A 60,950-nucleotide genomic window follows, 5' to 3' on the forward strand; every position below is an offset into this window, starting at 1 on the left:
ATAACTCACAAGGTTGCTACTCCGTACCACCCTCAGACTAGTGGACAAGTGGAAGTTCTAATAGGGAAATTAAGCACATTCTGGAGAAGACGGTCAACCCGTCCAGGAAAGATTGGTCATTGAGATTGAATGATGCTTTGTGGGCCTATAGAACAGCTTATAAGACACCAATTGGCATGTCCCCCTATCGTCTAGTGTATGGAAAGCCGTGCCATCTACCTGTGGAATTAGAACATCGTGCCTACTGGGCAATCAAAGAGCTGAACTTTTCTCTGGACGAAGCTGGAATTCAAAGGAAACTTCAACTCAACGAGTTGGAAGAATTGAGAAATGAGGCTTATGACAGTGCCAAGGTATATAAGCAGAAGATGAAGATATTTCATGACAAGCGTATTCTACGCAAATCCTTCACTCCTGGTCAGAAAGTCTTGCTGTATGACTCCCGATTACATCTTTTTCCAGGAAAACTGCGTTCCAGATGGAAGGGTCCGTACCTAGTACGCACAGTTTTTCCTCATGGAGCTGTAGAGCTGGAGGATGTCTCCAACAAGAACGTTTTCAAAGTCAACGGGCAGAGATTAAAACCATTCCTTGAGCCATACCCACCCGACATTGAAACAACCAACCTAGAGGACCCAGTCTATGTGGACTAAACTGGTCCACTCTTTCCCTAAATAACCAAAAAGTTTTCCAAATCTTTCCCTAAAAACCAAAATTTTTCTTTTTCCCATCAAAACCAAATGTCTCCCAACAAAACCAATTTTTTTCCAAAAAGTCCAATCCCATTAAAAAACCAAAATTTTCTTGTAGATAATGTGTTAGTTAAATTTCCTTTTGTATATTTTGTGCTCATCCATTGTGACTCCTAATATGATGGATTTTTGCCTTGAAATAACGGAGCTTTCGCCGTACAATCGGGTATTCTCTCCTTTTACTCTACTCAGCATGTTCCTCTTCATATATTGTTTTATAATTCTTTCCATATTTTGAAACATTGAGGACAATGTTTAGTTTAGGTTTGGGGGTATAAAGTAGATACCATGATAATATGCTATAGTTGAAAACAAAACTCCATCTTTTTGAAAAAATTGAAAAATTCCAAAAAAAATTAAAAAATGAAAAATCATAAAAATGGAGCTCATTTACCTTGAAATGTTGACTCTTGTGCAAATATGTAATTATTAGGAGTCTTAGTCTAGATATTTAGGCACCCTGATTCTAGCACAATTCACATAGTGATAAGAAATTTGCACGCGCACGATCTACCAATACATGTATGGCCTCGATCTTCAAGGTGTTTGATAGGAAGTTACGATTGCCAATCACTTTAGAATACTGAACGAAACTTGACTAGCTTGTTCTTTGGTTGGTTGGGATAGAAGGTGGAGGTTACATTAAGAAAGACAACCATCGAATTTAACTGGGTGCATCAAAAAGGGCTACCTCTTGCAAAGTGTCATGTAATCTTTTGTTTCCTTTTGTATATGTATCAAAAGTGTTTCCTTATTCAAAAAAAAAATAAAAAAAAAAATAAAAATAATCAAGTATTTATCAATTCCATTCTCTCTTGTTCCAAAAATAAAAGAGAGTAGTCAATGTAAATAAGAGTCATGTAAATAGTCATTTTGTTTTTTCATTGTAATAAGCAAGGAGGGTGTATGCCATTGATGTACAACACGAGTAATTGTGAAATACCTCCAACTCATTCACAATTCTCGTAAAGTCCGGACAGCTAGCTAGATTTCGACCTTGGTTCTTAGCCTGAGAAACTATCTCTTGGTGATTAGTAGTCATAACATCCGATCTTTCTTTACACATGTGTAGATACACTTTACACTCTTATCACATGTCTTTTTTTGTTATCAGTGCTAGGATTGTGCCTTCGATAGCTAGATTGACATCTCCATTTTGCTGTGAGCTTAACTGACTTGCACATGTCACATTTGATGGAACCTGAGCTTATATTTTGACCTAGAACTTTGTAGGTACGTTCTAAGCAAACCTTCACGAGACTTCAACTCGTCCACTAGGGACACTTAGTGGTTTAAAAGGCTTAGTGCATACGCTAAATGCATTCGAGAGACCAGCGACAGTGGTATAGTTAGGATTTCCTTAGTTTTGTTTTACTTGAGGACAAGTAAAATTCAGGTTTGGGGGTATTTGATGAGTGCCAAATATTGTATAATTTTATCCCTTTTTGTTGGCATTTAACTCATCTTTTGCGCAGTAATTCTACATTTTATCCCATATTCTGTATTTTCATTGTTTTCAAGAATAAATATTTTTCTTACTTAATTTTGCATTTTTAGGTAATAAATAAAGTTTGGATGAATTGCGGAGCGAAAAGAGAAGAAAAGTAGTGAAAAGACGGGAGGAATTACGCAAGGAAGCCGCGAAGAATGTCGTGCACAAGACCAAAAGGCTAGAAGTGGGCTTGAAGAGGAAGAATTGTTCTTAAAGAAGATATGGGCTTGGCATACCCAAGGCCCAAAACCCTTACCCAAACCCATTTTCTATATCCAAGCCCGTCTCGGATTTCAGCCGTCAGATCGAAGCATTTCAGCATCCTACGGTCGCTCCATCATCGCACATCAAACTCCGAAGCCCCCGCTTTACATCACAACGCCCATCTCCATCTTGGGTCGTCCGTTTTGCTACATCCCTTCATCCGACGGTCGCTACACGCTTACCTCTGTATCGCCGTTGGATCCACCTACCATCTTCCCATCCATCGCTCCTTGTCGCAGATCATCAAACCTCGCTGAACCCGCCTAACACCAAGTATCGAACACCCTATACCCAGCCAAACGCACCTTTATTCTTTCTTCTTCATCTCTTCTTCCTTCAGAACCCGTACCACCACCATGTCCGTCTCCATCACCACCATCTTCTCCCCAAATCACTCCACCATCTACGCCACCAAACCAACCCTAAACCTAAGCCCATCATCACCATCACGTGCTATCTCTTTATCAACCACTAATTTCTCCAATTTCTCATCTCTCTTCTCACTGAAACCCTAGGTGAGAAATTGGGGATATAAGTGATGTTAAAGCAACAATTGGAGCATGAGATGAACGAGAAGAAGTAATTGGAGAGTGGGTCGACGAGATGGAGTGAGTATCTCAACACATTAGGTAAATCAATTTTACCTAATTTTCTGTTTTTGGGGAAAAGGGGTTGGAACCCTAATTCTGATAGGGGGAGTATATATTTGTAATGTTTTGTGTGAGAGAAAAGGGGGGATGTTCTCTGGACTAGACAGTAGAAACTTGAAACAAAATTCATGCAATTCCAAATTTCAGTTCATCTATGCAGTTAACAGTGAAAGTTGTGCTTGTTTTGATTTATTTTGAATGTTGATTATTGTGTTTAATTTATCTTATATTATGAATGTTATTGTTATTATCATGTGTAGTATGAGCTAATTAGCAACAAGCTAAGGCTTTGATGAAGCCTTGGTGCACTGTCAAATGGTAAATTACTAGGATAGGATGCCATATGCTTGTTTTTCTTGTGCATTGGGAAGAAAGCAGTGCTATGATTGCTTGTGATTGATTGTGCTGTCAAAAGACAGTCAATACTAGGGGTATTTCTGTTAGCAAGTTGTTTTTCTTTCCTTTCTATTGTATGCATAGGACTCAACTCAACCTAGGAATATGCTATTTGATTAGGACACAAGGTGGAATCTAAGCCTTGGCTTAGCCACAATATCTTCTTCAGTCACTTACAATTTTCAGTCTTGATTTGCTTCAAATTCAGTTTATATTTCTTAGCTATTGTCTTGCAATTTGTAGTCTCTGTGCACTGAAAACAGTGCACAAAATCTCCCTCTGCCCTTGGCTTCCAAGCCTTGGTTCTTAGCTGTTTTCTTTGCTGCTTTGCTTTACCTTGCTGCTTTGGTTCTTTACTTCTGCCACTTTGTATGCCATATTGCTTTGTCTTGCTCACTGTCTTCATTGTTAGCTTAGGTTTCTCTTATAGTGCTCCCACTCCCTGTGGACTTTCCCCTGCTTTCCTTCTATTCTATAAACTTGGCCTTGTATACTTGCAAGTTTCTGTGTGTTTTCCATTGGCACACCATGTACCTGTGTATTAGAAGCATTGGGTTCCTCATCAATGTCTTCATCATCAGGATTTGGCTCATAAATATCATCATCTTGAGTTTGTGTTTGAGTTTGAGCTTGAGTTTGAGTGGGTGTAAAATCATTCTCATAATCTAAGAAATCAGCCATTTCTGGATCATTGTTGTAGTTGATATGTATTTTCCTAGGTTTTTTAGATGAATGATGACCCTCCTCATCCTCCATTGAATCAAGAATTAGAATTTTCTCACTTTCTCCTTCTCTTTCTCTCCTTCTTAACCAAACCAAAACTTTGATTTTTTTTTCCTCAAATTTTTCATCTAAAAAACTCTTATAATTCTGAAAATCATTTTAATCACTAAACAAAATATTTAATCACTAATCAAGATTATTAACACTAATACGTAAAGGGCAGATTTGCCATTAAAATTTTTGGGTTAAGGGGTTATCTGATTTTGCTATTTCACAACCTTTTTTGTCTTCATTCAGTATGCCTTGGAAGATTTTGGTATGCCCAAAATTATAGTTCTAGAAAAAATCTCTTCACGGGGGGAATTATTCTCTAGTTGTTATAGGCCTACGGCCCATGAATGTACGGTCCATCTAGTTTCCCCTTTCTATGTATAAGTATAAACCTATATATTTCAACTATATCTCTTCCTAATAAGATATTATTTTTCCTTGTCTCTACATCTTCTACCTTCACCTTTGATTCTCCTAAATCATGTTATCATGCACGATGCTATGCCACAAAGCTAGATTGGATTTGGTGGAATTTTGTTTTTTTTACATCAACGAAGTTATGCGATCGATTGTCGTCAAGCTAGTGAAATCGTTGGAATCAAATCAGATAAGTGGATCTATTTTTTTTAATCAAATAAGTTGATCTATTTTCTTTTCTCCCTGTTTTTGATTTTGACATATAATTGGGTTTATTAAATCTGTGTTGAAAATTGATTGGGTTTATTAAATTTGTGTTGAAATTGATCATGTCTGTGACCTGATGGTACTGTTGATTGTATAGGTATTGTTTATGTATTAAATGGTGGGATGATGTAATGTTGATTGGGGAAAAGCGTCGCCTGTCCGTAATGGAGAACGAATGAGTTTTTTTCTTCCGCTGGAAAAGATGAGGCTTTCCAGTCCGGTCCAACTCAAACAGGCCAGACCGGTCCAACTCAACCAGGTCCGTTCCGGTCTAACCAACCGGTCCGACCCAACCCACCAGTCCGACCTAATCTGGCCCGATCCAACCCGAACCGAATCAGCACCGTACCAAACCGGGTCCGATCTACCACGAACCGAATCGGATCCGGTCCACCCTCATTATCAGTTCTGTTTCTGGGTCCTGGATGTGTGCAACTAAATTTGAGGTATGTAACATGAAATACCTGTTTGGGCTTGTACTGAGGTATGTTTAGGCTTGTATGTTTGTTTTGGGCGTGTATATTTGTTTTGGAAACATGCCTAGCTAGTTAGTTGTGTTTTGTTTGTTTTTTAAGATAAGTGCTTATCATACAAGCGGTCAACGTAAACTATGACTACTGATCTAGACCATTATGAATTTGGTTTTATTGTTATTTTGTTCTCTTGAATATGATATTGGGTATTATTAAATGATGTCTTTTGTTCAATTGGTTGTACCAACTCTATTTCAATGTATTCATTTGGGGTTTAAAAGGACTTGAGCACCATTATTGTGTACTTGATATTTTTCTCCCAAAATTTGAATGTTCCTTGAAATGTATCCACTTGCTCGACTATTAATATGTCAGTTGTTTCAAAACATACGTTCAAATAAAATCACATGTATTCCAATTTTTGTGGAAGAACTTACAAAAGATGATTTTGTGGAAGAACTCACAAAAGATGATATGGTCGGAAAATTTTCATTTCTCTACTTCATCCATAATACTAACAAACCGGTATATGTTGAAGTATGCCAACAAGGGAATTAATTATTTTTAATAATATATTCAACTTAAAGTAAGTGGTTGACATGTGTAGTGAGATTCTCTTGGCTTATTGAGATAAAGAAATTTCTCAAATTAAGCTAAATGTAGCAAAATTGAAAATTTAAAGAACCCCGAAGTGATAAGGGTTAGACGTAATGACTCATATAAAGCATGTGAAAAAAGACATATATATCATGAGACGGAACTGTATTTTTTCCCAATAGTAATGACACCGAAGTACTGATATCAGCTGAATATGGGATGAAGCTAAGATGTAATTCTAGATCCCATCATAAATGAAAGAGTTGGAAATGCACATGGTCATAGGTGTTGATATATACAATGTAATGTGTTTATCATAGTAGCAACCAATTTTCACATCAACTTTAATGCAACAAGAACTTTGCGTGGCCAAGACTATTTAATTGAACTAGATCATATGTTTTCCCTTACAATGAGAATGGATTGGATTGCATCTATAAATTATTTCTAATGAATGTGGAAGGAAGCATATTCTTAGAAAATTAATGTGTCAATCTAGTGAATTGTAGATCACTGGAACTTGTACCGAATCCTTATTAACCCCAATAATGAAATGATTGGGATTGATTCGTAAAGACGTTGACATAACCATAAGGCACATTGTTTGTGACACGATGTTCCGTTTTGAAAGTACTAACATGAGCATCACTTCATTTGAGTGTGTAAGAAAATGAACTAATAGAATGCGAAGTTATGACATCTATCATAATCAGTGATTTCTAAAGTTACTAGATTTGCACTGCCTCTCCCCATTATGCTTTAGAGTAAGAAAGCACGTCACTCATCTTACAAAGTCTCTCTTTAGTGAAACATGATTGAGACCATCCTGTTTTACTTAGATGCAAATGCTAAATAACTCATTCTCCAAAGAAATTAAGTGTTGTTAGTGAACATATATCCATGCAAAATGCGGACCATTTAAGTGATTTATGACTCTGGTGGATGATTCGACGCACTGAATCAGTTATTATTCGTAACAAACGATGCGTTTAATTTTTGTAGAATTCCTAGCACATATTACACAAAGCAAAGTGCAAAGGTTAACCACCATTGTTAATGCTAGAGAATTTACATCAAAAGGACTTGATGAATATTGCATGTTTAATAAGATCAATATAAAACATCTTATACCCAATGGTTTCGCAGAGGCTACAATCAAAGGTTGCAGATGGTGTCTAAGGAATAGCTTATGCCTACCAACCTACCTTTTATTGCTTTGGGGATATGCAATATTACGCACATCTTTACTTAATTCGTTTTAGAACCCAATATTAGTCAACCTTTTTTGCGTACCAGTTGGTAACTGAATTTAAGCCTGACATTCGTGTTATTACGCATTTTTGGTTGCACTATATATGTGCCACTACGAGTCCACATCGTACTATGATGGGTTACGAAAATGATTAAGTAATTTTGTTGTATATTTACTCTCAAAAATTATCCACATTTTAAAACCTTTGGCAGGAGATCTCTTACTGCTAGATTTGCAGGTTATCACTTTAATGAGACAGTCTTCCCGTCGTTAGGGGGAGATAAGAAAAAGTATTTTCTAAGGTAACGACATGAATTGTCGTGATGTGTTCCCACTGTGTCTCATATTGATTCTTGTACTCTATAAATGTAAATGTGAAGTGACAAAGAATAATCAATTTTCAGAATGTACACTGATGTCGCTAAAGTGACAAGATCACACATACCAGCTGCAAATATTCCTGCAAGGTTAGAAATCCTCGGTGGGTACACCATAGACTAAGGTGTTGCAACTACACTTGGTGGAAGTGTAGTTGAGGTCGTGGCTCCATGAAAGATGGAGAGACCACCAGGTTCGATCAATGCTCACCTAGAAAGTAAGTAGATGAGTAAGGCACAACCTAATTTGTATCATTAATGAAATCATGTCATTTGATTGTCTCTGACTATGTCCATGAATCAATACTGGAGGACGCTCCGAAGTTTTAAATGATTCTAGAGAACAATGAAATCCTGGCGGATTATGAGAATGCACATGATTCAATGGAAGGATCATGCGTGCACAGTGATGATATAATCCATAAATATTTGCTCCAGAAGTAGAGCACAATGAGATAGAACCATGCTTTATTTTGGTTAATTTCAAATAAATAGCATATTTGGCCTACGCAATCGAGGTAGAACTTAGTTCTTTGACAAATATATAGGTATTTGGTGTGGTAGTGCTAACCAAACAAGTGTAAATCCTATTGGACATACATAATTAATTTGTCACAAAGCAAAATGAGAAGAAACTAGTCTTAAAGTACAAAGACTCGCCTTGTGGCGCGAGGTTTTTCACAAATCCCTGGAATTGTTCTCTTGTAATGAACGCCATAGAATTCCGCTACTTAGTTAGCTTGGTAATTTCAAAAGGACATGAAAGGCAGAATATGTATGTGGTTGTTACGTATCTCTGAAAGGATCAAGAGATTGAAGATATTTACAAAAGTACTTGATAGACTTTTGTTTCCCAAATCAAATGACTCTAAACCACATAATATGTTTACAGTTAGATAGAACGCTCACTTATAGATTCAAGTAATCAGGCGGATGTGGTATACCCATCTAAGTGGCTATTTGATTTGGAGGGGATAGACAAGTAAGTTATTTTTCCTTTCGTATTCATAAGAAAGTTCCTGATTTGGAATTGTAGATATTTATGTTGATGGTACAAACATGATGTGTACTCTTGATGTAATAAGAGACCTTAAAAGCTATTTAAAATCCGAATTTTAGATGAAATCTAGGAAAATATCGATCGAATACTGAGCTTGTGGTATATTATTCCACCAGTTTGCATATGTCTAAAGTTGTCAGGAAATTTAACAAAGACATGCATCCTGATAGCACTCTCATGATTAGTCGAGGTTCAAATGTAAGTAAGTGACCATTTCGTCTAAAGGAAGATGACGAATATGTGTTGGGAGATGAAATTCCCATATCTAAGTACAATAAAAGCATTGTTGTACTTAGTATAATAATGTACTCGATTAAATTTACATCCTCAGTGAACTTGTTAGCTAGATATAGCTCAGCGCCAACGCAACGTCATTGGAATGGTATAGTAAATGTAATCATGTACTTAAAAGTAACAAGGGGCGTGACTTCTTGTTCTTCTGCTTCGAATGAAGCAGAACTAACCATTGACATAAATTTGTTTTATCCCTCCAAAGGCATTAAAATGAATGCTAATGAGAGTGCAATTCAAAAGTTGTTGATCATGAAGGAACAATAATCTCTTCTCCGTCGAAAGTAATCAAGGAGAGATATGGTGAACTATGTTTTAGGTAATTACCGATATTCAGTTTAGAAAAGTACATGACTAAAGGAACTATTTGAAACAACTCTGAAAGTAATCCGTGGGAGATGCAGACATCAGGGGGAGGATCCAAGGATATGATGTCGACATATTTTACTTCGAAATTGAAGATGTGTTGTACTCTTTTTCCCTTCGATCGAGAATAGTTTTTCCCAAAGGGTTTTGTTACTCGACAAGATTTTTAGCGATACAACACTAAAAACATCAAGTATGTTGAACGTTGAAGAAATAAAGATCGCGTTGATATTACTGAAAATATCAGAATCAAAGAAATGAATGGCGATAGTCTGTTAAGAAACGTAACTTCTAGAATCAACAACATGGTTCTATAGACATCCAAGTCACCAAAGTAAAGTGTGATAAACTTCTTTTGACTGCATTAGACTAATAAAAATTGTCTGACATCAGGAGGAGCATCTAATGGTGTGTTGAACTCTTTTCCTTCACTGAGGTTACTTTTCCCAAAGGGTTTTTTTACTCGGCAAGGTTTTTAATTAGACAAATAACAAACACCGGGAATGTAATTTCGCAGCTAAGGCTATTGCCTCTATCACGAGGATTTTCTGTCTTAGGAGTTGTGAGAAACTAGTCAACTTCAATGGAGCAAAGTGATCATCTGCAATAGATCACCTTTACTAGCATCTATGACGTTGTACTCTTTTCCCTTTGTCAAGGTTTTATCCCACTGGGTTTCCTTGTCAAGGTTATAATGAGGCAACGTATATGAATCCAGCTATGTTCTAAGTTTACCTAATATTGTACTCTTTTTATTTAGTTCGGGTTTTATCCCTCTGGGTTTCCCTGGCGAAGTTTTAACGAGGCAATTAGCTTAGACTCATCGATATGTGAAGATCGTATTGCATGTGATGAACTACATGTAATGTAAGAGACAACATGTGAATTACTACATGTGAAGAGTTGTACCAAGGTTTTATCCCACTGGGTTTTTCCTTGTTAAAGTTTTAGTAAGAAAATTGATTACGGCACAAGTCATCAAGGAGAGAACGACATCTGAAGAACTATATTCAAAGCACTATATATGAAGCACTATGTATAAAGTTTTGTTATTGAATCGCACAAGGGGGAGTGTTATAGGGCCTACGGCCCATGGATGTGTGGTCCATCTAGTTTCCCCTTTCTATGTATAAGCATAAACCTATGTATTGCAACTGCAACTCTCCCTAATAAGATATTATTTTCCCTTGTCTCTACATCTTCTACCTTCACCATTGATTCTCCTAAATCACTGGTATAATTAATATTGGGTGTAAAAAGAATGGCACACGACTGATTCGCACACGCGCAAACACCCATGTTACCGTCTCTGGTGTGACGAAGCGTGCGAGTAGCATGCGCAATAAATTAGGATGTTACGATTTGTAACGGCTGCTCTCTGTTCGAAAAAAGAAAAAACTTCGTAACGGCTAAAGCCTGTTACAACTGGGGTGTAACGGGCTTTTGTAACAGAAAAATTCGTAACGGCTTTCGGGCCGTTACGAATTTTCGTTACGAATCCTGAAAAATGGTGTACTGTTCGATCGGTTTGAAGATTCTCATGACCCATGTAAACCATAGTAACTCAAGTTACCATCAAACTACATGTTATGCATGTGGAAAATACGATTACTGGGTGAAACAATGTCCACTGCATAATCAAAAAGTTGCTTAAAATCAACCTGCAAATCCAATGCTAGTCTTTTACCCCTCAGAATACTCTGACTTCCAAAAGAAAATATATATGTAACAAAAAAGTAAGTGAACAGCCTATGACAAGGGGAGGAATGTGCACCCGAGTTAAGAGGGGTGCACAAAGTAGTAATGTGCACCCCGGGTTTTCTTCTTTCTTTTATTTAAAATCTGTTTTTGGAAGTAGTAATGTCCCCAGTCCCAGACGATTCATTCCTCCTATCTACTTTCCAACGTACCCTATAAGGGCAATTCCTATGGGAATGTTAAAATGAACATGTTTGTTGAGCCACGTGGATGGCCAAACACGATTCTCCACTATGGAAAAGAAGTGGGCGAAAGATGGTTAGACGCGTGACCCAGCTTCTGCCGCTGGCGTCGGAACTACAAGTGTTGGCGTCATCCCTAATGACGCCAGCGTCAGCATTTGCTTCGCCAGCGTTTGTGGCACGACCGCCAACGACAACTTGTTAACGTCCACTGGAACGGATAATTTCCGTTTCCAATCTATAAATACGACTTGAAGAAGATCTCACAAATACATAACAAACATTCATCCGATCAATCTTTTCTTAATTTCAATTACTTTCAATTTTCAACCATGAATTCTGATTTTGATTCTTCTGAGGAGGATATGGAGATGGATGACATGTTGTACGAAGAAGATGAAGAAATGTGTATGGAGTTTTTGCATCAAATGGATGAAGATGCAGATCAAGATATAAGAAGACGAAATTTTATGCCTTAATTACAAACTGGGATCATACCAAAGCCTTTAGAGCCATATGAAGTTGCGACTAGAAGATAGACGTGGCAGAATCAACATTTTTACCACAAAAAGCTGATGCATGATTATTTTAATCATGACTGTATGTATTCCGATGAGAAATTTCAGGGTCGATTCTGCATGGGCTGCAACTTGACGCAAAGGATTATTGCCGAGCTTTGTCAGGTACAACCTTTATTTAATTATCAGTATGATGCACGACGTGTACGAGTCTTTAGTCCCGAACAAAAGGTCACAGCGGCCCTCCGTATACTATGTTACGGGATACCAGTGGATTCCAGGGACGATTACATCCGTATTGGGAAAACAACCGCCTTTAGGTATCTCAAACTTTTTTTTGCAACAATTGTCGAGCATTTTGGTCCAACCTTTATAAGAAAGCCTACTCAGGAAGATGTTCAAAGAATAACTGCATAAAACACCGAGAGGGGTTTCCCAGGAATGCTAGGTAGTCTTGACTGCATGCACTGGACGTGGCATGCGTGTCCGGTAGAATGGGCAGGTCAATATAAGGGTGATTATCCAAAACCAACTGTAATTTTGGAAGCTTCAGCTACTTATGATTGTTGATTTTGGCATGCCTTTTTTGGACTCCCAGTTTCAAATAACGATCTCAACGTTTTATATAAATCACCATTGTTTGAAGATCTTAAGAATAAGGTCGCGCCGCACTGTAATTTCACCATCAACGATCATCACGACACTCAGGGTTATCATCTAGCAAACGAAATCTATCCAGAATGGTAAACTATGGTTCAAGCTTATAAACAAGTAGGCTTTGGTCCGACGACTTCGAAGGATATGCAGTACTTTAACACCCAACAAATGGCATGCAGAAAGGATGTTGAACGCGCTTTTGGCGTATTGAAAAGGAAGTTTGCCATCATAGCTGGGCCGGCGCGCTTTTTTGATATTAAAGAAATGAACAAAATTATGCTGACTTGTATTATTCTGCATAACATGGTCATTGAAGAAACCAGGCGTGACCCAACCTGGACTAGTTTCTCAGATGAAGATTTAACCAAGGATCTTGTGGTAGAGTGTGGGCGTCCGGCAAGAGAATATAGACTTGCCACTGACAGCCTCCACAATCGGGGAATATATGCACAACTAAGACAAAGATTTAACAAATCACCTTTTGGCTTTAAGAGGAGCAGCAGGCGGTGCAGAGGCAGAGGCAGAGGAAGAGGGAGAGGAAGAGGCAGAGAGAGATAATTAATATGTTTTTTGATTTTAAAGTTGTTGTTTATTTTAATTAATATATTTTTTAATTTAAAGTGTTTTGTTAAAATTGAGGCTATTATAAAAGTAATTTTAATTAAACTAAATTAAATTAAACTATATTGAATTAAATTAAACTTAACTACACTGAATTAAATTAAACTTAAACTAAACTGAATTAAACTAATCGCGTTCATTCATTAGCAAAATTGAATTCCTATTTGTTTTCTTCCGAGGCATCATCTTCGTCTTTCACATTCACATACTGGCCAGTTTGTTGAGGGGGAACTCCAGTTTGTTGGTGGGGGACTCGTTGGGATGCATCTTGATCGGCCTGGACTTGTTCGTCCTGGACTTGATCCATTTGCATATTCCATATACCAGATTGTCGTTCATTAATTTTGCCAATGTCCTAGGAGAGTAACTTGTTTAGCCTACAATCCCTGTAGTATTGTTCTCGCGAAAGACGATATTTCTGTTGATTTTCTAAAGCAATGGCACGATCCCTGACTCTATCTTCCTCCAACTTCATCTCCATTTCCTTGTAATCAGCATAGTTGAACTCGCTTGAACCTCTTTCTGCTGCTCGTTGGGTTGCGTCTCTCGCTGCTTTTGTAGCTTTCACACACCTCCTCTTTTTCTCTTGCAGTTGGTGTTAACGTCTAGATTACTATTGTGTTGATCCTGACTACCTGGAGTTCCATCAGGCGAGGAAGAAGGCTCTCCATTCTGAAATTCCTGCGAGATTGGACCATGTGGTGATCTTCTAGGCACTTGATGACCTTCCAGCAAGTATGGATTAAACTTGTTAAGCACCCTCAAAATGGTGAAACAACTTTCATGTTGGAATCTTGAACCTTGGTGGGATCTTTTCCACTCTTACCGATATCTTCGTTCCACATCCGGTTCGCTTTCACCACTTCTTCTGTTGTTCCACATTTGAGTGATAATAGCTACATATTCACTAAAGGCTCCTGCAATTGTGCAAAAACGATGACTCAACCCATCGACATCATGACCATGAATGTTACCGGTTTCTTCACCAAATTTTTGTAAAATCTTAACATAAAAAGTTTATTTTTCTTGACTAATACCATTGATATCATTTAATGTATATAATACATAATTTCTGCAAAGTGACTCATCTTCATCCATCGTATACTTGGGACCACGTATTCTTGTGTCCTTTGCTGTGATTATTGGTGTGTTTGTTGTTGTGTTTGTTGTTGTGTTTGTTGTGGTGTTTTTTGTTGTAATCGTTGTTGTGGTGTTTGTTGTTGTGATCGTTGTTGTGATCGTTGTTGTGAGGATGCCATATTTGTGAAAGATGAAATTTTTCTGAATGATTGAATTGATATGAATAGTTTTGTTTGAAAAGAAAAATAAAAGTTAGAGATGGTATGGAAATTGTGTAATGTTGAGGAAGGTGTGAGTCTAAGTCTGTAGACGAGCTGAATTTATAGGGAAAGGAAAGGAGCGATGGCGTGGGGATGTGAATGCCAGTTGGCTCTCATAGGAATAACGCGGCGACATTGCCAAAAACGCTAGCGTAATTACTGAGAACACGCAACAGTATGGAGAACGCTGGCGTTTTACCTAATGACGCCAGCATTGTTATGAATTACGCGCGCCATTAGCACAGACGCGCATTGGTTGTTACGACTCGATGTTCAAATGAACAGATCTGTTTATTTGAACATCCATTTTCCATGTTTGTTCATTCCATAGTTGGAGAAAAATGAACAAACTCTGAGTTTGTTCATTCCATAGGAACTGCTAGGCAGCTTATTGGTGTGTGCAGTTTTCCTACGCATTTGACGAAAGTCATATGCCTTTGTCTTCGGCCTTCATTCCGATAGAAGAAATAACATATGTTATTAAAATCTGGCTAAATTGGGGCAAATTTCAATTAATTTGGGCCTACACTAGAGGACAAAAAAAATATTCAAATGATGAAAATACCAATCTACCCTTTATCAAATACTAATACTACAAATGTATCCCATTAAATCCTAATAATTAATAAAACTAAAAACTAAAATCAGAATTATGTTACAGGGCATACGACCCATGGATGTGCGGTCCAAAAGGATAGTCTTTTAGTCTTTCCTTTTCCATGTATATAAAGTATTTATCTATATAACTATACCAACTCTATTCAATGGAAAATCCTTCTCTTTGTGTCTCTTCTACCTTTCTCTATATTTCACCTTCAAAACGTTATCCGGCACGAGCTCTACCCAGCGGCAGTGGATTTTGATTTTTTTTCTTTTGGGTTGCTATTAATACACTGCGTTGAAATCAATGGAATCGTCATCGTCAAATCAGATAAGTTGGATCTATTTTGTCTTATTTTCTTTTCCCTAGAATCAAATCACTAGAAATTGATTTGATTTTTTTAATCTGTTTTATACCATGTTGATTGATTAGAAAATAGTACTCTATGCCGTGATTTATATTTTTCTTTTCCATAATCTTATATTTTGTTCAAATCAGTAATACAAAAATTGTTTTGAATCTGTTTTGATTTGATGAAAACTGTTTTGGCATATTCAGAAAAAAAAAATTGATTTGATGGAACTTTGTAGTGAATCTATCATAATCATCTTTTCCTATACCATATGTCAATCAAGTGATTTCATTTTTTTTATTTTAATATTGTTAGTGATTACATTTTTCAATCTAATATTTTTTTATAATATTCTTTTGTACTGTATTGAATATTATATCTCCGTCCGTTTGCTTGCTGGAACGAGGAGAAAGTAAATCCCTGAAGAAGAAAATCTGTGAAAGAGACTCCAGGTCCGGTCCACCCAGTCCGGTCCGGTCCAATTCCGGTCCAACCAGTCCCGATCCAACCAGTTCCGAGCCAATCAGTTCCGGACCAACCTAGCCTGTCATGTTTCAGCTGTGCCGACCCAATTTTGGGCTGTGCACGACCAAGACTGTTCCGATTTTGTGTATATACGGTGGGAACCAAAATTTGAGGTATGTAACTAACGTTTATTGTGTTTTTCTTCTGACTTTAGAGGAAAAAGAGATCTGAGGATCGGTGCTAATACTGTTTCAACTCAGTGTTTAAAATTTTCACCTAGATCTCTTCTTTTTTGAGTTCCAATACAGATTTTTAAATGTTTTTACTCTGAATCTTCTCTATTTCCAATCCTCTTTCTCTCGAATCCATGCTTTAATTTCATTTACTGTCTTTTCTCTCCTTTTTATTCTTAAGTTTTCATTTTCTATGTTCTTTCTTTTTAAAATGTGTAACTAATCATCTTCTTTCTCTATCATGTATTTACAGATTGAGTTATCTCCAATGGCGTTTTCCTACTTATGTGTTTTGATCATGGCGTTTGCCGAGCTTGCTAAAAATCGTTTGGTTAAAGATGGAATCTGTGAAGAACATTATGGTACAACGTGGAGGAAGGAATAACTTAGGAGCAAATCGGTGAGCTGTAACTGCAATGAAGCCCGCGTCTTACTCCATTCAAACTATTCAAAATTCAAATTTCGGAAAACCTGCTATATTTTCCTATCCCTGATTTTTCTCTGGTCAAAAGCCAGCTACAAAACTTACCAAAAAGGCAGCAATCTTGTCACCACCGGAACCAAAGATAAGAGCCTAAATATATGGATTCTTAATAACCATATATATCCCATTATTTTATTACTAAAAATAATGGGATTTTCCTATCCCTGTTTCTACATCTGACCCTACATCTTTCCCTATAGTTCAATCTGATCCTAGTAAGCCTGAGTTTCTTCTAACTTGTATGTATGGATTTTCAAACTACAATACAAAGAAAGAACAATGGAGTTACATTCAACAGATTAGTGAAAATAACAGTAACCCCTGGGTAGTTCTAGGAGACCTCAACTTTCACTTATCTGATAGTAACACAGGTAATATGTCTTCCTCTGATAGTTGGGTGAATAGTATAGTTTCCAACAGTGGCTTAGAGGATATAGGCTATGTAGGCAAAAAATATACCTGGAATAATAATAACATGGGAACTGGGACTATTAAATCTAGAATAGATATGGCTTTAGCTAATGGAGGCTGGAATATTAATTTCCCAAATACTAGATTATTGCACCTTACTCAACTAGGAAGTGATCACAGTCCAATAATGCTTGATACTGATATTACCATACCAAATTGTTGGAAGCCTTTTAAATTTTTTCTCACATGGCTTAATGATGATACATGTTCTTTTATCATTAATAATGCTTGGAAAAGCAATGTCACTGGCTCTCCTGGTTATCAGCTGGTTACTAAATCGTCTACTACTAGAAAAGAACTCTCCTTATGGAATAGGGAGCACTTTGGTGACATCAACAACAAGGTGGACAACTTTCAAAAAGAACTCAATCAACTTCAAGAACTTCCTCAAAGTAGTTATACTGAAGGTGAAATTATCAGAATCAACAATGATCTCAGCAAGTGGCATAAAATCAAATCAGAATTTTATCAGCAAAAGGCAAGGGACCATTTCATTACAGATATGGATACCAACAGTAAGTACTTCCACACAAAAGTCAGCAAAAGAAGAGAAAGTGTAGGGTCAGAATCTCGCAAAAACGACACACTTACGAAATTATTAGCAACACATCGCGAAGACATCGCAGAATGATTTCAGAAATGACATAACAGATGACATCAGCTTAAACATGATAAAAGTATGATGGTCTTGCGAAATTTAGGAAGTCTGCAAAATTAACATTTGTAAGCTTGCAAAAATACCGCAAGACAGATCCGAAATAAAGGTTAGATTAGCTGTCATCCACTATGTAATACCCTATATAAGGAGCCGATCAGGCGTAAGGAAGAGAGGGATCTTTTTCGAGTGTTGAGCAAGTAAATAGGAGAGAGAAAGTTTAGAACAATTGTTATTTTCTTGGTTTCATTTCTTTCCCTTCTTGTAAGATTTGAGAGAATTAATCAATAAAATTTGTGATTTTTGATCTTAAAATGTGTTGATTGTTAATGAATTCTTATGAGGGGTGTAGTGTAGGAATTCCTGCAACTACATAATGGCGTTAGAAACAGGGTCTAAAAGTGGAAAATTTGAAGAAAAAACAAAATTAAAGATTGTTATTGAGGCTGTTCAAATCAAGAAAATGATTAAACAAATCAGTGAACCAGTAAAAAGAAAGATGCGTAGAGTCAATGAGGATTACAGAAGGTTGGAGTGTAATATGATAACAAAAACAATGATTAATGAATTCCATGAAAACATCAGAGGAAGGATACATAAACGAGATTTTGAAGGAAAGAAGATTGTGACAGTAGAAAAGATATCACCGTTGAAAGATTGGGAAAAGCAAAAAATTACATTCACAGCGGCAGAAATACCAAGAGAAAATTTGAGCCACACATCTCCTTTGGTAATCACAGTACCGAATACACAAAAAGAGAAGGGGAAAACAACAAAATCTATGGAAGAATGGATGATGAACAAAACTTTGGTGGATACAGGAAGTTCGGTGGATATAATATTTTATCATGCGTTCAGAGGAATGGGGTACAAAGATGAAGAAACGTCTTGTTTAACATATCATATTCACAGTTTTGGAAAATCTCCAACAAAACCTAAAGGAGAAATAGTGGTGCGAACTCCATTAGGAGAGATCGAAACACAAGTGACATTATGTGTAGTGGATATGGAATCACCTTATAACATGTTGTTGGGAAGGCCATGGATACACGCAATTAAATCCGTAGTATCAACGCTGCATCAATGCATCAAATTCCCCATGCCAAGCGGAATAGGTGAAATTAGAGGAGATGTTGATAATGCGAATTTATGTTATCAAATTGAAGTGAAGCATTACGAAGTACGAGCAAAGTAGCGAAATTTTCGCAGAAAGATGGCGAGGGAGGCAAAGAAAGAAGAAGAACTTAGAGTGTACATGATAAAAGCAGAGGAAGGTAAAGAATTACCCAGCGAAATTTCGGAGGAAGGAGATGAACCTGCGAAGACAATAAAAGAACCAACACTAATGGGATAACCCAAGGCCAATTACACTGCAGCAGAACCAACAAAGGAAGTAAATGTTGGAACTATAGAAGAACCCAAAATGTTGAATATTGGAACCAAGATGGATGCAGATGAGGAGGAAAGAACTTTCAATATTTTGCGAGAATATAAAGACATTTTCGCGTGGAGCATGGATGAGATGCCTGGAATAGATCCGTCAATTGCGTGTCATAAGTTGGAGATTAAAAAGAGTGCAAGACCATTTAAACAGACAATAAGAAAAATCGCAACAACCTACCATCCCCAAATAAAAGAAGAGCTACAGAAAATGCTTGAGGCAGGAATATAAGACAAGCTAAATACCCGGAGTGGATAGCATACATGGTTGTCGTTCCAAAGAAAAATAAAGGGATAAGAATTTGCATAGACTTCACTGATTTAAACAAATCTTGCCCTAAAGACAATTTTCCATTGCCAGATATTCCTCAAATGGTTGAATCAGCAGCAGGAAATGATAGAATGTCTTCTTTAGATGGGTACAAAGGTTATAACCAGATTCCTCTCGCTGAAGAAGATAAAGAGCATACTGCTTTTTTCGCTCCAAGAGGGTTATATTGTTATACAAAAATGTCGTTTGGTTTGCGAAATGCAGGAGCAACGTATCAAAGAATGGTAGAGAAGGTGTTCGCGAAATGGATACACAAAACGTTAGAGGTGTATGTAGATGACATGTTAATAAAGAGTAAAGAAGCAAAAAACCATGTACAAGATTTGAGGGAAATTTTTGAACAGATGCGGCATTTTAACATTAAAGTGAATCCTGAAAAATGCATTTTGGGGTTGCATAGGGAAAATTTTTAGGCTACATTGTGTCAAAAGAAGGAATACAAGTTTATCCAGAAAAAGTGCAAGCAATTTGTGACCAACACCAGAAACGGTAAAGGATGTGCAGAAATTAAACGGGCTTTTGGCTTCGCTAGGAAGATTCATTTCGCGATCATCAGACAAATGCAAGCATTTTTTCAACATACTCAAGAAGGGTACAAAATTCAAATGGACAGATGAATGTGAAAAAGCTTTTCAAGGGATCAAATAACATCTTATGAATATATCCATTTTGCAAAAGGCAGAACCGGGAGAAGAACTATTGATCTACCTTGCGACATCATCGCATGCATTAAGTGTTGTGTTATTGCGAGTAGATGAAGGGATAGAAAATCCCATATATTACATCAGCAAAATATTTAATGCTACATAAAAGAATTATTCAAAGATTGAGAATCTAATTCTGGCATTAGTTTATGCAACGTTTAAACTTCGCATATATTTTCAAGCACACAAAGTAAGGGTGTTGACAAAAGTACCAATTGAATCAGTGATGAAGAATTCCAAAAGATCAGGCAGAGTTGAGAGATGGAATGCACAAGTAGGGCATTTCGAAATCAAGTATGAAATATTATCTTTACCAAAATCACAAGTTGTCGCAGATTTCTTAGCGAAATCTCCTTTAGAAGATGATGAAGCGGTGGAGGATATGATGGATATAGAAGAAGAACATGGAGATCCAAAAGACCTGTTAACAGAACCCAATAGATGGGAGATATTGGTGGATGGATCATAAAATGGGGAAGGTGATGGAGTTGGAATTGTCTTGATTTCGCCAGAAGGAACGAAGATGGCTTTTTCATTTAGATTGGAGTTCGCATCCACTAATAATGAAACAGAATATGAAGGTGTGATACATGCCCTAAAGTTCGCAATAGAAATGAAATTGGAGAATGCCAGGATCATCAGCGATTCGCAGCTAGTTATTCGCCAAATAAAAGGAGAATACACTACAAATGAACCATCCTTGCAGAAATACAAGAAACTTGTTGAAGAATTGTCAACGAAAATCCCAATGATAAAATGGAGGCACATATCAAGGAAGTATAACAGGCACGCAGATACTCTTTCTTTCATTTCAAGTATGATGGAAGATCCAACTGCGAGATACATAATGATACAGACACTTCTATCACCGCCAATCAATAAAGAAGAAGAGGAAGAGGTATACGTAATGATAATAAAAGGTGGAGAAAAAGAGCAAATAGACAATATCGCAGATTGGAGAACAAAACTTCTTGCATATTTTGCGAAAGGAGAAACACCAAGAAATAGATTGGAAGCACACAAGTTAAAAATCCGCGCGACAAATTATGAATTAAGAGATGGGCTGTTGTATCGAAAATCCATTAATGGGCCATCACTCAGATGTTTGACACGAGAAGAAGCAGAAACAGTGTTAAAAATGTTACATAGTGGGGATGCTGGCAATCGTAGTGGAGTAAGATCTTTGGCATATAGAACAAAAATGCAAGGTTATTACTGGCCATATATGCACGAAGATGCAAAACAAATATTAAGACGTTGTGAAGATTGTCAGCGGCACGGAAAGAAAATACATGCACCTGAAGCACCATTATCATCTTCAACCAGTGTATGGCCTTTTGGAAAGTGGGGATTAGATATTGTGGGGCCATTTTTACCAGGGTCTGGACAAAGAAGATACTTAATAGTTGCAACAGACTATTTCACAAAATGGGCAGAAGTAAAGGCAGTACAACATATTCGCGACAAAGACATCTTCACATTCATATTTTAAAATATCATTTGCAGATTCGGAGTTCCCACACAGTTGGTATCTGATAATGGGAAACAATTCTGAAGGACAGAACATAGAAATGTTACTTAATGCATTTAAGATAAAATGTGGAAAATCTACTCCTTTGTATCCACAAGCTAACGGGAAGGCAGAGGCAACAAATAAAACAATTGCAGATATATTAAAGAAGAAATTAGAAGGACATAATAGAGCATGGTGCGAATAAGTACATAATGTAGTATGGGCTTATAACACAACTAGGCGAGAAGCTACTTGAATGTCACCTTTTTGTTTAACATATGGAGTTGAAGCGGTGTTACCAACAGAGGTTATTATTCCCATAACAAATAGGGAATTTTGGGAGAAGAATCTTAGTGCGGGTATGATCTTAAGCAAACTTGATGAATTAGAAGAGAAAAGAGAAAGAGCTTTACAACATATGGAGAATTATTGGCGAAGATTAGCCCGAGAGTATAATAAACATGTCAGAAAACGTGAATTTCAACCAGGTGATTTAGTTCTGCGAGAAACACCAATATATCAGCGAGAAAATGGTGGAAAACTAGCAAAAAAGTGGGATGGACCTTACATCATTAAGTAGATAATTGGAACAGGGGCATATAGATTAATGGATCCAGAAGGTAGAGATGTTGGTCATAGACTCGACAGACCATGGAACAGATTATACCTAAAGAGATATTATCCATAAGAAGCTTTGAGAAAAGATAGATTGTGAATTTATGTATGATGAAAGAAAATGACTGCGAGCAAACATTTTATGAAAGAACAGCTGCGAGATTATTCATATTAAAACAGAATGATGATGTGCGAAAATTTCGCAGAGATAATGAAATTTGCAAGAGACGATTAGAGAACAATGACATAAGAGAAAGGAGCGAACCTTTATGGCGTACACCCTAGTTCGCGAATAAAATTTCGCAAGAGGCAAATGTAAGACCTAAAGTACATCATATAAGGGGGTACCTATTGCATGGCTCAGGGAAAAGGTTACACCGCCCCTGGAACCTGAGTCATGGAGATTTGGGGCCAATAAAGCCCATCCAGGAGAGGCACCTTGGATTCTCAACTTAAGCATATGACTTAGGTTGGGCGACTGAGGTAATAAGGACTCTCTTAAGGAGTGCAGAATATGATCAAGGCGCCGAGGTACACGGTTGAGCCAAGAGTGCCTGGGGCGTCTGGAGCATACCTGGCCATTCTTGGAAAGTCTTGGCTTATGCTGCACTCGTCCCGAAGAAAACCCCACTTAGGGTATAGTCTCGTAACCATAAGCCATATAGGCAAAAGGGATAAGAGGCTACGAAAACAACTGGTTGTTGTTAAGACCGGATGGGAGGAGCCAACCTTGTATGGTAGAGGTACGTCTCCTTGAAGGGGCAACCAGGGGGACGATAAGGGCGACACCCTCCATTAGGGAGCTGATAAGTGTCTTAAGACACAAATGTCATGAGGCTTTTTACTCACGGGAGTATTAAGGCTTGTCATATTTGTGCGACAATCCTGAAGAGGCAATAATACAAAAGATAGATATAAGACGAGATCAATGGGTCATTGCATGCAAGTGTAAAGACGTCCTGCGATTTCGTCGCAAGACGACAATTTCATGGGGCTTTATTTTCGTAAGAATATTTAGGCCTGTCATATTGTCGCAACAAAAATGACAAAAGAAAAAAAAGTTAAGGCAAGATAAATGGGTTTTTGCATGAAAGTGCAAAGACGTCCTGCGATTTTGTCGCTATGACAAGAGGTGGTATAATAAGACCTTTAACTAGGAAGGCAAAATAAGACCACATGACAAAATAAAAGATATTCATACAGATCATTTATCGCAAGAAAGATAATGAGAGGCAAGTATGAAAATTAATAAACAAGAGAAATTATCTTTCTCGCCAGCAAAGTACGAAAAGAGTAAATTAATTTCAAAGTTGGTTGAAGAATATTATTCGCAAGAAATAATAAAGATGAAACAATTCAAGAAAACAGAATTAGATAAGGAATTCAAGATTCAATGTTAATTTCGCTAGAAGGAGATAATAGACGCTCTTCGCCAATATTCTCACTTTCGCCAGTCTTTTCTTCATTTTGATTCACTCTAGTCTCATCTCCATCTTGATCTTCACCAACAATAGTTTCTTTAAGAGGGATTTCTTTTTCGCTTCCATCTTGATTATCACCAGCAGTTGCTTCTTTAGGAGGGATTTCTTCTTCATCTTCCGAAAAAGTAATCTCTTCACCACTTTCATAATCATAATCACTTTCGGCGGGACGAGGAATTTTATCATCGTCTACTTCCAAAGGTTCGACTGATATAGGAGGAAGAGATTTGGACAACAAAATATCATTCACAAGAACTCCAGCCATGACATGGACTTGACGAAGGAATGCTTTCTGATGATTCCTATCTTGAATATCCTTAAAGTAAGCAAGATAATCAAATCTTCTTTCTGCTCGGTCGCGAGAAAGAGCAAGGAAAAAACCAAGTAATGCATTTTCTTTGAGAATTTTGGAATATTTAGATTTCAAGGTAGAAATGGAGGAATGAAGATTTTTCTCAGACTCTGCGAACTAATAGAATACAAAAAGTTCAGTAAGGCGAAGAATTCACAAGTAAATATTACAAAAAGACTTGGCAAAGAAAAGATAGTTAAGGCAGTCAAATTATTATGACTACCTTCCTTTTGTGAAATAAGATATTGAATTAAGGCCAAGCAGCTATTCTCCCAATGGTCCATCGCATCATCAAACTTATCTCCAATTAAACCTTTTAGGCGAGACTGAAGGTTTTTCTCTTTAAAAATAATAAAGGTGTTTTCCTTCGCAAGTGAAGAATAAGATTCTTCTAATTTGGAGTATTGTTCTTTAAGTTGATTTGACTTTACACTTAAAGTTATTCTACCCTGGATGAGTGTATTTCTTTCAGCAACAAATGACTCTGTTACTTCCTTAAGTTCGCTTCTCAATGAGCGAAGATATTGTTCTTGGTCATCACATACTTTTTGAAGAATGTTAAGTTGTTGCGAAGAGATCGCCACCTTGTTTAAACGAGTTCGCTTCTCTTGAGATAGAGTTTTATTCTCATCTGATAAATTTTCCATCTCCAGGTTAGCTTTAGTCAAAGAATAAGAGAGGCGAGATATTTCATTACTTAATAAATTTTTCTTCTGAACTAATTGGGTATTCTCCTTGGTAAGATTATCTACATGATCAACAGAGTATGAATAGAGATTATCTAATTGGTTATATTGATCCACCAAAACCTCTTTATCAACACGGGCTTCTTCAGCGGCAGATTCAAATTGATATCTCTCCATTATTCGTTTCTGGTTTAAGACTTAACGTGCGAAAAAGGATTTCAAGAACAATTAATATGGAAAGGACAAAATTATTAAAAAGGCAAATTAAAGACAAACATAAAAAAAATCATACCTTTTAGTTCATTATTCTTCTTGTGAAGATTATCACGATCCAGCGAAACATTCTGGAGATTTTGGTTTTCAAGACGAAGAGCATCACATTCTAAGGTCATCACTTGGAGATTCTTGTTCAAGATTTCAACTTCTTTATCCAAAGCTGTTTGCGAAACAGTTCTGTCAGAGCCAAAGTATTTATTCAAAATTTCGCAGACACCAGACTTGACAGGGTCAATAGGAGACTTCTTAACATCATCCAGAACCTCTGATAAAACTTTAAAAGCGATGTCTATTCCTTCCACAGTTCCTTTAGAAAAAGGAAGAGATTCAGATAAAGAAGTGGTGATGATAGAAGATTGAGGAATCGAATCATTCTTCGTAATAGATGTATCATTTGAAGGGGAAGTTTGAGGAAGATTAGTAATTTGGATCAAGGAGGAGTCAAGTTGAGAAGCATTAACAACATGAGAAGAAGAAGTTTCATTTGCAGAAGAGTTAATAAGGGGATTAGAAGATTAGTTGAAGGGGTGAAATCTGAGGCAACATTTTCGCGAATAGGAAGCAAAGGTTCAACTTGCGAGGATATTGCAGGAGATTTTTAAAGGATAAGTAAATGAAATAGAACAGAAGTTTCAACGGTTTTAAAGTGGCGAGATTTCTTGGGGAGTTTGTTAGCATCTCTATCACCCTGCGAATCACAATCCAGATAAGAAACAAAGGCAACAATATTTTATTAAAAAAAGAATAATGTTTCTTACTACCTTGTGATTCGCAGACTTCCTTTTGTTTACAATAACTTTTTGCTGCGAGCTTTTGAGAATATTAGGGTTATGGACTGTAAATTTGGTGGTAGAGGCGCTTTTGCTGAAACAAAAACAGTATGGGAATCATATAAAATGAACAGAATCAAATAAGACAGTTTTAGTAAGCAAAAACAGTTTCAGCAAAACCCAAAAGAAGGAAAAAAGAAAACTAACCTTGATGACTCCATGGGAAGCAGTAGTAGGAAGGTGAATTCGTGAAAATTAAAGGAGAAGAAAGTTTTAGGCGATGAAGACTTACAAAGAGTGTGTAGGTGAGGAAGATGAAGAAAAAGAAGAAAATTATTTCTTCTCTAGATTCCACTTTAAATAGGTAAGGGGAGGTGACCGGCTAACATCAAAAGTGCCGGTGAACAAGGGAATGTTTAACACGTGTAGACAGTTACGCTTAAAATCACGGGATATTGTCGATAGAGAGCTTTGCTGGAAAAATGAACAGTTGCGACATTTTGAAAAATTTGGTTTCTCAGATCATTCTCTCCTTCGCAGAGAAGACATGAGAAGAGGCAAGATGTAGGGTCATAATCTCGCAACAACGACACACTTGCATTATTAGCAACACATCGCGAAGACATCGCAGAATGATTTCAGAAATCACATAACAGATGACATCAGCTTAAACATGAGAAAAGTATGATCGTCTTGCGAAATTTAGGAAGTCTGCGAAATTAACATTTGTAAGCTTGCGAAAATACCGCAAGCCAGATCCGAAAATAAAGGTTATATTAGCTGTCATCCACTATGTAATACCCTATATAAGGAGCCGATCAGGCGTAAGGATTAGAGGGATATTTTTCGAGTGTTGAGCAAGTAAATAGGAGAGAAAAAGTTTAGAACAGTTGTTATTTTCTTGGTTTCATTTCTTTCCCTTCTTGTAAGATTTGAGAGAATTAATCAATAAAATTTGTGATTGTTGATCTTAAAATGTGTTGATTGTTAATGAATTCTTATGAAGGGTGTAGTGTAGGAATTCCTGCAACTACATAATGGTGTTAGAAACAGGGAAATTATTAGCGAAAATGGGAAAGTGTTATTTGACTCCATATGATAGATTTACGTAGAAAATTAAAGATTAATAATTATATTGATTAACCATATTGCAAAAAAGAATTGTTTTTCTAATGAATGCACATAGAAACAAAAGAAGCTCATATATTGAGAAGTATTGGAAACTAAAGGAATTCGCAGTAATAGATTACAAGAAGAAGGAACAAATATACAAATATTATAAAAGATCAAAGAAGGAAGCAAAGTTATTTCTTGATTGATTCTTCATCATCTTCAGCAGACTTTTCTTCTTCTTCATCTTCATCAGATTTTTCATCTTCATCAGATTCGTCATCTTCATACTCATCAGCTTCACTATCAGAGATGACTAGACTAGGAACATTCTTTGGAACTTCATCTGAGAGGCAAGGGTATGCAGAGTGAAGAATGTTATGATCATCACAAACCATTTAATAGTTTGGTTGCGAAAAAGAACAATATCATTCCTAAAATTCGCAACAGTGACCTTTAATTGATTCTTCAACCTAGAACATTTATCATTGCGAGAAGAAAGATTCTTTGCGAGCTGCTCTTTTTCAACCTCAAGCTCTTCAATTCTTCTGCGAAATCTTTCTTCAGCTCCTGAGAACATATAACAATGAATCAATAACTTGATGGAAATTTATGAAAAGCAAAGGATTAATAAAGAAAAACAGTTAACAACCTTCTCGGTCACTAACATTTACACCTACATTATTTATGGCGTCATCTAAAACTTTCGCAGCCCAAGCGAATTCATCATCATTATTTATGAGAAGACGAGAACGAACTTGACTTTCTCTTTCGCCAAGCACAACATTTTTGCGATTAGCTTCATCTCGTTCAATTTCCATGCATTCATTATTTAGAAACAGGGAAAGATGTAGGGTCAGAATCTCGCAACAACGACACACTTGCGAAATTATTAGCAACACATCGCGAGGACATCGAAGAATGATTTCAGAAATGACATAACAGATGACATCAGCTTAAACATGAGAAAAGTATGATGGTCTTGCGAAATTTAGGAAGTCTGCGAAATTAACATTTGTAAGCTTGCAAAAATACCGCAAGCCAGATCCAAAAATAAAGGTTAGATTAGCTGTCATCCACTATGTAATACCCTATATAAGGAGCCGATCAGGCGTATGGAAGAGAGGGATCTTTTTCGAGTGTTGAGCAAGTAAATAGGAGAGAGAAAGTTTAGAACAATTGTTATTTTCTTGGTTTCATTTCTTTCCCTTCTTGTAAGATTTGAGAGAATTAATCAATAAAATTTGTGATTGTTGATCTTAAAATGTGTTGATTGTTAATGAATTCTTATGAGGGGTGTAGTGTAGGAATTCCTGCAACTACAGCAAGGAACAATATAGATGTCATCCAGGATCATAACAACAACTGGCTTCAAACAAGAGAGCAAATAGCAAAGCATCTGACTTATCATTTCAAGAGCATTAGCACAACCAACAATCCAGTAATAGCGGACACATTTTACTCCATCATTCCTTCAATTATCACTGCAGAACAGAATGTCACTCTCACCAGCATTCCAAGCAATGAAGAAATTTTCTCCACTCTTAAAATTATGGAAAATTGGAGCTCTCCAGGACCAGAAGGTTTTCAAGCTGGATTATACAAAAGTCAGTGGTCAGCAGTTGGTGAAGATGTTTGTAACATGGTCAAGAAGTTCTTTGAGACTAAGTACATCCTAAAGCAGATAAATCATACATATATCTCCTTAATACCAAAGAAGAAAAAGTGTATAAATGAAGCTGAGTATAGGCCAATTGGCATATGTAACACTTCTTACAAAATTGTCTCTAAAGTTCTTGTCAACAGATTGAAGCCAGTGATGGAGAAACTCATCTCTCCTTATCAGGATGCTTATGTTTCAGGGAGATTAATCAGTGACAATACAGTTCTTGATCAAGAAATTATTCATTCAATGAAGAAGAAAAGAGGAGAGAATGGATGGATGGCACTCAAGCTAGATATGTCAAAGGATTTTGACAGGTTGGAGTGGCCTTTCTTAATCAAAGTTATTTCTCATTTTGGTTTTAATGATGATGTTTATGACCTTATAATCAATGCATTAGCACCACTCAGCTTTCAGTGATGCTTAATGGTCTCCTTGTGAAGCTTTCAATCCAACAAGAGGCATTAGGTAGGGTGATCCTTTATCACCTTACATATTTATCCTTGCCATGGATATCTCTCAAGACAACTCATTGCAGCACAAGAAAATGCCATAATCAAAGGAATTAAAGTGGTTGACTTAGCACCAACCATTAATCATCTACTTTTTGCAGATGATTGCTTGATCTTTACTCAAGCAAATGTCACCACAGTCAACAACTTATTGGATACAAAACTTTAGCTCTCAGTCAGGGCAAGTCATCAACTTTGAGAAAAGTTCAATATACTTCAGCAAGAAAACCAAACCAGAGGTTGCAGATACAATAAAGCAAATGCTAGGAGTCAAAAGCATGAACTCTAAAGAGAAGTACTTAGGTTCTCCATTAATCATTGGACACTCAAAACAAGAAGCATTCAAAAGTATTAAGAAAAATTTTGAAAGCAGATTCAACACATGGTCATCTATTTCTCTTTCACAGGCAGGTAGGGGTACCATGATTAAGCATGTACTCAATGCTGTCCCCATATATATCAAATGGGAACTTTTAAATTACCTTCTACTCTTCTTCAACATCTAACAGCAATTGAAAGAAAATTCTTTTGGGGCCATCATTCTAGCAAGGGTCATAATCCAACAGCATGGCTGAACATATGTAGACCAACTGAATTGGGTGGTCTTGCTTTCAGGGACCTGGAAAAGCTGAATTTGGCACTCCTCACTAAATTGGCCTGGAGAATTTGTAGTGAGTCTGACAGTCTATTGGAAAGAACTCTTTCCAGCAAATACTTTAAAAATGAAGACTTACTTCATCAACCTGTCACAGCTAAAAATTGTTCTTATGTTTGGAATGGAATCTCAAAGGGTCTAGAGATTGTGAAGCAAAACTTCTTTATGGAAATTAATAATGGGAGGAAAACAAAAATCTGGAGAGACAGATGGATTCCTGGTATGCTTCATCCTCCCTCACCTCAAAATGATCACTGTAGGTTTTATGAAACAATTCTCCCTGAATCATCTCAATGGAATAATCAACTAATTGATTTCTTATTTGATGTTGACACTGCTCTTAAAATCCAAGCTCTCTTTATAGATATTAATAAGGAAGATAACATGATTTGGATGCCTGCTAAAGATGGAGTCTTTTCTGTTAAAGGCACTTACAAACTGCTGTCTTACAATGATAGAGAAGTGCAGGTGGATGGAAGAATAATAGATAGAAAAGTATGGAAAACACTCTGGAAATGCAAAGCTGCACAAAGTATTAAACTCTTTGCATGGAAATGCATAAGAGGGATTCATTCTTCTAAGTACAAGATAGCAATGTACAACAGTAGTCTTGAAGTAAATTGCGACATTTGTGGCTACAATGAAGAAACTATAGAACATATCCTTCTTGAATGTAGACATGGCAGAGCAGTCTGGAGGGGTATCAACATCAACATAGATTCGGTCAGAGAAAATTGTAGTACTGTATCAGAATGGGTAGCAAGTTGTTTCTCTCAGTATATTCAAACTAATGATGATAAGTTGCTTTATACACTGATGATTGGAGCTTGGGTAATTTGGAAAGATCGTTGTGATGTGGTTTTCAGGGAGTTACTCTTAACCCTTTTACTTCATTACGCAAAATTCATTATCATCTTGCTTCTCATATGCATGAATCTTATGCTACTGCGTTAACAAGTTCTCAGACTTTTAGATGGAAACCTCCTTTAGAAAACATATTGAAATTTAATGTAGATGGATCTTTTGATGAAGATACTAACCAATTTGGTACTGGCATTGTGCTGCGAATTTCTACAGGTCAATGCATTGGCACAAAAGGAACCTATGGAAATGGAGCACTAAGTCCGGAGGCTGTTGAGTGTTTGGCTATTCATGAGGCGCTGTTATGGGCAAAGAGTTTGAATCATACAAGCATTCAGATAGAGGCAGATGCAAAGCTCGTGATACAATCCATCAATGGTCATTCACTTCTCATCCAGTGGGAAAATAGGAATCTAATAAAAGAGATAAAATATTTAAGCTCTTCTTTCATTTTATGCACTTTTGATTATGTATGTCGAAATGACAATCAAGTAGCAAATGCTATTGCTAGAACAACTAGATAGACTAGATTATCAACTGAAATTTTCAGTAATTTTGATACTGCAATTTGTAACCTCCTCTTTGGAGACCAAAATGCAAGTCAGTAATAAAATTTCTATTTTATCAAAAAAAAAAAAAAAACCTAATGTTTATTGGGCTTACTTATTTATTTATTTTTAGAACATGCATAGTTCTATTTTATTTTATTTTCCTTGAGATAAGTCCATGTCATTTTCCTTGAGATAAATGATTAAGAATTTTGGTTTTAGTTATTTTGTTCTCTTGAATACGATATTGTCTATAGTTGAATGATGTTTTTTTTTCTTTTGTTCAATTGGTTATACCAACTCGATTCCAACATTTGAAGTTTAGAAGTACTTGAACACCATTATTGCGTACTTGATATTGTTTTCTTCCCAAAATTTGAATGTTCCGTTGAATGTAATCCACTAGTTTCAAAAGATACGTTCAAATAAAATCACATGTATTCTAATTTTTGTGGAAGAACTCACAATAGGTGATATGAGTCAAAAAATTTCCATTTCTCTACTTCATCTATCATACTAACGAACCAGTATATGTCGAAGTATGACAACAAGAGAACTATCTTTAGTAATATATTCAACCTAAAGTAAGCGGTTGACATGAGTAGTGAGATTCTCTTGGCCCGTTGAGATAGGAAAAAAAAATCTCGAATTAAGCTAAATGGAGTAAAATAGAAAATGGAAAGAACTCCGAAGTAATAAGGGTTAGACGTAGTGACTCATATAAAGCATGAGAAAAGGGACATATGTATCATGGGATGAACCTAAAAATGTAATTTTAGCTTCCATCATAAATGCAAGAGTTTGAAATGCACCTAGTTATAGGTGTTGGCATATACAATGTAATGTATGTATCATAGTAGCAACCAAACGAAAGAAGAACTTTGCTTGGCCAATTAACTATTTAATTGAACGAGATCAAATGTTTGCAGTCATGGGATGAAAAGTACATCATTCCCACGAGACATAAATTATCTAAAGCACTTGAGATATATCTGGATGAAACGTAACATGTATCACTCTAAAGTAATTGAGTTGAACCCGACTTTTGTTACGCAATAAGGCCACACCACTTATTAAATTTCTCAAGACTCGATGTCTAAGCTCTATATGTACTAAGGGCTAATCACATCTTCTTAAGTGCAAAGGGTGTTCATGCGTGAACTATTTCCTATTTCCTATTTTTATTTTGATACGTACAGTGAGAATGGAGTTGATTACATCTATAAATTATTTCTAATGAATATAGGGGAAGCATATTCTTAGAAAATTAATGTGTCAATCTAGTGAATTGTAAGTTACGATATCTATCACCATCAGTGATCTCTAAAGTTACTAGATTTGCACTGCCTCTCCCCATTATGCTTTAGAGTAAGAAAGCACGTCACTCACCTTACAAAGTATTTCTTTAGTAAAACATGATTGAGACCATCTTATTTTACTTAGATGCAAATGGTGAATAACTCATTCTTCAAATAAATAAAGTGTTGTTAGTGAACATATATCCATGTAGAATGCGGACCATTCAAGTGACTTATGTGTCTGGTGGATGATTCGACGCATTGAATCAGTTATTTCTCACAACAAACGATGCGTTTACTTTTTGTAGAACTCCTAGCACATTACACAATCCAAAGTTCAAAGGCTCACCACCCTTTCTAATGCTAGAGAATTTAACATCAAAAGGACTTGGCCCAATATAGAGCATCTTATACCCGATGGTCTCGCACAGACTACCATCAAATGTTACAGATAATGTCTAAGGAATAGGTTATGCCTACCAACCTACCATTTATTGCTTTGGGGATATGCAATATTACACGCATCTTTACTTAATTCGTTTTAGAACCCAATATTAGTCAACCTTTTCTGCGTACCAGTTGGTTACTGGATTTTAGCCTGACATTCGTGTTTTTATGCATTTTTGGTTGCACTATTTATGTGCCATTGCGACTCCACATCATACTATGATGGGTCTTCAAAAATATTAAGTAGTTATGCTGGAAATGAGTTCCCAATAATTATCCGCATTTTAAAACTTTTTGTAGGAGATCTCTTACCGCTATATTTGCGGGACAGTCTTCCCATCGTTAGGGGGAGCTAAGAAAAAGTATTTTCTAAGGGAACGACAGGAATTTTCGTGGTGTGTTCCCACTGTGTCTCATAGAGATTCTTGTACTCCACAAATGTAAATGTGAAGTGACAAAGAATAATCGATTTTCAGAATGTACACTGATGTCGCTAAAGTGATGAGATCACACATACCAGCTGCAAACTTACCTGCAAAGTTATAAATCCTCAATAAGGAATATACACCATAGACTAAGGAGTTTCAACTACAATTAGTGGAAGTGTGGTTGAGGCCGTGGATCCATAAAGGAAGATGGGGAGACCACTTGGTTCGATCAATCCTCAACTAGAAAGGAAGTAGGTGAGTAAGGCACAACTTATTTAAATCATCATAAATCATCTCATAAGATTGTCTCTGAATATGTCTATGAATTAAACTGGAGGACGCTCCGAAGTTTTAAATGATTATAGAGAACAATAAAATCCTGACGGATTATGAGAATGCACATGAGTCAATGGAAGGATCATGCGTGCACAACGATGATATAATCCATAGATAGTTGCTCCATAAGTAGAGCACAATGAGATCGAACCATGCTTTATTTTTATTAATTTCAAATAAATAGCATATTTGTCCTACACAATCCAGGTAGAACTTAGTTCTTTGGAAAATATACGGGTATTTGGTGCGGTAGTGCTAACCAACTGTAGGATCCGAATCTCGCAACAAAGACACACTTGCGAAATTATCAGCAACACATCGCGAAGACATCGCATAATGATTTCAGAAATGACATAACAGATGACATCAACTTAAACATGAGAAACGTTTGATGGTCTTGTGAAAATAAGGAAGTCTGCGAAATTAACATTTGTAAGCTTCCGAAAATACCGCAATCCAGATCCGAAAATAAAGGTTAGATTAGCTATCATCCACTATGTAATACCCTATATAAGGAGCCGATCAGGCGTAAGGAAGAAAGAGATCTTTTTCGAGTGTTGAGCAAGTAAATAGGAGAGAGAAAGTCTAGAACAATTGTTATTTTCTTGGTTTCATTTCTTTCCCTACGTGTAAGATTTGAGAGAATTAATCAATAAAATTTGTGATTGTTGATCTTAAAATGTGTTGATTGTTAATGAATTCTTATGAGGGGTGTAGTGTAGGAATTCCTGCAACTACACCAACCAAGTGTAAATCCTATTGGACATACATAATTAATTTGTCATAATGCATAATGAGAAGAAAGTAGTCTTAAAGTAAAACGACTCGCCTTGTGGCGCGAGGTTTCTCACAAAGCCCTGTAATTGTTTTCTTGTAATGAACGTTATAGAGTTCCGCTATTTAGTTAGCTTGGTAATTTCAAAAGTACTTGAAATGCAACATATGTATGTGGTTTTTATGTATTTCTGAAAGAATCAAGAGATAGAAGATATTTACAAAAGTACTTGATAGATTTTTGTTTCCCAAATCAAGTAACTCTAAACCACATAGTGCGTTTACAATTAGATAGAACGTTCACTTATAGATTGAAGCAATCAAGAGGAAGTGGTATACCCGTCTAAGTAGCAATTTGATTTGGAGGGGATAGACAAATAAGTTATTTTTTCTTACGTATTCACAAGAAAGTTCCTAATTTGGAATTGTAGTTATTTATGTCGACGGTATAGACATGATGGGTACTCTTGATGTAAACCTTAAAATCTATTTAAAATCCGAATTTGAGATGAAAAATCTAGGGAAAGATCGACCGAGTACTGAGCTTGTGGGATATTATTCCACCAGTTTGCATATGTCTAAAGTTGTCAGCCAATTTAACAAAGACATGCATCCTGATAGCACTCCCGTGATTAGTCGAGGTTCAAATGCAAGTAAATGACCATTTCATCTAAAGCAAGATGACGAATATGTGTTGGGAGATGAAATTCCCGTATCTAAGTACAATATACGCATTGTTGTACTTAGTATAATAATGTACTTGATTAAATTTTACATCCTCAGGGAACTTGTTAGCTAGATATAGCTCAGCGCCAACGCAACGTCATTGGAATGGTATAGTGAATGTAATCATGTACTTAAAAGTAACCATTGACATAAATTTATTTTATCCCTACAAAGACATTAAAAGGAATGCTAATGAAAGTGCAATCCAAAAGTTGTTGATTATGAAGGAACAATAATCTATTCTTCAACGAAAGTAATCAGAGGGAGATGCCTACATAAGGGGGAGGATCCAAGGATATGATGTCGACATATTTTACTTCGATATTGAAGATGTGTTGTACTCTTTTTCCTGTCGATAGAGAATAGTTTTTCCGAAAGGGTTTTGTTACTCGACAAGGTTTTTAGCGAGACAACACTAAAAACATCAAGTATGTTGAACGTTGAAGACATAAAGATCGCGTTGATATTATTGAAAATATCTGAATCAAAGAAATGAAACACGATAGTCCGTTAGGAAACGTAACTTCCGGAATCAACAACATGGTTCTATAAACATCCAATTCACCAAAGTATAGTGTGATAAACTCCTTTTGACTGCATTACACTAATGAAAATTATCTGACATCAGGGGGAGCATCTAATGGTGTGTTGAACTCTTTCCCTTCACCGAGGTTACTTTTTCCCACTGGGTTTTCCTTGTCAAGGTTTTAATGGGGCAACATATTTGTGTCCTACCATGTTCTAAGTTTTCTTAACATCGTACTCATTTTATTTAGTTCAGATTTTGTCCCTCTGGGATTTCCTGATGAAGTTTTAACGAGTCAATTAACTTAGACTTATCGGTCTTTGAAGTTCGTATTGCATGTGATGAACTACATGTAAATTACGAGACAACATGTGAAGTGCTACATGTGAAGAGTTGTACCAAGGTTTTATCCCACCAGGTTTTTCCTTGTCAGGTTTTAGTATGGCAATTGATTTCGGCACAAGTTATCAAGGAGAGAACGACATTTGAAGAAGCACCATGTATAAAGTTTTGTTATTGAACCGCACAAGGGGGAGTGTTACAGGGCCTACGACCCATGGATGTGCGGTCCAAAAGGATAATCTTTTGGTCTTCCCTTTTCCATGTATATAAAGTATTTATCTATGTAACTATACTAACTCTATTCAATGGAAAATCCTTCTATTTGTGTCTCTTCTACCTTTCTCTATATTTCACCTTCAAAAAATTATAAATTATAAAACTAAAAACTTAAATCAAAATCAAAATCAAATTCATATCCATCTTCATCTCCAACTAAAAACTTAAATCAATATAAAGTCAAAATCAAATGACACGAATCAAGTACTTTTCTAGCAATCCAATCCCCTAAATTAGGCTTTAACAACATGCAATCACTCAAAATTCGATTTTTTTTGGAAATCAAAGTGTTCTGGGTTAACCAGAATCAGTCTTTGTTAATGTCCACATAGCCCGATTATGATATGGAAGAGATAATCCTTTTTTCTGTATAATTTTTGGGTTAGAATCGGATTACATGTATGTCCACATAACCCTATTTCGCTAACAATCGGATTATTTAACGGTCCATGTAAACCGATTGTTATTGATCTTCCCCAAAATCGGTAGATATGGTACACCTACATAAACCGATTCATTAACCATGTTAGAATTTTTTGCACAAATCTTGAAATTTTTATCTTTATATTGTAGAGCATGAAATTTTGAATTGAATGCAAAAAGAATGAGGTCATTCCGACATCGGACGACGAAGTTATGAGCAAAACAGTCGAAGAAATTAATGCCCAGATTTACAGTCAGTTTACATGGGCTTTTATGTAAACCGATTCTGGCAAGAAAAAATCACAGAAAAACTTTTGAATTTTACAATCGGTCTACGTTCTAAGTATTATAAACCGATTCTTACAATCAATTTATGTGAGCATGAACATCCACCGATTTTGGGCTAGTTTTTTCGAAAAAAAAAACTTTTTTCATGTTTTGATGAAAAATCAAGATTAGTTAATTTTTTAGTTTAATTTAATTAAACATCAATTAATCATCCGATTAATATTAATTAATCAACGGATAAATTAGCCATTTTTTAACATAATTAAATAAGAGGGGTTCTTTTTTACCTTTCAATGACCTTTTTTTTGCCCTGTAATCATAGTCCCGGATTAATTGCCATTGGCCCCAATTTAGCCATGTATTAAAATTGTGACACATTAATTGGCTGCATATGCTCCACAAACGAAGCTAAAGTCATAGGATATCAAAAAGTCAAAGTTTTCGCTTTTATAAAGTCATTTCTACAAGATTCCAAATCCAAAACCTTTTTTTTTTTTTAACAAAAAAACTTGTGATTTATCTCCTATTCCTCATTTCGCTTCGCTTCTAACGTTTATCTTAGGTTTCCTGTAAGTATTATGTCAGCAACAAAGAGTAAAATGTCATCATCAAGCATTCCTGTTCTTGATGTAGGTCATCAGACAAAGAAAAGAAAGCCGGAAACTTTAAAAGAAACCGACGTTGAATTATGTAAAAAGCTTCCAGAGGATTTACTACTCGAAAATATTGCAACGAGATTACCAGATCGGACACTAGCTCGATACAGTTGCCTGAGTAAGTTGTGTACAATTCTATTTTCAATGATGCGGGTTTCTCCGCACATTACTTTGCTCCAAAGCCATAAAAAACTTGTTTTTAATCACCTTAATGCATCCAGCAGAAGTGGTTTTCAAAAGGCTTACATTTTTAATTTGCAACGGAAGGACAGTGATAAAAATATTGATGATTATGATGGTTGCCATGATGATGATCATGTTGTGTTTCTTGATTATAAGTTGTCGATGTTCTTAAATGTCAAAACGGTTCATGAACTAGTAGGTTATTGTAATGGTTTAGCTTGCTTTAAACCACTGCTTCATTCTGATGATGGCCACAGTCTAGTAACTATCGTTAACCCGGCCACAGGTGAAACACTTGCTCTCATGTATTGTGATCCTACTATTAGTACTGGCGGTGAGTATTTGTGTCATGGTTTTGGTTTTGATTCATCATCACAAGAGTATAAGGTTGTAATCATCTTTACTACTCGTACTACAAATAAGGAGAAGGAAGACGAGCAGTTGTTTGTCTGCATTGTTATTACATCGGGAACTAATTTATGGAGAAAGATAGTACTAAGACTTCTGAAATCTTACTACTACCATCTTCTTATAGGAGAAGAATGGTGACAAGAGCTTGGAGAAATTACCATAGATGGGCCATCCTTTGTGGGGGTGATCTTTTCTGGAGGATTACTAATTATAAACAAAGAGGGCAGGTGGAGAAGAAGATATGATGGTCAATGATGGTGGTTGTGGTGATAATGAGATTAAGGAAATGTTGCTATCATTTGACATCCGCAATGAGAAGATTCAGTTTATTCGACTCCCAGCTGAATGTACTTCGGCGGCGAGGAAAACAAGGATGAATCCTAATCTACATAGAGTAGTTGATCATCATATTTGTAGTTACAGGAAATCCTACAACCACATCCCAATGTAATTGTAGGGTCAGAATCTCGCAACAACGACACACTTGCGAAATTATTAGCAAATCTCGCAACAACGGCACACTTGCGAAATTATTAGCAACACATCGCGAAGACATCGCAGAATGATTTCAGAAATGACATAACAGATGACATCAGCTTAAACATGAGAAAAGTATGATGGTCTTGCGAAATTTAGGAAGTCTGCGAAATTTACATTTGTAAGCTTGCGAAAATACCGCAAGCCAGATCCGAAAATAAAGGTTAGATTAGCTGTCATCCACTATGTAATACTCTATATAAGGATCCGATCAGGCGTAAGGAAGAGGGAGATCTTTTTCGAGTGTTGAGCAAGTAAATAGGAGAGAGAAAGTCTAGAACAATTGTTATTTTCTTGGTTTCATTTCTTTCCCTTCTTGTAAGATTTGAGAGAATTAATCAATAAAATTTGTGATTGTTGATCTTAAAATGTGTTGATTGTTAACGAATTCTTATGAGGGGTGTAGTGTAGAAATTCCTGCAACTACATAATGGCGCTAGAAACAGGGACTGATTGAGGATTGTTTTAGAATAAATTGAAGATTGATATTGTGATTTGTAAGAATTTGGAGTAACCGGTGAAGAATTTTATGTAATCTTCAACAATTCATTAATATTGAAGAAATGGCTAGAAGGAGAAATGCATCAAAACAACCAACAACCATTAGGAGAAGTAAGAGACTTGCTGGAAGAGAGAGAAGTGAAATGGGGGAATCTTCTAGAATGAGAACAAGGAGCAATAGAACAAGAAATAATGGAGAAAATCAAGTTCAACAACCAATTCAACAAACACCAGTACAAAGTAGAACTATGGATTATGACAGAGTGAGTATACACACCTAGCAGTCAGATTCAACAGAGGAAACGGAAGAAGAGCGACAATTAAGAAATGATAGACGAGTAGAGAGAGACCGAGAAATGGTAGGAGGGATAATTCGTGGAGATGAAGGAATTGAAGCATTGGAGACATTGAAGCGAAGAATACATGAAGAAAGGAGATTAGAGGCAGAAGAACGTGCAAATCTAACAAGGCAAAATCATGAGTTGAGAATGAAAAACATGAGACTACAGAGTAGAAGGTCAAGAAGCACTACAAGATCAAATTCAAGATCAACTAGAGGAGAAATAAGGCGAAATTCTCCTGTACTGAACGCTGTTGATAATATTCGAGAAGAAATACGAAATCCAAATGAAGAGCGTTGCGAAGATAGTGAAATGACTGATGATCGTTACCTTCCACATGGCGAAATTTTCGATAACGGGCAAAATAATAGAAATCAGGGGAATGGACAACGTCAGGAGCGAAATAATCAAGATGGCGAAGAAAATCAGGAGGAAGGAAGAAGAATATTACATGGGAGAGAAATTCAAAGAAATCAACAAATAATTGAAGGAGAAATCGAGAGACATTATGCTGAACAAACATGTGTAGCTTGCGAAAGGGAAAGGTTGAGAGAAGAAGTGGAAGAACAAGAGCTTCAAGAGGCAATATGCCAGAACAATCATGACAATCGAGAAACAAGGCGCGAACAAAATCGCAATAATGGTAATATCAATGAAGAATATGATAGAATACAAAGGAGAGCTGAAAGGCAACAAAGAGAATTGATGAGGAATGAACATAATCGCAGAGGAGAAAATGAAAGGCATAATCATGTGCGAATTCAAGAAAGAGATGAAGAAGAAACACAGAATTTCGCAAGACAAGACAGACATGAACGTAGGAGAAGGGAAGCAGAACTAAAGAAACCAATGGACCAAAACTCAGGTGTAAATGAACAGATCTTAAGAGAATTGGCAGAGATGAGAGGAATATTAAATAACAGAAGAGAAGGAGGCAGAAGGCAGTTAGATGAAGCCATAGAATAACCTGTGAAAACTCCATTCACAGAAGAAGTACAATTAGGAGGAACACCCCCAAAGTGCAATTTTCCTGCGCTAACTAGCATTTTTGACGGAACAACTTGTGCAATTCAGCACATCAAACCTTATGTGAGATGCATGTTGCAGTGGGAAAATCATGATGCCGTATTGTGCAAATATTTCGCATCCAGTTTAACAGGGGAGGCATTGAAATGGTTTGAAGGTTTACCAAAGAATACTACAACATCTTTCAGCCATTTGCAAACTACGTTCTTAGGGGCGTATATAAGTAACAATTCTTCACGACGCATTGAAGATGTATTTGGATTAAAACAAAGGGTTGGTGAAAGTTTGAAGCATCTAACCATGAGGTGGAAGACTATGTGTAGTGAAATGGCTGGCCGCGTGGATGAGAGGTACCTCATTTTATCATTGATCAATGCTATGTTCGCAACCAATTTGCTGTATATTCAAATTTTCAGAGTTAAGAATACATTCACAATGACTGAGTTGCGAGAATTTCAGGAGGAGTATATTGCTCTAGAGGAAAAACAAAATGTGATGGCATCATACCCAGTTGCGAACACCAGTTCAAAAGCAGCGAATGCAAGCTTATTACCCAAATTGATAAACATAGTGGCAAGTACTTCGCAAGTACAACAAGAAAAGATGATGATTAATAATCAGCAGAAGCTGGTAGCTATGGGAAGTCGTGATCAAGAAGAGTTCGAAAGAGAAAGAAACTTCTATAATCATGGTGGAAATAACAAGATTCAAAGATTCGATCAGCCACAAGAAACTTATGGGGTAAGAGGCAAAACTACAATAGAGGACATGGAAGTCATAAGGTGATATGGGAAGAAATCAATATGCCACCTCTGAACGCTAGTGTGGAGAAAATATGGGAGGCTATAATCTTGATGGTAAACATACCAGCACCATGGAACATGGGAAGTGAACCACCTCCAAATCACAGAAGTCATGAGTTCTGTTCTTATCATCATTTTCATGGACATTGCACAAATGACTGCAGAAATATAAAGAGAATCATCCTAAGGATGATAGATCAAGGGAAATAAACCATTTTCTAGTAGGGCGACCGCAATATCAACCACTGCCACTACCACCACCAGAAATCACAGAGTAAACACTGTAAAGGGAGGAGAAACATTCTTAATAGAAGTTGGTGCAAAAGCAAAGAATCTGTTTTGTCACTCTATTATACATTCATACAAGACAATCAAAAATTTTCATGATAATGTTTTGAGTAGAGTCTTCACGAGAGACACTGATGGGAGAGAAATCATGAACATTGCAAAAATTTCGCCACTAAAAGAATGGCAGAAACAGTCTATTTCTTTCACCGCAGAAGAAGTCCCCGAAGGAGGAGAGATACATGACAATCCATTAGTGATAAGACTAGAGATTAACCCAAAACCGAAAGAAGATGAAGATGAGGATGATGAAGCTGAAGATTCATGGGCAATCAACAGAGTTCTAATCGATAATGGAAGCTCTGTAGACATCCTATTTTATCATACTTATAAAACTATGGGAGGAATAGATGAAGATACAGTACCTTCAACTTACAAAATATATGGTTTTAATGGTACTGCCAACAAGCCTAAAGGGGAGGTCACTATGCGAATTCCATTGAAGGGACTGTCTTCTGAGATTCTATTCTGTGTTGTCGATGTAGAATCACCATATAAAGCATTAATTGGTCGACCTTGGATGCATGGGATTCTAGGTGTGGCATCAAATTTCCACCAATGCATCAAGTTCCCTCATCCCAGTGGTGTTGGAGTCATAAAGGGAGATTGGGTTGAAGGAAAGAAATGTTACGAAATTGATGTAGATTCCTGCGAAGAAAGAGCTGCCAAGAAGGAAAGTTGGGTACGCAAAATCAAAGAAAAATAAAGAAATGAAATATTGATGGTGGATGCAATAGAACATAAAGAAGAAGAAGTGATGCGAAGTCAGTGCCTGCTCAAAATAAGAAGTGGCGAACCCTTCGCTACAAATAAGACAGTAGCAGAAAATAACAAAGATGCAGAGGCAGAAAATAGCAAAGGTAAGAAACTTAGAATGTGAAATGAAAAGAGAATGAATGACTGATTTGTTGCGAAAAATTTCAGAAAATATATTTTATTGAATGACAAAGATGAGATTCAGAAATTACAACAGAGCTGAAATGCAAAAACAGAATGATGATGTGCGAAAATTTCGCTGAGATAATGACATTTGCAAGAGACAATCAGAGAACAATGACATAAGCGAAAGGGGCGAACCTTTATGGCGTACACCCTAGTTCGCGAATAAAATTTCGCAAGAGGAAAATGTAAGACCTAAAGTACGTCATAGAATGGGGTACCTGTTGCATGGCTCAGGGAAAAGGTTACACCGCCCCTGGAACCTGAGTCATGGAGATGTGGGGTCAATAAAGCCCATCCAGGAGAGGCACCTTGGATTCTCAACTTAAGCATATGACTTAGGTTGGGCGACTAAGGTAATAAGGACTCTCCTAAGGAGTGTAGAATCTGATCAAGGCGCCGAGGTACACGGTTGAGCCAAGAGTTCCCGGGGTGTCTGGAGCGTACATGGCCATTCTTGGCAAGTCTTGGCTTATGTTGCACTCGTCCCGAAGAAAACCCACTTAGGGTGTAGTCTCGTATCCATAAGCCATATAGGCAAAAGGGATAAGGGGTTGCGAAAACAACTGGTTGTTGTTAAGACCGGATGGGAGGAGCCAACCTTGTATGGTAGAGGTACGTCTCCTTGAAGAGACAACCAGGGGGAAGATAAGGGCGACACCCTCCATTAGGTAGCTGATAAGTGTCTTAAGACGCAAATGTCATGAGGCTTTTTACTCACGGGAGTATTAAGGCTTGTCATATTTGTGCGACAATCCTGAAGAGGCAATAATACAAAAGAGAGAGATAAGACGAGATCAATGGGTCATTGCATGCAAGTGTAAAGACGTCCTGCGGTTTCGTTGCAAGACGGCAATGTCATGGGGCTTTATTTTCGCAAGAATATTTAGGTCTGTCATATTGTCGCAACAAAAATGACAAGAGAAAAAAGTTAAGGCAAGATCAATGGGTTTTTGCATGAAATTGCAAGACGTCCTGCGATTTTGTCGCAATGACAAGAGGTGGAAAAATAAGACCTTTACTTAGGAAGGAAAAATAAGACCACATAAGAGAATAAGAATGAGTGAAATCTTGGAAAGAACCAAGAACTACTTCACAAAATATGTGATCGCGAGACTATTCAGAGACGACTGCGAAATTGAGGCATAAAAGAAAACTTACTAAACCTCTCATTTGGATACAAATAACAGAGGAAAGTATGGGAATGAACAGAATGAGAAAGTGTTATTTGACTCCATATGATAGATTTACGTAGAAAATTAAAGATTAATAATTATATTGATTAACGATATTGCAAAAAATAATTGTTTTTCTAATGAATGCAGATAGAAACAAAAGAAGCTCATATATTGAGAAGTATTGGAAACTAAAGGAATTCGCAGTAATAGATTACAAGAAGAAGGAACAAATATACAAATATTAAAAAAGATCAAAGAAGGAAGCAAATTTATTTTTTGATTGATTCTTCATCATCTTCATCAGAATTTTCTTCTTCTTCATCTTCATCAGATTTTTCATCTTCATCAGATTCTTCATCTTCATACTCATCAGCTTCACTATCAGAGATGACTAGACTAGGAACATTCTTTGGAACTTCATCTGAGAGGCAAGGGTATGCAGAGTGAAGAATGTTATGATCATCACATACCATTTTAATAGTTTGGTTGCGAAAAAGAACAACATCATTCCTAAAATTCGCAACAGTGATCTTTAATTGATTCTTCAACCTAGAACATTTATCATTGCGAGAAGAAATATTCTTTGCAAGCTGCTCTTTTTCAGCCTCAAGCTCTTCAATTCTTCTGCGAAAGCTCCTGCGAACATATAACAATGAATTAATAACTTGATGGAAATTTATGAAAAGCAAAGGGTTAATAAAGAAGAACAGTTACCAACCTTCTCTGTCAGAAATCATATCTCTAACCAAGGATGTGTGCTCAGCTTGGAGACTAAAATTTACACCTAGATTATTTCTGGCGTCATGTAAAACTTTCGCATCCCAAGAGAATTCATCATCATTATTTATGAGAAGACGAGAACGAACTTGACTTTCTCTTTCGCTAAGCACGGCATTTTTGCGATTAGCTTCATCTCGTTCAATTTGAATCTCAAGAAGAGTTTCATGGAATTTCGCCAAAGTTTGAGCACCTTGGATAGCGTGACACGGTCTTTATCATCTATGAGGCCACTGTTCTTGATTCTTAAAAAATTAATTTTCTCTTTAGAGTCAAGATAGAAATGCTTAAATTTGTTGGCTAAGCCCAAGCTGGATCTATGGTCAATTTCTAAGTGGCGAAGTTTGGATCTGAGTTCATTCAGGGAAATAGATTTAATTTTGTCATTTGAAAAACTATTTAAAGAATTGTTAAGGTGTTCAAGAAGAGTATCATTATCCATAGAATTGGGGAATGTGCGAAGAAGGGTGGCTTCATCAGAAAGACCATAAACGTCTGCAAAAATGATTGGTCAAATAAGATAAAACAATGGGATAAAAGAATGAAGGGGAAGAAGAAAATTTACATACCATAGAGTTGATCATTGGTATTCTGAAGGCTAGAAATCTTATCCTTCTGAAAGGAGGTTTCAGTTCCCAATTGCTTATTCTTCTCGCGAAGACCATCAACCTCAGCTTCAAATTCTTCATTCCTCTTGCGAAGTTGAAAATTTTTCTTTTCAAGAGCCTCACGTCTTTTTCCCAAATCTGAGGCAACAACGAAGGAAGCTTTTCAAGTCTGCGATAGAGTGCAAAAATTGTCAAGATAGAGAAGAATCTTGAATTGAAATTATGAAGAAATAGAGAGATGAAGGCATACCAGAATACCAAGAGATTCAGAAAACTGGGAGTCACTGATCTGGAAACTCCGCGAAGAGAATCATCACCATCCAATAAAGGAGCATCACATATATTCGCAAGAGATTTGCATGTGTTGGTGAGGTGACTATCACCATAGAATCAGAAAAGATGCTAGAAAATTGTGCCATAGAAGATTCAGGTGGAGAATCTTTATTTGCGAAAAAGTTATCATCATCATCATCGTTAGAGTTTTCATCAGAATGAGAATTTGAAGGAGAGGGAGAACGGACTTTTCTTTTCTTTGAAGATGGGGAAGTTGATTTTTCCTTGCGAAGAGCACCTTTACCTTTACCCTTAGTCTTCGCAACTTTGGAAGACTCTTCTCTTTCAACGATAACCTTCACACACAGATAAAGATAAGAAATAGAGGCAACAATATATTGTTAAAAATTATAAAAGAGTATTTCTTACTTCATCTGTGATTGAGTGAAGAGCTGACAAAGTGTTAGGTTTCCCAGTTTTGTTATAACTCGCTTTCAACTTTTCAATCTGGAGAATTTCACAAGAGTTAGAGAACAAAAGAGTAAAGATATATTAAAGATTATAAATTGAACTAAATCTAAGAAACATACCTCTTTCTCCTTCTCAGGCCAAGTAAATACCCAAGGTTGATAAGTAGCGAGATTCGCGGGAAGAACATTTGAGCCAGCAATATAAGGCCCTTTCAGCATCAAGGGGAATACACACCATCTATCATCTTTAGATTGACAAGGGGTATTGTTCTTACCAGAGTGCCAATCGATATCTTGCATGAGCATTTTATCATCAACAATATTATCTTTTCTCTTCAACCGAACACCCTAGCGAGTGCTCTCTTTCTTCATAGGTATTAATTCATAGTTTTCAAAGAAGCCCTCTACTGTGTATTTTTCAGCGAGTATATCCAAATTTATAAGTTCAGGATCCCTAGATTCTTTGGGATAAAGAGATCCTTTACCAGCACCACGGTTAGCGAACTCAAGCATCAGACGAATGCAGTCCCCACTTAATTGGTAGATGGCCCGCGAGAAGTTTGCATGAGCAAGAATTTCATAAAACAGGGGAAAATTGGGATCATAAATAGGGATAGGAAGGCCAGCGAGAATCTGACCAAGAGAAACTATGATTTCTTGATCATCACAATGATGATCAGAAAGTAGTTTAGCAGTGAGAACAGATTTAACACTTTCACCAGGAATAGTAGAAAGTGTAAAACCTCTCCCTTTGAGATCTCTTTGGATTCCTTCAAAAGTTTTTTCATGTTTATGGCCACTTGGAGGCATGTCTGGGTATGGGAATGAAGAAGGAGTTAAAAAGATTGAAAGAGGAAGAAAGAAGAAAAAAATTGCAGTAGCGGAATTTGCGGAGGAACAATAAAATTGCAGAGAAGCTGAGAAGAAAGTAAAAAGAGAAAAAGAGAAGAATATGAAAAGAAGAGAGAAGAGTTCTCGAGAAGATAAAAACATTAAATGCGAAGAGAAGACGTGAAGGGTTGAGAAATAACGGTTGAAAAAGACGTGTCAAGAAATGGATGGAAGAAGAGATACGTGTAATAAATTCAGCACAGAAGAATATGAAAAGATGGACAGCTGCGGCATTTCGAAGTACAATTTCTCATATCATTCTCTCCTTCGCAGAGAAGACATGATAATAGGCAAGATGTAGGGTCAGAATCTCGCAACAACGACACACTTGCGAAATTATTAACAACACATCGCGAAGACATCGCAGAATGATTTCAGAAATGACATAACAGATGACATCAGCTTAAACATGAGAAAAGTTTGATGGTCTTGCAAAATTTAGGAAGTATGCGAAATTAACATTTGTAAGCTTGCGAAAATACCGCAAGACAGATCCGAAAATAAAGGTTAGATTAGTTGTCATCCACTATGTAATACCCTATAAAAGGAGCCGATCAGGCGTAAGGAAGAGGGAGATATTTTTCGAGTGTTGAGCAAGTAAATAGGAGAGAGAAAATATAGAACAATTGTTATTTTCTTGGTTTCATTTCTTTCCCTTGTTGTAAGATTTGAGAGAATTAATCAATAAAATTTGTGATTGTTGATCTTAAAATGTGTTGATTGTTAATGAATTCTTATGAGGGGTGTAGTGTAGGAATTCCTGCAACTAGAGTAACTAAATAGATTTCTAGGTTAAGATTGTGGAATTCTTCTATTATTAATCAAGATCTGAATTAGATTAAAAATTAGTACAATGACTTTACTTGCTCTCCAAATAAACTTTATCTCTTCTCATTTCTTGTCTAACAATCTCCCTCTGATCTCTCCCTTACATGATAGCCTTTTCTCTTTATATAGGATCCTACATAGTGGATGCCAGCTAATAGATCCACTATTTTCGGAATCCCTGTGCGATACATTTGCTCATATTCATTCACTCATATCTCGCACAACTTACACCTCGCATAGATCATCACACTTTACTCGTGACTTTGCTGACATCATCAAATACATCATCTCAACTTTGTTATATGGGATAGTCTTCGCTTACATTATATACTCTTCATTTCAAATTCTCGATATTGTGGAATCATACTGTGCGATATTCTTATCCTACATTCTGCCTCTTCTCATGTCGTTCACTCTTTAAAATGTGCGATGTGAGAAACTTCTATCTTATAATATCGCACAAGCTTGTTTTTTTAAATTTTACTTTACCGACACTCTTCCGGAATTCCAACCTTCTTTATATAGTGTGTCGATCCTTCTTCTTTTTACCAGCTCCAACTGTTTATAATCTTTTCTTCTCTTCTTTTTATCTTCAAAACTCTCTCTCTTTTACTGTCTCCCTCCTTCCGCAATTGTTCTTCTGTTGTTGTTGTTCTTATGTTGTTGCTTCAATGGATCCAAACCCAAAGTTTCTTTTCTCTCTTCAGAATTAGCCATTTTATCTTTTGATAATCATAATTAATTGATTCTAACTGTTATTTCTTTGATTAAACTAATTCTCATACTCTTTTCTTTCAGGAAAAATTCTTCTTTAAGTGCGCTCAGAATAACTACCCAAAACCCTAAGTCTTCTTCTGTTGACAAAAACAAAGAATCTCAAAAGAGGAAGTCTTTGCACAACAAAGAAGTAAGAAATATCTATATTTTACTAAACAATATTGTTTCCTCTATTTCTTATCTGCTTTGTTGTCGCAGACCTCCAAACATAATGTGTGCGGTGATAAAGGATCGAAGAACAAGAAACCTCGCAAGCTTGCTTCCCTTCAGCCAAACCTTTCTATTCTTGAATTTGGTGTAGAAGACGTCACTCCTATATCAACTATTCATACTGATGATTATCCTCTTGATGCGAACATTTCTGTTACTTATAAAGAAATTATTTCTAATGAAAAGGAATCTTCTATTGATCAAGAGATAAAAGGTGTTGAAAAGGATACTCCTGTTGATCAAAGGATAGAAGGTACTTCCCCTATTTCCTTTGCGAATTATTGGACACGAACCAAATTTCTTCCTCGCCCATGAATACTAGTTCCCAACCAAATGATGTTGACATGTCTATCTCCACAAATTTCAGTATTCCTTTTCCTTCTGTTTCTGGCCCTTCCTCCTCATCTTCTTCTTTTTTGTTAAATTCCCTTTCTCTTAATATGAAAGCTTTGGATAGTATGAAGTTTGCTTCTCAAACTCTATCCGTTATCATCAACTCTGCCCAATCCTGCACTGCTGATCCTTGTAAGCTTCGCATTTTCTCTGCGTTGAGTAAACTTTTATGTGAATTTCCCACTGATAAAGCTGCTAGAGATGAGATCCATTCTCAAATTGATCCAAGTTTCCATGTCGCTCTAGATGTCTTGGTAAGTTCCTATCATATGTTTCTTTTTATTTTTAATGCCTTAGTCTCTTATCTCATATCTTTTTTTAGGAATCTCATCGTCGAATGATTCTTGCTGAGAGACATTTTGAATTTAGCTGCTCCCAACTGGAACTTTCGCAATAAACTGCTTCTTTAGAAAAGGAAGTTAGTAGGTTGAAGGGGGAACTTCAAGCAGTCAATAAGCTAAGAGGAGAACTCCAAATTGAAAACCTTGATGCTGAAAATCTTCACAACCGGAACGAATAACTTAGAGGTACCTTCATCTTTCTATTTATCGTACCTTATAATGCATTTCTTCTCTTACCCACATCTTTTAAATTTCTTCATACATCTATTTAAGATTTAAATCAGAAGCGAGTTATGGAGAGATTCTCCTTTCAATTTCTTGATGAGGATGCTTGTGTGAATAACAAGGAGTTGCAAATTCAATTAAACCAATTAAATAACCAACATTCATATTTTATTGATCATATTAATAATCTAACTCATGAAAATAACCATCTTGTTCAAGAGATCGGAGTATTAAATGGTCGGATTTCCCATTGTTTGTGGGTGAAAATGGTTTCAATTGATTTCGGTAGTTTCGGGTGTGTGGGTGAGAAATAAATTTAAACCCTAAACATTGTACTGCACGTGAGTACTTTAGATTTGAGAGATCAATCTGTACAAATCCGGCCTAAACCAAGAAATGGCCGTTCCAGACTTGCTTCGGTCACAAAGTGAAGGAGAATGGGTTGGTTTTGGGGAGGGAAGTGAAGAAAGGGTTGAGACCAGGTTGATTATGGAAGAGTAGTTGTTTCTACGACTTGTATCAGAAAATGGGAAGCTAACAGATGGAAATCTAGCAAATGTTTCTGAGTGTTGTATTGCTCCTGACTGAACTTGTTGTTCGGTGGAAATAGGTAAGACCTATTTGTACAAGTCTGGAGGGAAACGTACTCTGGTCTCATTAAGGAGATGGTAAATGGGTGAGTAAATGGGAGGAGGTGATGACCGGTCACGCATGGAATTGATGTTCCATAAAAGAAAAGGGTTTCATCATTACTTCCCTACTTACTTAATCGCTTCATCCTTATTGCACTTTCTTATGACGGGCGTAGTGTACGCCGCACGCTGTAAACCGCCAAACCAAAATCCAAAGAGGATCCCCCAGTTTGTGTTTTGCTGTCTCGAATGTTTTCGTGAAAACATGTAGCATGGTTCTTTCCTGGCAATTTGAGCTTGGGAGACTTGCTAGCTTGGTGACCTTCGACGGTCGAGATTTTGCATCTTAATAGGAAAGGTAGTCGTTGATCGTTGCACGCTTCCGTTTTTGATAGTTGTGTAACAAAGGCCAGCATGATGGCGTGGCAAGGTTGGCATGTCATTGGCATGGCATGGTTTGGCGTGGCCAAATTAGGGTTTCGGGTCGAAGGTTCTTTAGTAACCCTGGACGGCTAGGATTTGCTCATGGGATTGAAGAGCGACCATTGATTGTCGCACGCCTTCGTTTTAGTAGTTGTATAGGGAAGGCTAGCATGGTGGCGCGACTAGGTTGGCATGTCATTGGCGCGGTTTGGGCGTGGCCAAACTAGGGTTTCGGGCCAAAGGTTACCATGCGTTGTCTGGTAACCTTGGATGGCTAGGATTTGCTCCTTGGATTGAAGGTAGACCGTTTATTGTCGCACCCCCTTCGTTTTAATACCCGCATAGGGAAGGCCAGCATGGTGGCACGCCTAGGTTGGCATGGCATGCCTTGGCGCGGTTTGGGCGTGGCCAAACTAGGGTTTCGGGCCAAAGGTTACCATGCGTTGTCTGGTAACCTTGGATGTCTAAGATTTGCTCCTGGGATTGAAGGGCGACCGTTGATTGTCGCACGCCTTCGTTTTAGTAGCCGCATAGGGAAGGCCAGCATGGCTAAGGGCCAAGGCAAGGTGCGGCTAGCATGGCTAAGGGCCAAAGCAAGGTGCATTTTGGATTGGCATGTGGGGCCAAGGGTTTGGAATGCCGTTGGCGCATGGTGCGGCTTAGCATGGCTAGGGCCAAGGAAAGGTTCGTTTTGTCTTGGCATGTGGGGTCAAGGGTTTGGCATGCCGTTGGCACATGGTGCGGCTAGCATGGATAAAGGCCAAGGCAAGGTGCAGTTTGGCTTGGCATGTGGGGCCAAGGGTTTGCCATGCCCTTGGCACATGGTGCCGCTAGTATGGCTAAGGGCCAAGGCAAGGTGCAGTTTGGCTTGGCATGTGGGGCCAAGGGTTTGGCATGCCGTTGGCACATGGTGTGGCTAGCATGGATAGGGCCAAGGAAAGGTGTGGTTTGGCTTGGCATGTGGGGCCAAGGGTTTGGCATGTCGTTGGCACATGGTGCGGCTAGCATGGCTAGGGCCAAGGCAAGGTGCAGTTTGGCTTGGCGTGTGGGGCCAAGGGTTTGGCAGGCTGTTGGCACATGGTGCGTATAGCATGGATAAGGGCCAAGGCAAGGTGCGGTTTGGCTTGGCATGTGGGGCCAAGGGTTTGGCAGGCCTTTTCCACATGGTGCGGCTAGCATGGATAGGGCAAAGGCAAGGTGCGGTTTTGCTTGGCATGTGGGGCCAAGGGTTCGGCATGCCGTTGGCACATGGTGCGGCTAGCATGGCTAGGGCGAAGGCAAGGTGTGTTTGGCTTGGCAAGGTGGGGCCAATGGTTTGTCATGTCGTTTGGCACATGGTGCGGCTAGCATGGTTGGCATGCCTTGGCGCGGAGATGTGGCTGGCACGTTTTTCCGTTGGCACAGTGGTGCGGCTGGCATGGTTGACATGCCTTGGCGCTGAGATGTGGCTGGCACGGTTTGCCATCGGCACAGTGGTGCGGATGGCATGGTTGGCATGCCTTGGCGCGGAGATGTGGCTGGCATGGTTTGCCATCGACACAGTGGTGCGACTGGAATGGTTGGCATGCCTTGGCGCGGAGATGTGGCTGGCACGGTTTTCCATTGGCACAGTGGTACGGCTGGCATGGTTGGCATGCCTTAGCGCAGCAACATGGGAATTAGGGTTTTGCACCGGTGATGTCAACCAAGGTTAAGGGTTCTGCCGTGGAACGTGACTCATAAAAGAAAAAAGATACCCTGGTAATTCTGACGTAACCATGCTGATCGATTCAATAAATGTTCTAATGATCATAATGACTTCGTGTCAGATATGCGGTTTTACGATTTTAACTCTTGGCTAAAAACCAACATCAACACCCATTTATCTAAATTGTTATCTAATTCTGATTTAAGACACCAAACATTGTCAGAAGAAAATCATACTCTTTCCATGGAGAAGCGTTCCTTTCTAAAGAAGGAAACGATGTTTTCGCACCAATATTTAATTATTCAGAAAATAAATGAAGATCAAGCATAAGCTCTTCGTTCACTAGAAGTTTAGCATGAAACATCTTTTAAAGAGTTAAAGACCCATAATGATAAAATTATCCAAAATAAACTAAACTTGACCGTGAAGATGAACCAGCTCCAAGAACAATACGATCAATTAAAGTATTCTCATGATGCCCTTAAGAAAAAGAATAAGTCTCTTTCTGCTGATGAAAAGAAGATTTGATCCCGTCTCAATGGTTTAGTTGGTGATGATTTTGACAAATCTATGGGAAATATAAAGGATATCGCTCTTTCTCTTTCTAAATTATGCGAAGGTAGTCATCTAGGGTTGACTGCCTTATTAATATTTCCATTTATTCATTCCCTTTTTACTGATGCAAGTTTTATTCCCAACTTATGATTCTATATTATTTTTTGCAGATTCTTAAGATTGGATCAATCTACTATTACTCAGTTGAGATCTGACTTAGCCAAAGTTTGCAAAGATCGTTTGAGCTTGGAATCATCTTGTGCGAATCTTAAACTTTCTCTTTCTTCTTCCCGAAACAGAGCGCGAAGAAGGCTAACATATAATCAAAATTTTTTGGAGATCAATGCTAGAAATCTTGAAAAAGCAGCTATTCGCAAGGCTCATGCTAGTTCTCAATCTGTAGTCAACAAAATTCTTCTAAGTCACTCTCTTCCTCCAGTAACCATTCCTCCTCTTACTGCAAGCGAAGATGAAAAGTATCCTGAACCAGATAGTGACTATGAATTTGTAAGCGATGATGAGAAGGATCAAGAAGATGAAGAGGATCTGCTTGAAAAGGAAAAGACTTCTGGTGAGGCTAATGTTGAAATTGAGAATCCAGGTCAACAGGTTGATGCTGAAAAGTCTTTGGTTGAATAAGATGTAACCGTTGATTGTTTTTACCTTTCTCTTCTTGTCCGAATTTTTCTTTTTGTCCGAACTTCTCTTTTTCATTTTGATACACTTTAAACTTGTTTGTTGCAAGAAAGATAATATTTTGTTATTTCAATTCCCATACTTTCCTCTTATTATGTTTCTTGTATAAAACAAGTGTGCAAACTCTTAATGTTGATGGTTTGTCTGCAAAACAATCATTAGTTTATATATTTTCTCTTAAGGTGTTATTTTCCTTCCTATGTAAAGGTCTTATTTTGCCTTAGTTTTTCTGTGCGACGAGATCGCAAGAGGTCTTTACACTGTAGTGTACCGACCCATTGATCTTGTGTTATCTTTTTTATCGTATTATTGCCTCTTCAGGGTTTTACTGCATAAATATGACAAGTTTTAATACTCTTGTGAGCAGAAAGCCTCATGCATCTAACTTTTTGCCTCTTGCATGTATGCGAACTAAGTTGCACGCCATATTCGGATTCCCTGCCTCTTTTCTATTTCCCTTTATTAAGGTCTTACTTCAAGATCTTATTTCAAAGTCATATTCAAATTTACTTTTCTATCAACCCATTTAATTTTTGAACATCTTTCACCATTGCATGGGGCGGCATATCTTTAACTGCTTGTACTTTCTCTGGATCAACTTCTATTCCTTTTTTGGACACTATGTAACCCAAAATTTTTCCTGATGACACACCGAAGACATATTTTTCTGGATTCACTTTGGTATTGAATTTTCGCATCTGTTCAAATATTTCTCTCAAATCATCAACATGATCCTTCGCTTCTTTACTCTTAATTAACATATCATCTACATAGACCTCTAATGTTTTACATATCCATTTTTCAAATACTTTCTCCACCATTCTTTGATAAGTCGCACCCGCATTCTTCAATCCAAACGGCATTTTCGTATAACATTATAAACCTTTTGGTGCGAAGAAAGCAGTATGTTCTTGATCTTCTTCAGCTAAATGGATTTGATTATAGCCTTTATATCCATCCAACATCGAGACTCTATCATTTCCGGATGCCGATTCTACAATTTGAGGGATATCTGGTAAAGGAAAACTGTCTTTAGGACACGCTTTATTTAGATCGGTGAAGTCTATGCAGATCCTTATCCCATTATTCTTTTTTGGTACCACCACCATGTTAGCTATCCATTCTGGATATTTTGCTTGCCTTATAATTCCTGTATCCAGCATCTTCTGCAACTCCGCTTCTATTTGAGGATGACAATCAGTTGAAATCTTCTGTATTCTTTGCTTGAACGGCTTTACATTCTTTTTAATGTTCAATTTATGACATGCGACAGACGGATCTATCCCTGGCATCTCTTCCATACTCCATGCGAAGATATCGTTATACTCTCGCAAGATGTTTCCCATTTTTTCTTCTTCTTCTTTATCCATTTTAGCTCCTATTTTTAATATTTTTGGCTATTCTTCAGATCCAACGTTTATTTCTTTCGTTGGTTCAACTGCAATAAAATTTTCTTTTGGTTCTCCCAATTGAGTTGGTTCTTTAATTTCCTTAATTTGTTCACCTTCCTTAGCTGGTGCTTCACCTGGTATTCCTTTTTCCTCATTCTCTCTAATCATGTATATCCGAAACTCCTTCTCCTTTTTTAGTTCTTTTGCTTTTCTCCAACGATCTTTTCGCTTCTTTGCTCTCCCTTCATAATTTCTTACATCTGTGCGATTGAAAATTTTCGCACTCTTAACATCTCCTTTAATTTCACCTATACCACTTGGAATTTGGAATCTGATGCATTGGTGCAATGTTGATGCTACAACTTTTATCGCATGCACCCATGGCCTTCTCAATAACATGTTATTCGGTGATTCTATATCAATCACGCATAGTGTTATCTTTGTTTCTATTTCTCCCAGTAATATTCACACCACAATTTCTCCTTTTGGTTTTGTGACTGATTTGTTGAATCCATGTACATTATAAGTTGGACGTGTCATCTCTGCATCTTCGTATCCCATTGCTTTCAATGTATGATAAAATAAGACATCAACTCCACTTCTTGTATCTATCAACGTTCTATCAACCATCCATTCTTCTGATTTCTTCATCATTGCAATATTTTCTCCTCGTTCAGCTGTAACTGTGATCACCAATGGATCTGTTTGCTTTAAATTTTCTTATGGAATTTCGTCTAAATGTAATCTCCACTTTTTACCATTCTTTTAATGGAGATTCTTTTTCTACCGTTTCCACCTTCTTTCCTTCATGATTTCGCTTATGAATCCTACCTGTTATTCCTTCTTGAAAATCCGCATCAGAGATTGATTCTTTGGTTATAGAATTACACTGTATATCTCTACTTCTTCTTGGTATTGTTACGATTCTTGCTTCTTCCATAGATTCTATGAATTCACTACCAGGATTTATCACCCAAAGCTGTTTCTGGCACCAAAAATGTAGTTGCAGGAAATCCTACAACCACATCCCAATGTAACTAAACAGATTTTTAGGTTAACATTGTGGAATTCTTCAATTATTAATCAAGATCTGAATTAGATTACAAAGTAGTACAATGACTTTACTTGCTCTCCAAATAAACTTTCTCTCTCCTCATTTCTTGTCTAACAATCTCCCTCTGATCTCTCTCTTACATGATAGCCTTTTCTCTTTTTATAGGATCCTACATAGTGGATGCCAGCTAATAGATCCACTATTTTCGGAATCCCTGTGCGATACATTAGCTCATATTCATTCACTCATATCTCGCACAACTTACACCTCGCATAGATCATCACACTTTACTCGTGACTTTGCTGACATCATCAAATACATCATCTCAACTTTGCTATATGCGATAGTCTTCGCTTACATTATATACTCTTCATTTCGCATTCTCGATACCGTGGAATAATACTGTGCGATATTCTGATCCTACAATATTCTGGAGTATAACGGTTATCCTTGTTATGCAATTTCTGAGAAGATTGTGGTAAACCGCAAAGCTCATTATCTATGTCGCCATCGTCTTGGGGATTTTTGCTGTTGTCATTTTAAGGTTCATATGTACCTCCTCAAGGACAGGGCCAACCAAGTATGGACCAAGGAGGAGTTTTTGGATGTTACATTCAAGAAGGGGGCTTTGCTACCACCTCCTTTCAGTATTTTCTTTGAGACTACGACTACTACTACCCCTCCTACACGTATATTGAGTTTCGCTGATCAGGTGATTCATGTCATCAGGTGCTATTATATTGGTTTAATGGGGAATGTCTTACTTACTATAATTTCCAAACGGGACGTCTCAAGGTGGTAAAAGCCTCCTTTTCCACCTGTAGTGGGCGAATTGATGATATCTTTGGAAATAAAATGAAAGGAATCTCCCCTTGGCGTGGTGTTGTCCAGGATACGAATATTGATTGCCCGTATATGGATTATCAGCTGCATGCCCTAGTGGAAAGCCTCCTTTTTCGGAAAACGTTCATTCCTCGAGTAGGAACTATTCATAAAATTGACCGTCCCGGTGGTTTTAGCCAGTTTATTCGTTCGAGTGAAGAGAACTCGCCTGCAGGATGGATGACTACAGGAAGAGAAGGAGTTACACATTATGTATTCTACAAGTTGATTAAAAAAAATGAAAAAAAGAAGAAGAAATACACGAATTTATAGCTGTGAGAATTATACCAAATGGACAGCGTCGATATACCTTGTTCGGCGACATGAAGCTCTGGCCCAAGCATCAGCAAATGTTGTCATAGATGCCGAATCTCCTATTTTGAGGCTCATGGAAATACTAATGACCGTTACACCAAATAAAAGAACACGTTTACTTGATTTACTAAATGCATATTAGATCTATCAAGCCCAAATTTTCTTCTTTTTTTGGTAATCAACGATTAGTATTTTATTCCATTATGAAACGTTTATATGATGGTTTTCAAGAAAAAAGAGTACATCATGAACATGAAACAAATACAATAAGAGATGCAAAACGTAAATAAATCGTGAAGAGAAAAAGCGATCCACAATGGTAGCACCCAAATCTTGTATGAAGAGATTGGAGAAGGAATAGTACTCGAAATCACAGTTCGACCATTTTAATTGGTTTTCTTCTTGGAAAAGAGATACTCCTATTAGAGAGGAGTGATTTGCCCAAAAACTCATGTTTAGCGAGAAGCACAGAAACTCTAGATCTAATATTCTATTGAAGAAGAACTTGATCTTGTCTCCGTCAAATCTCGGTGTACTTGTATCTAAAAACCGAATCACGAACAAATGTATAGAAAGAAACACTATAAAAAGCAAAGAAAATTATTTAAAACATAAAATAAAACTAAAAAACAAGAAATCTTTGCTCAGAGCAAAGGAGGAGAAAGATGATAAGTTTTCTTCAAAGTTTTTGAGAAGGAATAGAGAAGAGAGAGAAAGGAGAGGAAGAAAAGAAGCCCAAATCATACGTAGTTGTAATACCACTGGTACCACTTCTAAAATGAAGGTCATAAGATGGAAGGAACCGCTTAGGGATATTATCAAAGATGGCCAATAGCTTCCAGTGGTACGACTAAAACATTAATATGTAGTTATGGTGAGCAAAACTCTCATGGTACGTACGTCATCTTTTTCTCCCTACTAACGTGCTGGACGACCTTCCAAGGGTAAAACTATGATTTTCTGTTGTCCAGACTTGGAGCACTGAAAGAATACAACAATGGATGCACTTAAACAGGTGAAAGGAGAAAAAGAGAGAACTCTTATCGTATGAATTGTTTGCATGTCTAAAAGGAGGAGTGATTGTTGAACCTCAAAAGAACCTGGCGAGATTGGGATATACCCAGATTAATTGGGGTATATTCGTTTTATTCCTATCCAAACTAGGATGTTAAGGGGTGTCTAAAAGGTGCTAAAAGACCAAATTGCCCATACTAAAAAACCATGCCGACCAAAGCATATTAAAAAAAAATCAAAATCTTTCTTCTACACTCTAACTAGACATGTGAAATAAAATAAAAAAAGAAAAAAACGAAGAATCAAAACGAACCAAAAGTCGGCTGGGTATTTTTTGTCGACCTTGCCGACTATATTTTAGTCGGCAGGGTATAAGGTTGAATACCATGCCGACTTTTCATCTCTGAAATTAGCAGTTACAGGGTCGGTAAGATATCCATCTCTATACCTTGCCGACAATATTTTAGTCGGCAGGTTATTAAATTAATACCTTTTACATGAAGATCCCAACATTCGTCATCACCATTGTTCACAATAGAGAAACTAAGAAAGGAAAACAATGATTGGAGACGGAAATGAAGATGAAGAGAAATGATTGCTAACAGAATTGAAGGTCTTCAAAAAATTCCTTTTACATGCATCTAACTCTAGTAATTAATTTCTCAAAAACCCTAATTTAGAAATCCCTAATTTTTATGAGATTTGTTGTTGTTGATATTCATGGGAAACGAGGAATTGAGAATATTTGGGAGACAGTGAGATGGATTTGAAGAGAAGAAGGAGGTGTGGTTGCCACTGAGTTGAGGTCGAGACTACAATAGAATTGTTGTGCCATGGATGGGAAGATGGTGGTTGATTCGATTGAGTTGAATTAAAATGCAGAGAAGAAATGTTGAATGAATTGCTGAGATGGAGTAATTTTATACTGGCGTTTTTAGGGGCCACCCCAAAGGATTTAGGGGCCATCAATTTATACACAGCCAAAGACTCTAGTTAAGGGGTACCCTATATGATATTGAAGTTACATAAATGCCCTTCTGGTAAAACTGTATAAAAACCAAATCAAAAACAATTCTACTCATTCCAACTCTTCTTCTTCCAGTTTCATATTATCTTCCGATTGTGGAAGAAAAAAAAAATTTCCTCGTTCAACCGAAACATCGCCGCGAATCGTAAAATCAAAACATCGTCGATTCGATTATAAAACAATGGATAAGAGAAATGAAACCCACAGACCTAGAACCAAAAATGTTGCTCGGGGTATCGATCCAAACATTGGAATTTTAGCAAGAAATAAAGAAATTCTTGCTGCAAATGAAGAAGAACGCGAAGAACGCGAAGAAGAAGTACCCGGCAATGTAGTCGGTGGTGGCGATTCCGAGACTCAAACACTTCGTCAACTTCAAATGGCCCCAATTAGGTAAGAATCTATCATTTTTGGGGTTTATTTCGCTTTAATTCGTCGAATCGAGAAAAAAAAATTCTAGGGTTTTCGGTTATTTATCCAGATTCGGGCGATATGCATGCTCATTTACTTCCGAATGTAGTCGTGTTCTTCATTTTTCAAGAACATCGACAGTATTCGGGAGAAAGATTTGATGATTATCTGCCGAATATTGGTGGCCATATCTTCCTGGATACAAACTGCTAATAATCGGTAGTTTAATGAATTTTTTGGCTACCGAATATATTTAAGTAGACACAAAGTATTCGGAAGAACACTCACTACCGAATGTATATATTGAAAAAATCTCAAAATTTCTGATATAGGAAAAATCCCATTTTGGGGCCAGTATTCATTCGGAAGACAATATAATGTTTTATACCTCCGATTGTGTAGGATAAAATTTTAGAGTTTCTGAACTCCAGTTGATGAATATTCGGTTGTAAACATGTTTAGTTATATTCCGATTGTTTTTCATTCGAAAAAAATATGTGTCTTTTTACTTCCGAATTTGTACATTCGGGTTATAGATGTGCACTTTGTCTTCCGATTGTGTAGGATGAAAAATTTACAGCTTCTGAACTCCAATTGATGTATATTCGGTTGCAAATATGTTTAGTTAGCTTCCGATTGTTTTGTATTCGGGAACAATATGTGTCTTCTTACGTCCGAATGTGTACATTCGGGTTATATTTCCATACTTTGTCTTCCGATTGTATAGTTTGTAAATATTGTTCCTTTCTTTGTTGTTTAGACAAAGTCGAGAAGGGAGGAAGAAAGTGACAGCTAGTGCTAGGAGGGAAAGGAGTGCCAAAGATAATTCAGGTGCTCAACAAAGCGAACAAGAACAAAGCAGTCAACAAGGAGTGCAACCAACTGTTGAACAACAAGGAAGTGAACAAGGGGTGCGACCAAGTGTTGAACAAGCCGCTCAACAAAGTGCAGGACCAAGTGTTGAACCAGTTGATCCAGTGGCAAGAGTAGAAGAAGAAGGACAA

At 37.1% G+C, this 60,950-nt stretch overlaps 2 protein-coding genes across 2 annotated transcripts; both read left to right on the forward strand.

The window, feature by feature from the left end:
* Window positions 1–29,346: 29,346 nt before the first annotated feature.
* LOC113306502 lies at window positions 29,347–31,258 on the forward strand. Its single transcript, XM_026555431.1, has 3 exons — window positions 29,347–29,629; window positions 29,728–30,629; window positions 30,740–31,258. The coding sequence occupies exons 1-3, from the start codon at window positions 29,347–29,349 to the stop codon at window positions 31,256–31,258; spliced, it is 1,704 nt and encodes a 567-aa protein (XP_026411216.1).
* A 6,487-nt stretch (window positions 31,259–37,745) lies between these two features.
* Window positions 37,746–38,534, forward strand: LOC113306503 (F-box/kelch-repeat protein At3g23880-like). The gene has a single exon (XM_026555432.1). The coding sequence runs from the start codon at window positions 37,746–37,748 to the stop codon at window positions 38,532–38,534; it is 789 nt and encodes a 262-aa protein (XP_026411217.1).
* Window positions 38,535–60,950: the final 22,416 nt, after the last annotated feature.

Source organism: Papaver somniferum, chromosome 8 (genome assembly GCF_003573695.1).
Source record: "Papaver somniferum cultivar HN1 chromosome 8, ASM357369v1, whole genome shotgun sequence".
NCBI classification, from domain to species: domain Eukaryota; kingdom Viridiplantae; phylum Streptophyta; class Magnoliopsida; order Ranunculales; family Papaveraceae; genus Papaver; species Papaver somniferum.

Coding starts and splice junctions, on each gene's coding strand:
- LOC113306502 (XM_026555431.1), top strand. CDS start 29,347: ATGTCACCACAGTCAACAACTTATTGGATACAAAACTTTAGCTCTCAG. Junction 29,630..29,727: donor TATTTCTCTTTCACAGGCAG/GTAGGGGTACCA, acceptor AACATCTAACAG/CAATTGAAAGAAAATTCTTT. Junction 30,630..30,739: donor GTAGTACTGTATCAGAATGG/GTAGCAAGTTGT, acceptor TGTGGTTTTCAG/GGAGTTACTCTTAACCCTTT.
- LOC113306503 (XM_026555432.1), top strand. CDS start 37,746: ATGTCATCATCAAGCATTCCTGTTCTTGATGTAGGTCATCAGACAAAG.